Source organism: Myotis yumanensis, unplaced genomic scaffold (assembly GCF_028538775.1).
Source record: "Myotis yumanensis isolate MYYU_CA2020_CCGP unplaced genomic scaffold, mMyoYum1.0.hap1 SCAF_5, whole genome shotgun sequence".
Lineage (NCBI taxonomy): Eukaryota > Metazoa > Chordata > Mammalia > Chiroptera > Vespertilionidae > Myotis > Myotis yumanensis.
In genome coordinates this window covers 88,260,163-88,316,660 of record NW_027223756.1, presented here as the reverse complement: position 1 = coordinate 88,316,660, position 56,498 = coordinate 88,260,163, and the positions used below count along the sequence as shown (strand labels likewise).

The 56,498-nt window shown below is 44.0% G+C and overlaps 3 protein-coding genes across 4 annotated transcripts; 1 reads left to right on the top strand and 2 right to left on the bottom strand.

The window, feature by feature from the left end:
• The first annotated feature begins 8,585 nt into the window (after positions 1–8,585).
• On the top strand, positions 8,586–27,633 carry SLC1A6 (solute carrier family 1 member 6). Of its 2 annotated transcripts, none has more exons than XM_070416260.1 (10): positions 8,586–8,774; positions 14,679–14,915; positions 15,791–15,928; positions 17,390–17,594; positions 18,626–18,668; positions 19,154–19,497; positions 22,062–22,295; positions 23,747–23,963; positions 26,523–26,657; positions 27,335–27,424. In XM_070416260.1, the coding sequence occupies exons 2-9, from the start codon at positions 14,711–14,713 to the stop codon at positions 26,619–26,621; spliced, it is 1,485 nt and encodes a 494-aa protein (XP_070272361.1). In that variant the 5' UTR covers positions 8,586–8,774; positions 14,679–14,710; the 3' UTR covers positions 26,622–26,657; positions 27,335–27,424. The 2 variants fall into 2 exon arrangements, with proteins under 2 accessions (XP_070272361.1, XP_070272360.1); XM_070416259.1 differs by having other exon boundaries at positions 8,588–8,774; positions 23,769–23,963; positions 27,335–27,633.
• Positions 27,634–31,826: 4,193 nt separating this feature from the next.
• OR7C2 (olfactory receptor family 7 subfamily C member 2) lies at positions 31,827–32,798 on the bottom strand. Its single transcript, XM_070417017.1, has one exon. It carries the CDS (start codon positions 32,796–32,798, stop codon positions 31,827–31,829), a length of 972 nt encoding a protein of 323 aa, XP_070273118.1.
• A 10,371-nt stretch (positions 32,799–43,169) lies between these two features.
• LOC139011495 (olfactory receptor 7A5-like) lies at positions 43,170–44,123 on the bottom strand. The gene has a single exon (XM_070417016.1). It carries the CDS (start codon positions 44,121–44,123, stop codon positions 43,170–43,172), a length of 954 nt encoding a protein of 317 aa, XP_070273117.1.
• Positions 44,124–56,498: the final 12,375 nt, after the last annotated feature.

The following is a 56,498-nucleotide window of genomic DNA, read 5'->3' as shown; positions in this document are numbered from 1 at the left end:
TTTGGATCATTTGTTCCAGTTCTGTGAAAAACACCATTGGTATTTTGGTAGGAATTGTGTTGAATTTATGGATTGCTTTGGGTCATATGGACATTTTAATGATGATAATTCTTCTTATCTATGAGCATTGTATATGTTGTCATTTATTAGTGTCATCTTCAATGTCTTATAATTTTCTGAGTAGAGGTGTTTTACCTCTTTGGTTAAATTTATTCCTAGATATTTTATTTTATATTTGATGAAGTTATAAATGGAATTGCTTTCTTAGTTTCACTTTCTGATAGTTCATGATTGCTGTATAAAAATGGATTTGTGTGACTTTTTTGTTTCCTTCTACGCTTTATGCATTTTCCAAACTTTCTACAATAAACAGGTATTACCTTGATCATAAAAAAATCTTTAAAATGTCTGTCCTCTGTTCCTTTTCCCTCTCTTCCCTGCCATGATGTTGCTTTCTAGTGTTTCTCGCTCAGGCTCCCCAGCTCCTGCAGCTGCCACCAGGGACACACTGAGACCCTACAGTGTGTTCCTCATTGCCTGTTTATTGGAATTTTATTTCTTTTTAAGTTGTGATGGCTATTTTTTTTTTACAGTAGTCCCCCTTTGTCCATGGTTTTGTTTTCTGCAGTTTCAGTTGCCCATGGTCAACTGTGGTCTGAAAATAGTAAATGGAAAATTCCAGAAATGAACAATTCATACGTTTTACATTGTGCACCATTCTGAGCAGCATGATGAAACCGAGCCCTCCCACTGGGCCCCAATGTGAATCATCCCTCTGTCCACCACGTGTGCTGTGTATACTCCCTGCCCATGACTCACTCAGCAGCCGTCCGGGTTATCAGGTTGACGGTCATGGTATCGCACTGCTTGTGTTCAAGTACACTCATTTTACCTAACAATGGCCCCCAAACAATTCACATAGCTTTTATTACAGTATATTGTTATAATTGTTCTATTTTAGTATTATTGTTAATCTCTTACTGTGTCTAATTTGTAAGTTAAACTTTATCACAGGTGTGTATGTATAGAAAAATAATAAACAAAGGACATCACTAGCAATCTGGGAATGCAACCTCCATGGGTAAGGGCGTGACTACTGTGTTTATTTTTCCTTTTTTTTGTTTTTAAAAAATATATTTTATTGATTTTTTACAGAGAGGAAGGGAGAGGGATAGAGAGTTAGAAACTTTGTTGAGAGAGAAACATCGATCAGCTGCCTCCTGCACACTCCCTACTGGGTATGTGCCCGCAACCAAGGTACATGCCCTTGACCGGAATCGAACCTGGGGCCCTTGAGTCCGCAGGCCGATGCTCTATCCACTGAGCCAAACTGGTTAGGGCTATTTTTCAAATTTATTTTTATTGAAATATAATTGACATACAACACTGTGTAAGTTTAAAGTGTACAATGTGTCGATTTCTTACATTGATACATTGCAATATGATTAAATGGTAATGTTCGTTCACACCTCTATCATATCACATAATTATCTTTTTTTTGTGTGATGGGATCCATTAAGATCTAGTCTTTTAGCAACTGTGAAGTTTGTAATACAGTGTATTGTTGTCTGTAATCACTATGCTGTGCATTAGACCTCCAGGACTTCTTATCCAGGTCTGTTCATTTTTCTACTGCCGCTTCTAAGTGCCTGTCTAGAGGGAAGTCTCAGCAAGAAGCAGACTCAAACAGGAGCGTTGGTGAAGACATGGTGGTGGCGTAAGGAAACAGTATAGGATGGTGCAGTCACCTGGAGCTGGCAGCACCTGGGAGCTGTTACTGTCTCCGAGCAGGAGCAGGAGAAGGAGGGAGCAGTTACTGCCAGAACCTGCCAGGACCTGTGGTCTGCAGCCCAGGGGCACAGCCATCCACAGTGAGAGTGGGAGGAGGGGCCGGAGGGCAACATGCCCTGGCCTCACTCTCCTCCATCCTGCGGACCTCCCGCAAGTGTCTTCCTTTACCTGAAACCCAGCCAGAACCGGACAGTGAGGGAGCCTGAGGGTACAACCCACGAGGGTCAAAGTCCTAGGACACAGAAGCAAGGGAGGAAGGAGGGTGTCCCAGGAGGCCATGGGAAGGTCTCCAGGGCGATTTCTCATTGAGACAGAGCTCTGAGGGCAGCTCTATGCTTCCCTGCTCAGAACAATGCTGGGCACAAAGCAGACGCTCAGAAATGTTAAAGAAACAATCAGGGACTAGAAGGAGACTGATTTTTTTCATTGTAAAGTACACATAAGGAAACTTACCGTTGTAACCATTTCCCCAGCTTTATTGAGACACAGCTGACACAGAACACTGTGTAAGTTTAAGCATGTGATGATTTGCTACATTTATGTATTGCAAATGATTCCCACCATAGCCATGATAACCACTTAGAAGTCACAGGTCAGTGCTATGAAGTGCATTCATGATGTTGTGCAATCAACATCTAGTTCCAGAACTTTTTCATCGCCCCAAAAGGAAACCCCACATCCATTAGCAGTCACTCTCCTTTCCTTTCCCCCTTCAGCCCCTGACAACCACTCAGCTGTGTTCTGTCGCTATGGATTTATTTATCCTGAATATCTTACATCAGTATAAACCCAGGCTGAATTTGGGGGAAAATGAACTTATCCCCTCATCTTTGAATCTCCTTTTCTCCCCTGAAATTCTGCCTGTGGTTTCAGTCACTTCACTTGCATATTGGGCCACTGTGGATATAAGGAGGAGGGTGGGGCTCAGAGGTGGGGGAACCTGGCCTTTCTCTCCCTGCTCCTCTGCTCCCTTTGGGGCCCTGGGAATGATGGGGAACCTGACAGCTGATAATGAGACTCCCTCTCCCTTAATGACTCTGGGGGCTGCGGGGATGCCTCAGGCCAACTCTGCCCTAATTAATTAATAGGGAGCACTTTCCACAGAGGATTAGCCTCGATTCCTCCTGTCTCAGTCTCCTCGTGGCTCAGCCCCTGTTTAGGCCCCACCCCTCGGACAGGGCAGTCATCTGGGACAGCCTGGGGATGCTCCATCCTAATGCTGAGCCAGAGCTGGAGCCACTGGTCAGAGTGGACCTGAGCGGGGCGCCAGCTCTGGCTCAACAATGTGGGCTGTGAGCCCCTTTACACCTGTAAACGGAGTCAGCAGCCTTTCCCTTATTGAGAGAATGAGACACTCCCAGAGCCAGTGTGAGGGGGTGGGTACTCTCTTTGGGTGTATCTGTAATTTCCAAAGAGTGAAATATGTCAGATTATTTCTAGCATTTATTTATTTTTCTCTTTTAAAAAACTATTTTTCAATTATAGTTCAGATTCTTTTTTCTTTTTTTTATTTTATTAAATCTTTATTGTTCAGATTACATTTGTTCCTCTTTTTCCCCCCCCATAACTCCCCTCCTTCCAGTTCCCGCCCCACCCTCCACCCTCACTCCCCACCCACTGTCCTCACCCATAGGTGCACGATTTTTGTCCAGTCTCTTCCCGCATCTCCCATTCCCCTTTCCCCCCCAAGAATAGTCAGTCCATTCCCTTTCTATGTCCCTGATTCATTATAATCACCAGTTCATTCTGTACATCAGATTATTTATTCACTTGATTCTTAGATTCACTTGATAGATGCATGTTTGTTGTTCACAATTTGTATCTTTACCTTTTTCTTCTTCCTCTTCTTAAAGGATACCTTTCAGCATTTCGTCTAATACTGGTTTAGTGGTGATGAACTCCTTTAGCTTTTTCTTATCTGTGAAGCTCTTTATCTGACCTTCAATTCTGAATGATAGTTTTGCTGGATAAAGTAATCTTGGTTGTAGGTTCTTGGTATTCATCACTTTGAATATTTCTTGCCATTCCCTTCTGGCCTGCAAAGTTTCTGTTGAGAAATCAGCTGACAGTTGTATGGGTATTCCCTTGTAGGTAATTGAGTCTCTTTCTCTTGCTGCTTTTAAGATTCCCTCTTTGTCTTTTGCTCTTGGCATTTTAATTATGATGTGTCTTGGTGTGGTCCTCTGGATTCCTTTTGTTTGGGGTTCTCTGCGCTTCTTGGACCTGTAAGTCCATTTCTTTCACCAGGTGGGGGAAGTTTTCTGCCATTATTTCTTCAAATAGGTTTTCAATATCTTGCTGTCTCTCATCTTCTGGCACTCCTATAATTCTGATATTAGTGCGCTTGAAGCTGTCCCAGAGGCTCCTTACACTATCTTCACACTTTCGAATTCTTTTTTCATTTTGCTTTTCCAGTTGGGTGTTTTTTGCTTCTTTGCATTTCAAATCTTTGGCTTGATTCTTGTGCTCCTCTGGTCTGCTATTGGGTATAATATCCTTTATTTCAGTCTGTGTATGCTTAATTTCTAGTTTCTTTATCATAGCATCGAGGGTCTCATTAGTTTTTGTGAGGCTCTCCTCAAGTTTATTGCAAGCCCTCAAAATTGCATTTTTTAGCTCTATATCCTCCATTTCTGTCATGTTTTTTTGTCTCCGCATTTTTTATGCTTTCTTGGTGCACCCCCTTGTGGTCTTTGTGCGCAGTCTTGTTCTAGTTAAGCCTTGATTGTTGTAGTTAATACTAGAGGGATTTGACCACCAGGCCGACTGGCTGTGAGAATCAGCTGTGTGGAAAACTTCTGTCCTCTGGGGAGGTGCTAATCTAGCCTTTGCCTGAGGCGATCCGGCAAATGGCTCTGCGCAGGGCTTCGGCAGGGCGGGTCGCACGGGATCAACAAGGCGGGCGGAGGGAGCAGTTATGGCTGCTCTCAGTCCGTCCCCAGGGACTCTGCCTCACTGTACCAGCAACCGCTGCAAACCTCGGCGGGACTGTAGCCAGACAGTCCTGCTTCTCCCGTTTGAGTCTGGGTCCCTAGAGACTCGCCCGGCTCTGGAGCTCAGAGTCTGAGACTCCCTCCTGATTGAAAACGACAACCGTGCCCTCAGCCACCAGCCCGCTTTTCGCACGCACCTCCGTACCTTTAAATTTTCCACACTGCGCCTTCTCTGAGCCTCGGAATGCTGTTGTCTTTCCTTCTAGTTGAAGAGTCTCTCCTCAGCCAGCCTTCCTGTGGTTCTGGGTGATGTCCGTTCCGTCTTTTAGTTGTATTTTTGAAGTGGTTGTTTGCGGCAGCAGTCTCTGGTGTTTACCTATGCCGCCATCTTGGTGGTCTCCCAGATTCTTTTTTCTTTATGAGGCATTCTTTGGAGATATAGTTACACTATCTTTTCTCCACTTGGAGGTAATAAAGATATTCTCCTAAAAAAGATAAATCATATTTCAATGTCAGTTGAACCCTCCCCCCTCCCATAAAACTAATGCAAAAATCAATGATGATCTTCAAAAACTACTTTAAAAAAGCAGTAAAGTAGGTACAGAGTATTCAGTGCATTGACAGAGCAGGCTCTGCTTAGTCCTGTTGTTTGTCCTTGGGTTTGGGGTTGTTTCCAATTTTTAAATATAGTGAATAAAGGTATTATGTACATCCTTGAAAAAAAAAATCAGTGGTGAGGTTAATGTAAAAATTTAAAGACAGAATCAGTGAGTGTTGAGCCAAGCCACATGGCAGACCGAAGCAAAAGAAAAATTAGGAATTCTGATCCTGTCCTTTTTTGGGAAATGTTGACATTTTGTTAATTGTAGATATTTCGCATTCATTTTGGATATTGAATAATGAAATGTGTTAATATTTGGGAGATCTTTGTAATTCAGTGGAGTAATATTTTTCAAATGACTAGTGCATGATGTTTCAAAATCATGCCTGGATAAAGATGCACTCAATGGACTTTAATGTTAATTTAAAAAGTACAAAACTTCACTGATAATTCAGATCCCACTTTGCAACTATCCTTGAAGGAACTAAAATGTGTTGCGTTTTGGTGCAGTCTCAAAGAATAGTCACAATGACCTGAAAAAACCGAGCAAAATACTCTTTCCTTTTAAAATTACTTGTTCGTGTAAGATTGAATTTTCTTTAAATACTTCAATCAAAACAACATATCCCCGCAGATTCAATGCACAAAATACATTTAATTCTTGTGATTCATGGTACTTTTGTTCTAGAAAGTTGTGCAAACACTGAATTAGCGGATACACCGTTGCTCCCAGGGAGATAGACTGGGTGAGGTTGCTGCGAGCCTCTGCTCACATTTTTGTCAATCAGTCATCAACCAATCAATATCTGACTTTTATGGGTGTTTCTGTTTAAAGACACCAATTGAATATAGTCTATGATAATATGTACGTATCTATGTATATGTAATTCACTGACATTGAATTCACAGCCAACAGCATCATAACTCTTGCCAGGATGAAGCTTACCTAATACATATTTTCTCCGTGGCGCACAACACAGCCTTCTTATGCTGACAACCAGTAGACAGCACTTCGGCACTATGCCTGGGAGCCATTTTAAAATCTACAAACATGAGGAAAACATGGCACCAGCTAGACCACGGGAAGGCCATCTTTCATAGTACGACAGCTGGTCCAAGAAGGCAGAACACACATTGCCTTGTTCAACCGCAGCTGGGAACACACCTGTTGGCCTGTTGGCTGCTCTGGGCAAGCTCGCTAATGACCACAAAAGTGCCACCAGCATTGATTTGGGGTCACAGATACGTTTATGCGAGTGGGTGAATTTGCTACTCTGGAGTCTGCACATAATCAAGAGCAACTGTATGCACACCCCCCTGTCTTTTTATTAAGCTGGACATCAAAGCCATCTGCAAAAGTGTGAAACACTGCCTCTCTTCTCACTAATTTTTTCTTGTTTTTCATAAAATATGCTTTTTATGTGAAAATGAATAAATACATATTTTAAACCCTCAGCTTTAATTTCTAATACAGTAATGATTAATTGGTATAACTCAGATAGATGCATATTCTTTGGAGTCCTCCAGGATCTTATTACTTTATTAACATTTTTAAATTAAAGTCTAGCTGGCATACAATGTTATGTTAGTTTCAGGTGTACAACATAGTGATTCAACATTTATAAACCTTATGATGTGATTGACCACCACAATAAGCCTCATAACCATCTATCACCATGCAAAGTTATTACATTATTGACTTTATTCCCTGTACTGTACATGATTGTTTTAATTAACAGACACAATTTCTTATAATAATTTTAGATTTACAAGAAAATTGAAAAGATAGTACATGGAGTTCCCTTAGCCTCTCCACCCAACAATTTCCATTATTATTATTATATTTTTAAAATATTTTTTTTATTGATTTCAGAGAGGACGAGAGGGAGGGAGAGATAGAAACCTCAATGATGAGGGAGAATCATGGATCAGCTGCCTCCTGCATGCCTCCAACTGGGGATTGAGCCCGCCTCCCAGGCTTGTGCCCTGACTGGGAATTGAACTGTGACCTTCTGGTTCATAGGTTGACACTCAACCACTCACCTACACTGGCTGTGGACTATTGTTTTTAATCCTCACTCAAACTATATGTTTTTGATTTGAGAGACAGAGAGAGAGAGAAAAAGAGAGGTGTGAGAACAATATTGATTAGTTGCCTCTCAATATGCACCCTGACCAGGAATGGAACTCACAACCTTTTGGTGTATGGGACTACTCTCCAACTGACTGAGCCACCCAGCCAGGGCTCCCTTATTAATATTGTCCATTAGGATGATACAATTGTTATACTTAATATTGATACATTATTATTAAAATCCATACCCTATTGAGATTTTCTGTTTTCTCTTCACACCCTTTTTCTGTTCCAGGAGCCTTTGCAGGACCCCATATTATATTAGTCATCATGTCTCCTCAGTCTCCCGTGACAGTTTTTCTGACTTTCTTTGTTGTTGTTATTATCTGTGTGTGGCTCAGTGGTTGTCAACTTATGAACCAGGAGGTCACGATTTGAATCCCGGTCAGGACACGTACCCTGGGGTTGTGGGCTCAATCTCCAGTGTGGGACGTGCGGCTCTGTGCTCACCTTTTGAAAATGGCAAGGAGCTGACAGAGCGGCGGGAGTTGTGGGCAGCGATGTCAGCACCCTTTGAGAAGAAAAGCGGGATCAGCGTGCTGGACAGATTACTGCTGAAGACAGCAAAGAATAATATTAATTACAATAGTAACAGGTATGCGCTTTAATTTCCTGTGGGGTCAGCAGAGTCTATGCGTTGTTTAGCTAAGGAGGCCAGGCTCAGAGAGGGAGAGGGGTTGGCCCGAGCACACCCAGCGGCCCAGGCACACAGCCCCCAAGGGGAGCAGCGGGCCGAGGAGCCCACGCGCGGGAGCTGTGGTCATTGGGCCTCCCGCACCCACGCTTTCCAGGGGCCTCCGCCCGGGATGCGGACCCGGACCGACTCCAGGGGTGCCAGGAACGAGTCTTGGCTCTCAGGGATGTCCAGGTCGCCAGGTCTCGGAGGGCCGGGGAGGCAGCAGGAGGCTGGGGCTCGGAGGCGCGGCTCTGCGCGGGGGGGCGGGGGCAGGACGCGAGAGAGCCACCCACCCCGCCCACCTCAGGATCCCCCTCCTTCCGCAGACACGCGGCGCGCCCTTTCCTGCGCTGCAGCGGAGTCTGGGCGCAGGGGAGGCGGGGGACATCCCTGAGGGGATCCCTTCCCCTCCCGCGGCCGCCCGGCGCCCCGGCACCCACGTGAGCGCACGGCCGGCGCGGATCCCACCGGCTGCACAGCGCATCCTGGCTCGGCACCCGTGCCTCCTCCGTCCCGGTCCCCACACCAGCACCGCGCTGTCCCTGCCGGGTCCCCGCCGCCCGAGCCGGGCGCTTGGCGGGGCTCCGGCTCCTGCCACCGGGACGCAGCGAACAGGCCGAGGCGCCGCTCCAGACGCGGGTGAGTGGGGACACCACGGCCCGCACGCGTAGGGCCGGTCCCGGAGGCGCAGGGCAGGCGCGATCCCAGGCGGGTTTGGACCACGCCGGGGTCAGGCGGGTGGGGCGCTATCTCTGGCCGCTCGTTCAGTTCCTCCCTGCCCCTTAGAGCCGCCGCCGCCGCCGCTCACCTCCCGGTCGCCCTGCTGAGTTTCCTGCCGTTAGTCACCGAGCCCGGGTCTCCCTGCCCTCTCCCCGCCCCCATCCCGTCCCTCTACCTGTGGCCTCCGCTCCTGGGCAGGTTCCAGCTCTGTGTCTGATGCCTTGACCCCTAACAGGGCTCGTCCCTGGTCTATCAGAGGGGTTTCCTCCAACTCGACAGACCTGGCTGTGACCGAGACTGGTCAGGGCTGCAGGGAGGCGAGGTCCAAAGATGGGTGGGCGGTGGTGGTGATGGGTGTGTGTGTGTGTGTGTGTGTGTGTGTGTGTGTGTGTGTTTGGGACAATTTATGGGGTTGCCTTCCCAAAGGAAGACGTGTGTGCGGCGGAATATTTAAACGTGGGGATGAATGTGAATGTCTGAAGTTTTTCCGTCTTGTGTCCCAAGTTGTGTGTGTGTGTGAATTGTTTGGCGCTGCACGTCTGGAGTGTCATTTACAAAGGGGCCTTGTGTAGGGCCGTGAAGGTGTGTGTGGGGTTGCGTGTTCGAAGAGGAATGGGGGGCTGTGTGGTGGATGGTGTGCAGGAATGTGGCACGAGTGCGCACACGTGTCTGTGTGTGTAAATATCGTATGACCGACGCTGCATTGAGTGCCGTTGCATTTCGGAAGCTGTGTCTGGGGCTGTATGTCTGAACAGTTCTCTGTATGTGATCGTGTGTCTCTGTGTGGCGGCGTATGTGTCAGTTGCACACAAGAGGTGTGTGCGGTTGTGTGTCAAGTGTGTGCGTGTGTGAGATGTGTGTGATTTCCTTCTTCTCTTTCCCCTCACGCTTCCAGTTAGGCCAGCAGATGGGTGAGATAAAGCAAGATAAGTCACCTTGCTTTGTCTACCGTAGTTTGTTTCAGCTTTAGAACATAAGAGACTTTCCTTTTTCCCCTCGGATCCGAGGGCCACGAGCACATCTCATCGGAGCCTGGAGATTGGGGGAACCAGTGGGGAGATGGATCCTTGAATCTCTGCAAGGACATGGGGGCACTAGAAGGACCATTTCCCGAGCAGGAAGCCTAAGAAACAGGGTTAAGAGAACACCTGGGACCAGGAGAGACTAGAAAAGAGAGAAGTCAGGCTGAGGGGACAAGCCCCCAGGCGTCCAAGAGACCCTGAGAAAAGCCCAAGCGGAAGCCAAGGTCCTGGGAAAACCATTTCAAGTCAAGTATTGCCTGACAAGTGACACAGACAGGACTGAGAGAAACAGAGAGGAAGACATTCTCTTGCTTCAGTGTTTTTCTCTGTCCTCAATCACGAGTCTGTTGGGTCTCTGCTTTATATGAACCAGAGTTGGCATCTATTTCATGCTCGCCAGGCGCTGTTCTAAGCATCACCTGAACTGGGCCATCTAAACCACATAGAAGGACACCGGTTCCTGCAAGGCGGAGCCGGGGTTGAAATAAGGGCTCAGGGATGTTCTTCTAATAGGCCAGGGTTGAGCAAAGTTTTTCATTAAAGGGCCAGAGAGACTGACTGTTTTGTAGCCCATATAATCTCCATCCCAGTAACTCACCTCAGACATTATAGCACATAGACAATACATAAGGAATGAGTCTGGGTGTGTTCCAATAAAACTTTATTTACAACAACAAGTAGGGGGCTGGATTTGGCCCTCAGACTATGGGTTTGCCCATGCCTGCTCTTTGCCATACTATTTTTTTTTTGGAAAGAAGAGAAAAGAAAGAGCCAAAACTAGCTCTGGAGTTGTTGTGACTAGTTTAGATCTCAGCTGAACAGTCCCTTGGGCCCCTTGGGCAGCTGGGAGCTACCACTGCTCAAAGACTGGAAACATACATCCTAGAGGAGAGGGAGAAATTACGAGTTTCCTGTGTTGTGTGTGATCCCATGTCTGGGATCTTTCACAGCAAAGTGAGAAGCAGCATCAGTGGATCCATCTGGAGCAGGAGCCAACTGGGGTTTGGCATTCGGGACCTGGAACTGAGACCTGGAAAGTTGAGGCAGATGACCCATCCCTCAGATGTAGGGGGAAGCAAAGGAGGCCAAGGAAGACAGTGAGCTCAGCCAATGGCAGGAAAAAACCAAAGAGTCCAGAGGCTTACCTGCTGGTAGAACTGAGACTTTCTACAGACTCTCAGCTCCGACCTGGATGAATGCAGGCAGTGGGGGTGGGGTGAGGAGACACATCCAAAGCTCTGATCCCTCAGAGACTAGCTGGGTGAGACCAAGTTCTTAGTGCAGCAATCCCAGGCAAACCAAATAGGCACAGAGTTCCGCAGTTTGCTGCCTTCCTTTGGCTTAGAGCAGTGGTTCTCAACCTTCCTAATGCCTCGACCCTTTAATACAGTTCCTCATGTTGTGGTGACCCCCAATTTCATTGTTACAAATTGAACATAATTAAAGCATAGTGATTAATCACAAAAACAATATGTAATTATATAGGTGTTTTCCAATGGTCTTAGGCAACCCCTGTGAAAGGGTCCTTCGACCCCAAAGGGGTCTCGACCCACAGGCTGAGAACCGCTGGCTTAGAGAGTTGTTTTTTTAAAAAATAGATTTTTTATTGATTTCAGAGAGGAAGGGAGAGGGAGAGATAGAAACATCAATGATGAGAGAGAATCATCGATCGGCTGCCTCCTGCACACCCCACACTGGGGACCGAGCCCACAATCCAGGCATATGCCCCACCAGGGAATCAAGCCGTGACCTCCTGGTTCATAGGTTGATGCTCAGCCACTGAGCCATGCCTGCTGGGCCTGGAGAGTGTTTTCTGGTGTATCAGTCAGGAGACAAGCACACTGAAAAGAGTTTAAGATAAGGACTATTTACAAAGGTCTGAGCAGGGCTAAGGGAAACCAGCAAGGCTGGTGCAGCACTCAGGGACCAGCATGAGTGGAGATTCGCAGGGAGGGAGCAGGAGAGGGACCCAAGGAGAGTGGAGGCTGTAACAGAGGCTGTCATTTTTAAAAATTGAAATATATTTGACAGATAACATTGAGAAAATTTAAGGTGTACAGCATGCTGTTTGGTACGTTTATATATTGTACTATGATTGCCATTATAGTGAGAGTTAGAACCTATATTGCATCAAGATGTCCAAGAGCACCCATAGAGGGAAGGGCAGTCTCTTCAACAAATGGTGTTGGAAAAGCAAGATAAGCAAATGCAGAATGGTGAAACCGGACCCCTGTCTCACACCACTCACCAAAATTAACTCGAAATCGGTCAAAGACTTACACATAAGACCTGAACCATAAAGTTCCTAGGAGAGAACAGAGGAAAGAAGCTTCCTGATATTGGGCAATGCTTTTTGGATATGACACCAAAAGTACAGGCAACAAAACAAAACAAAAATCAACAAGTGGGTCTACATCAAACTTAAAAGCTTCTGAACAGCAGAAAAAAGGATTAGCAAAGCAAAAAGGCAACCTGCAGAATGGGAGAAAATTTTTTGCAAACCATATATTGGAAAATAGGTTCAGATTCAAAACACATAAAGGACTCATACAACTCAGTAACCAAAGAAACCTCCCAAATCCAACTAAAAAAACGGGCAGAGGAACTGTATAGACATTTTCCGAAGGAAGACATCTGGATGCGAGTAGGCAGAGAGGATTGTCTGATGGGAGCTGTGGCCTTAGGTCGAGGAACACAGCCACTGCCAAACAGCGTGGCAGGGGGAACGGGGAGAACCAATGTTCCATCCCCTCCCACCCTCCACTCTCCTGTTGTCTTCCACTGGCCTGACCCAGAGGGGAGCCAGTGGGCAAGGGAGCCTGGGCAGTGCCATCTCTAGGGGTCAGCCTTTGACCTGGGAGTGAATCTAGAGCAGAGGTTCTCAACCTGTGGGTCGCGACCCCTTTGGGGGTTGAACGACCCTTTCACAGGGGTCGCCTAAGACCATCGGAAAGCACATATATAATTACATATTGTTTTTGTGATTAATCACTATGCTTTAATTATGTTCAATTTGTAACAATGAAAGTACATCCTGCATATCAGATATTTACATTACGATTCATAACAGTAGCAAAATTACAGTTATGAAGCAGCAACGAAAATAATTTTATGGTTGGGGGTCACCACAACATGAGGAACTGTATTAAAGGGTCGCGGCATTAGGAAGGTTGAGAATCACTGGTCTAGAGGAATAACAGAATTCCAGGACCCACTCTTTTTTTTGCTGTAAGATCAGTATAGACAAGGCTGCCTATCCTTCAGGAACTGGAGGCCCAGTGCCCAGGGTCCATGAAGCTTTTAGGAACCCACAGAAATTTTTCACTTCTTTTAAAAGCAGAAGAAAGAATTAAACTTCAAGTCAAAGAAAATATTTTAATATATAATATGAGGTGAAATCCACATAACAGAAAACCAACCGTTTCAAAGTGGTAGTCAGTGGCATTTGGTATATTCACAATGTTGTACAACCATCACCTCTACCTAGTTCCAAGATTATATAGTCATCTTTATATCAATGCAGTTGTGAAATACATTTTTTTTTTTTTTTTTTTACAGAGAGGAATGGAGAGGTGTAGAGAGTTAGAAATATTGATCAGCTGCCTCCTGCACACCCCCTACTGGGGATGTGCCCGTAACCAGAGTACATGTCCTTGACCGGAATCGAACCTGGGACCCTTCAGTCCACAGGCCAACGCTCTATCCACTGAGCCAAACCGGTCAGGGCCTGAAATACAATTTTAATGGAGGAAGGAGTCCACAGAGGTAAAAGTTCCTCAGGCCCATGAAAGTCACAATTTCTAAGCTGCCCTATATATGTAAGGCAAGCGTGTCAAACTTGTGGCTCACAGGCTGCAGGCCTCATTTAAATAAACTCCTGAGCCAGGAGTTTGACATGCTTGATGTAAAGTGCTTAGTTGGTTAAAGGTTAGGAAGGTGTTTATTTTTATATGTATTTTATTAATGTGTATTAAAACATAATTAGCTGGGATAGGGGCGGGTGTGGGCTAGAAGAGGTCAGTGGGGAAAAGGGGGACATACTTAAGACTTTCAACAATAAAGATGAAAAAAACATGATTAAAGACCCAATGTATCTAAAGTTTCCATTTGAGATACATTTATTTAGAACGTAAATAAGATTACATGAATATGGCCGAATTTAAAGAGCAGACACAAAAGTCTGACGTAGGGAAAACAGTGAGATTCTGAACATCACATTTCCCTTCAAAGGTGGATCCTAAAGGACCACCGGGGTCAAGGATGATAACCATTTCCTTCCCAAGAGGCTCATCTCCCTTCCTGTTGCTCACCCAGGCACTCCGGCAGAGCAGCTGCATTTATTGGGCACCCACTGTTTGCCAGGCACTTGCTGTCAACGATTTTGTTGTTGAAAGGCCATTTGTGAGCATCTCCAGGCCAGACACCAAACCATGTTTAGGGCTCCGCATGCGGTGGCCTTGTTAGGTTGGCTCATTAGATGGGACAGCCACCAATTGCTTGTGATGATCTTACCGGATAAGGACAGGGCTGGAGTCAGGGAGTGGCAAAAGAACCTATTATATCGCGGTCTCCTTCTCTGCCTCTTCCCAGACAAGCAGGGAAGCAATTCTGAGACCCTCACTCTTTTCTGCCAAGACTTGACCCTTGAACCCTAGGCAGAGTCCTCAGGTGTCCCAGCCTGGGCATATCCCCGCAGATGCCCCTCCCCTGCTGTCTGGATTCTCTTTGAGTTTCTCAGCAGCTTCCTCCACCCTGCCACCCTCCCTCTGCCCATATCCTACTCTGTCCTGTTCCCCACCAGGCCCAGGGCCCTCTGTTCCCCGCAGATAGACGATGAGCAGCCACGCCAACAGCCTGTTCCTGAGGGAGAGTGGCCAGCGTCTTGGCAGGATGGGCTGTCTGCAGCGACTGCAGGACAGCATGCAGCAGAGAGCACTGCGCACGCGCCTGCGCCTGCAGACCATGACCCGCGAGCACGTGCTGCGCTTCCTGCGCAGGAACGCCTTCATCCTGCTGACCATCAGCGCTGTGATCATAGGTGAGTGGGCTGGGAGGGCGGGGACTTCAGGGAAATTCCTTGCACTCACGTCTCTTCATTCCACCAACTCCTTCTCACCTGCACACATTCACACCTTGTCCTACCAGTGACCGTTCCTGTGTAGAACGCACACACAGATAGTGCACACTTATGCAAAAACATCTCTGTGCCCACACAATGTCATATGTATATGTACGTGTGCACACACATGTGCACACTAGACAAACACACTTTCTACATATGAATACACAAACATGAACACATTAATTTATGCATGCACAGAACTTACATTTGCAAAGACGTAAACTCACACAGTTGCACACATACTGGAACTTGCATGCACATTCACACACCACACACACACACACACACACACACACACACACATTCCTCTGCACACACTCTGAGCTTAAATACACATACACTCCCATGGAGCCGTGGGACCCGCCTCTGTGCTGCACACGCAGCATCAAGCCCCCGCTCACTCATGCGTGCCCGCTGCGCACGCAGCCTCCTGGTGATGGCTCGTTACAGCGTGAGGGTGTCACGACCCCATAGGCTTTTATTATATAGGATAAGTCACACCTCTATACACACATGGGAAAAACATGTGCATGGGTCCACATATACAAGTACAGACACATACACAAATGAGTGTATGTTGTTACATATGCATGCATGTGTGCAGATCTTTACACACAAATTTACACAGTATCAACATAACATAAATCCATTCATTTTTACAATGTACACACACACACACACACACACACACACAGAATGTTTCTCTCTTTCTCTCACCTCCATCGACACACACCCTTCTTGGGATGGACGGCTCCTGCTTGGGGCTGAGTGACCCAAACTCCACTCCCTAGGGGTCAGCCTGGCCTTTGGCCTACGCCCGTACCAGCTCACCTACCGGCAGATCAAGTACTTTTCTTTCCCTGGAGAGCTTCTCATGAGGATGTTGCAAATGCTGGTGCTGCCGCTCATCGTCTCCAGCCTGGTCACAGGTGAGAGAGCCCAGGCCAGTGCTGGCCTCCAAGACCCACCCCGCAGCCCAAGCTTAAACCTGGAGCCAAAGTGGTCCCAAGCATGGGACCACCTCCCTAATTTAGGACCTCAAACATGGAGTGTTCACCTAGCCCAGAGTCCTTGGCCAAAGCCCAGATCCTGATCAGACCCCGTCTTACCTATACCACTGATCTCAGTAACTTTTCCATACTTTTCACTGGAGATAAAATGCCAGCATGCCAGGAGCTGAGTATCATGCAGAGGTGAAAGGAAGGCTGTTGGTGGGACAGCCAGGGAAGGTAGGGGGGATAGGGCATGGATGGTCAGGGAGTGTGACAAGGATCAGGTGTTTGAGGTAGAGGCGACAGGATGGTGGGTGAGGGTGGGATGGACTATGCAGGGGTCAGTACATTTTTTCTGTAAAGGACCAAATAGTAAATGTTCCTATCTTAGGGGCCATATGCTCTCCTTCATGACTATTCAATTTTGCCATCTTAGCACTAAAACAGATGCAGATTAATATGTGAATAAATGGGTGTGGTTGTGTTCCAGTAAACCTTTATTTACAAAAACAGGGAGTGGGCCAAATTTGGCCCTTGGGTGGTTGATTGCCAATCTCTAGATTTTGTGATAGGCATGAAGACAAAGGCATGAAATATGCTTTCTTGGGTTGGGTTTCCTGGAAGTAGAGCATGAGATATTTGCACAAGTAATTTATTCAGGACTGCTCTCAAAGAAACCTATGAGGGAGTGAGGGAAGAGGTTGAGGTGGGGAAAGAAACTAAGCCTAGATGTTCCAGAAGACTGGCCTCTGGAGGGAGCTCTGGAGCATGAGCCACACCACAGAATTGTTCCTCCCAACTCTGGTCCCATTGGAGTCAAAAGAGCTGGATTTTTGAATCCTTGTACCAGACACTGACTGTAGGTCTGCCTTGGGGCCTTTCTGAGCACAATTCTCAGGGGAAGGGGGCAGCATGAACTGTTAGCAGCCCACACACTCAGCAGCTGAAGGATAGGGGTATCAGCCTGGTAAAGGGTGTCTAGATAGGGCACCAAAGCATCTACTACAGGTAGTGTACAGTGAGCTGGGTTGCAGGGAGGTGTCACTACGGGGTGGATAGTGGGATGGAGAGTGGAACAAAAGTGAGGTTATAGTACACAATAGGGGTAAGTGGCGGATGGGATGGGGTTGAAAAGGTTAGCTTGGAGTAGAGGGAAGCTTGGTTAAGTGGTGCTTGGGTAAAGGATGGGGAGGAAGATGTATATGGAAAATAGAATGGGGGTTGAAGAATGATGATATGGGTAAAAAATGATGGTGTGGGTACTGGGTGGGTGTAAGAGGAAGGGATGCTTGGTGGAATGGTCGAGCTGGTGGTGTGGGGAGAGAGGAGTGGCTGGATGGGAGAGTGGGTGGTGGGGTGTGAATGGAGATGCTTGGGTCTGTACCACCTGTCCTCCAGGTATGGCATCCCTGGATAACAAGGCAACAGGGCGGATGGGGATGCGGGCAGCTGTGTACTACATGGTGACTACGGTGATTGCGGTCTTCATCGGCATTCTCATGGTCACCATCATCCATCCTGGGAAGGGCTCCAAGGAGGGGCTGCACCGTGAGGGCCGGATTGAGACCATCCCTACAGCTGATGCCTTCATGGACCTGGTCAGGTGATGTCCTTTCTAATTTCGATGGGAATTCTGGCCCTATGTGCAGCAATGTATACTCAAGGAGAGACAAAGGGGACAGGCTGACCCAGCCTGAAAGTGCAACATCCAAGTTGGGCCTAGTTTTATTGATGTCCATATTCTGGCTTGGAGCTTTGCACAAGTTCTCTGAGAGCAGCTGACTCCTAGGATAGGATATTTTGACCCTTAGCTTAGGGAAGCTATATCTTGGGATAGGCTCAGGACAGACGATGTTTGCTGTTCCCAGGATCTGTTGGAGGGTGAATGATTCTCTTAGAACAGCAAGATTTTGCCAGCCCAATTAAGGGTAGCCATAATTCTACCCTAGCCGCTGACTTGGGGGGAGGTGGAGGAGTGCAGGAGCTGGATGGTTTATTTTATTCTTTTTTGAGGCCTCACTGGCACATGTATATGAATTACAGTCCCTGTATATGAATAGGGTCCTACTATAGGATTTAGACAGACCTGAGGTGGATTTGAGGTCCATCTGTTTGCCTTAGCAGCTATGTAGCTTTGGGTAACTTATATCAAATATTTTGTTCTGTGTGTGTGTGTGTGTGTGTGTGTGTGTATGTAAAATGGGAACATCAATAGCACTCGCTTTTAGGGATATTGTCGTGTTCAAATCAGAACATATAGGTAAGGCACTTAGCTTACTTAGCTTGGACTAGGCAGTGGTTCTTAACCTTCTGGCCCTTTAAATACAGTTCCTCATGTTGTGACCCCCAACCATAAAATTATTTTCTTTGCTACTTCATAACTGTAATTTTGCTACTGTTATGAATCATAATGTAAATATCTGATATGCGGGATGGTCTTAGGCGTCCCCCATGAAAGGGTCGTTTGACCCCCAAAGGGGTCGCAACCCACAGGTTGAGAACCGCTGGACTAGAATAAGTGTTCAAATGTTGGCTGCCATTATTACTGTTGCCTTTGCTAATATTATTACTATTATCATCCTAGACGCTTTTCTAACAGCTAATCTCTTCCCTTCATCTGATGTTTTTCTGCAGAAATATGTTTCCGCCCAACCTTGTGGAGGCCTGCTTCAAACAGGTCAGGGAAAAGTACAGTTTGATCAAGGAGGGTTGGAGGGTGGTGGGGACTTGCTGCTGAGCGAACGGACCAGGGATCAGGGGTGGGAAGACGGGCCTGACAGAGCAATGGCCATTGGCATGATGTTCAAGGGAGGGTTAGAGAGAAGGATATAGGCCAAGGGATATATTCCTTGGATGGTACTAGAGGAGGAACCAAGACTTTTGACTGGAGACAGGCCCCCAAATCTGAGCATTGCCCAGGGAGCTTGTGAAAAATGCAGACTCTACTCATTCTTTGATGATCTGGTCATTCACTCTCTCATTCTTCTACTCATTCACTCATTTTTCTATGCATTGGACAAATCATTCATTCATTCATCAGATCTGTTGAATAAGGCTCTCCAGGCTGTGGGAATCAGGAATTGGTATTTGAAAGACATTTCTTCAGGTGATTCTGATGCATCCATTGAGTCGAATTTGGCCCCAAATCTCTCCATATTTCAGTTCAAGACGCAGTACAGCACGAGGTTGGTAACCAGGACCGTTGTGAGGACAGAGAATGGATCTGAGCAGAGCGCCTCCATGCCTCCTCCATCTTCAATGGAGAATGGAACCAGCCTCCTGGAAAATGTCACACGAGCCTTGGGCACCCTGCAGGAGGTGCTGACCTTTGAGGAGATTGTGCCTGTGCCTGGCTCAGCCAATGGCATCAATGCCCTGGGCCTTGTGGTCTTCTCTGTGGCCTTTGGGCTGGTCATTGGTGGCATGAAACACAAGGGCCGAGTCCTGCGGGACTTCTTCGACAGCCTCAATGAGGCTATTATGAGGCTGGTGGGCATCATTATCTGGTGAGTGCTGGACTGTGATAGGGTGAGTGGTGATGGCACAGGGAAGGATGGAGCCAGGGATGGGAAGTCAGTCAGTTGGGCAGCTGCTGATAGGGTCATCAGGACCATTTGGCCGAAGTCATTTATATATGTATTGGTTAATTCACTCTCTCATTTACTCATTTGATCACTTATTTATTCACTCTTTTCTGCAATGATTTATTCACTCATTTACTTCTGTATTCATCTGTGCATTGGTTAATTCAATCATTCATACATTCATTCATTCGTAACTTCATTCATGAACTCATTCATAATTAATTAATTTACTTACTTATTCAGTCATTTATTCATTTGGACCCACTTATTCATCTCTGTATTTGTTCACTCTCTCAGATATTTCCTACATTCATTCATCTATTTACTTAACACACTTATTTGTTCACTCTCTCTCTCATTCATGTCTCATTTACTCATTTTTTTTTACTCATTTATCCACTCACTAATGCATGTATTCATTTATTCTTTAAATCCCTTCACACCTTCACCAATTTCTTCTCTTATTTAGCAGACATTTCCCAGGCTGACTTTGTCTTGAAGTCTGGAACAAAGATGCATTAGTCTTTGTCCTCAAGGAGCTTACAAAGTCTTGGGAGAGACAGACACATACTAGATCAATATAATACAAGGTGGAAGGTTCTATAGTAATGAGACGTTAAAAATGTGAACATGGAGAAGGGAGCCTATGGAGGGATATGCAGTGAACTCTTTCTGGGAAGGTGAGGAGGGAGTAATGAAGAAGGTCACCTATTAGAAGGAGACCTTATAAGATTGCATGCCATGGGCCTTGAGAGGTGAGTAGGAATCCAACAGGACAGAAAGAGGGGAGAGGTACTTCAAGCAGAGGGAAGAGACCATGCAAAGCTGAAAAAACCTGAGTTGTTTGGAGCAGGAAGGCAGGAGCATACAGCAACTTGGGAGTTGTGGCGAAAGATGTTAACAAGGCTCTCTGGTTCCAAATCAAGAAAGACTTAGTATATCACCCCAAATGATTTTAAAATTGTGTAGGGGGTTAGAGGCCAATTTAAGAACTTGGAAAAGCAGCTGAGGGGGAACGGAGGGGGAGTTTATCAAGGATAAGCAAGAAGATTGACAGGTATTGAAGGCTCAACTGAATTGAGAACCATGAGTTTATAGTGGTGTCCTTGGCATGGTTGGGGGAAATATCTATATGTGCCAGGTGGCCGAGTACAGGAGGAGAGAAGTGATATGCAGTTGATTCAGAGTTAGGAATTTTGCAGAGGATGAGATGGAAGGATGGAGGTGAGAGAGTTGGGAAAGGAGTTTGCAGAGTAATCATAGAGATAGGTGTAGACTTGGAAATAAATCAACAACCAACTGACCAGGGCTAACCCTGAGACCAGCTTGAGTTTGTCTGGAGAAGACCCTGCATCCTCATTCTCACGACTTAGCTTCAGTTTCATGATTTCTGACCCAAGTTATTGAATCAAATTCCCGAGAGTCCCTCACCTCCTCCAATACATCCACCATGACAATGGCCAACCATAGACTTCAATTTCTAAAGAGAGAGGAATAACAGTTGAAGTCCAGTGATGGGTGAATGATGGCATCACTGGCAGACACAAGACTAAGCAATGGGTTAGTTTGTGATGAAAATAGGTGAGCCATTGAAGAACTCACTTCTGTCTCCTCTACTCTCCTTTTCACTCACTGTCCCAGCCAATTGGTCTTCTTTCTGCTCCTCCAATACTCCCAGCTCATGCTCATCTCAGGGTCTTTGGACTATGCCTGCAATGCTTCCCCCTCAGAGATACATGGTTCCTTCTCATGATTCAGGCCTCAGCTTAAATGTCACCTCTACAGAGAAGCTCTTTCTGACCTCTCACATTTAAGCAGCCCCAGTCAATGACTATCTTTTGCAGTTTTCATCACCTGAAGTTCTTTTAATGACATGTTTCTATGTGCACTGCATAATTTCCTCATTTGAATGTGAGCACCATGAGGTCAGGGACTATGTGACTGCAACATAGTAGGTGCTCCATATATATTTATGGAGTGAATGAATAAACAGATGATTTGATAAGATAGGTTATTTGAAATGTCTGTGGGAAATCCAGGTGAAATAGCTCAGGGCTGGTGAATGAGTGAGACTATGCACTTATAGGCAAGAGAATAGGGGCATGGAAGTGAGAAGTGTAGAACAAAGAGTTGGGGGCAGTGAATAGGAAGTTAGAGGGCCAGAGCTAGGGATTGTCTGGGCAATATTTTGAGAAAGAGTCCTGAAGAGAGTAATTTGGGGGAGGGGGACTTGAATGGGGGTGTGGATGAAGGAGAGACCTTATAAGATTGCATGCCATGGAGTCGTAGGAACTTTTCTGCTGTCTGGGGTTGACCTGTAGGTGAGCAGGAAGAGCAGGTAGGACATGTTTGTGTGTGGTGTTGAGTGCTGAATGCTGGGCACTGTCTTGCTCTAGGGTCTTATAAGGGCAAAGCCTTGGGATGCCAGCTCTGGGCTTGTAGTGGAAGTCATGAGGGAGCCCTGACTGGTGTCTGGTTTGGCCCAGGTACGCACCTGTGGGCATCCTGTTCCTGATTGCTGGGAAGATCCTAGAGATGGAAGACATGGCCGTTCTGGGGGGTCAACTGGGCATGTACACCCTGACTGTAATTGTGGGCTTGTTTCTCCATGCCGGTGGCGTCCTGCCTCTCATCTACTTCCTCATCACCCATCGGAACCCCTTCCCCTTCATCGGGGGCATGCTGCAGGCCCTGATCACTGCCATGGGCACGTCTTCCAGGTATGACCTTGTCTCCCAACACTGGTACACTTCCTAGGTTTATTTGTCTTCCATGGGCTCTTCTGGGGTACCTGCCCTCCCACTGCTGCAGAACATCTTCTGAGTTGTTCAGTAATGTCAGGGGTTCCTGAAGGTGGCTTATCTGGGCACTGTTTTTGTCCTGGGCTGTCTCTCCTGACCCCTTTTCTCCTTTCCTGTGTCTCTATTTTATGTGGAGGAGAACCAGCTGCCACTTAAACAAATACTTTTATTGATTTCAGAGAAGAAAGGAGAGGGAGAGAGAGAGATAGAAACATCAGTGATGAGAAGAGAATCATTGATTGGCTGCCTCCTGCACACCCCCTAGTGGGGATTGAGCCTGCAACCCCAGCATGTGCCCTTGACCGGAATAGAACCCGGGATCCTTCAGTTCGCAGGCTGGTGCTCTATCCACTGAACCAAACCAGCTAGGGCCAGCTGCCACTTTTGGGGTTAGGATGAGGGCTCCACCATGCCCCATGTCCCCAGTCATTTTCTAGCTCAGAGAGTCTCACTCTCTTTGAGATGGTGCTTAGAAGCTCTCTTGACTTCCTTCTCCTTTTTGGGGGGTTTCAGGTGGTTAATAAAGAGCTACCCTTTCCCTCATCCAAATTCAAAATAATTTGAGATGTATCACAAACACCAACCAGATGGAAGAAAAGTATCTTTTTTTTAATTGCCCATAATGCTGGTCAGTGAATGTGCCTTTTGATCTGTGGCCAAGTAGGACTGATGCCACTGTATCCCAGAATTGAACTCACCTGGGCCCGAGCTAGGGCTTGTCTGGGCAATGTCTAGGGAAAGAGTTCTGAAGAGAGTACTTTTTGGGGGGGACTTGAGTGGGGCTGGACATCCAAAGGCTCTCTCCGTGTTCAGGTTTTTCCCTGCATGACATAAAGCTGACCAGACGGAGCACATGTTTTGTGGGCAGGCTGATTCCCTAATGAGATGCCCACTGTTTGGACAAAACTCACCAATCACTCTTCCTCCTCTAGGGAGTGGTAGGGGGAGAGACCGAGAGGATTAGTGTAGCTGAGGTCACTCCCTGACCAAACACGGGGAGTGAGGGACGGTGGTCCCCTATAATCCCCCTGTCTTAGCCCTGAGAGGAGGACAGCCAGAATACCTTTAGTCCTCCCTTTCTGGGGGTGGATAGATAGAGTGACCTAGTGGCATGAACTAGTGTAGTAATTATCCTTCAGCTATTGGCTTTAACTGGGACAAGGAACCTTTAGCCTGGAGGACACCAGTGCTGTGAGCTCCCTCTGTTGTGAGGAGTCCCTCTTCCGCATGCAGTTATCAGCCTCTGAAATGTTGGACCCCTGCCATCTGCCCCTGGCTCTGGCTTCCACCTGGCCTTCCAATGTTCTCAAGGGGAACCCTCCTTTGGCCTATTGCTGCTCCAGCCCCGCAGCGCCATCCCCTGCTCTCAGCCCCTGGGGCTCTCTCTCCCAGCTCTGCGACACTGCCCATTACCTTCCGCTGCCTGGAGGAGGGCCTGGGTGTGGACCGCCGCATCACCAGGTTCGTGCTGCCCGTGGGGGCCACTGTCAACATGGATGGCACTGCCCTCTACGAGGCCCTGGCAGCCATCTTCATTGCCCAAGTCAACAACTACGAGCTCAACCTGGGTCAGATCACAACTATCAGGTGAGATAGTCTTTGTGGGACCTGCCAGCTGTTGAGACCTAAGAAGTCATTAGTGTGGCTAGGGGAGGGGGCAGCTCAAGGTCAAGGGAGGCTTTGGATGCTAGAAGGGAGATGTGGGTAGAGGCCAGTCACCCATGCCAGATGAGGTTCAAGGCAAGACTGCAATCTAAGACTGTCAGGAGCTGGCCAGGTGTTCCAATCAGAACTCCTCTCACATGCTATTGTGGGAGACCCTTTGTCTCCAGTATTTTTCAAATGGCCGGAGGTTCTTTTTATAAATATGGATTCCTGGGCCGCATCTCCCAGAAGTTCTGACGTAATCATTATAAAAATAGCGCAAATGCTATCACCTCCTTCAGGTCTATGCTCCAATGTCACCTCTTCAGGGAAGCATTCCCTGAATACCCTATTTAAAATTGCATTTCTTAGGCTAAACCCTTTCTCCATGGCACAATCTGTTTTAGTAAATATTTTACTTATTCATTTGCTTATTGCCCGCGTCCCCTACTAGATGGTAGCTCTGTTTGGGCAAGTCTTTTCTTCTATGGGAATTTCTATTAGTTATATAATACATGGTAGATGGTCAATAAATATGGGTTGAACTAGTTAATTTATTGAAGGCTCTGTAAATTCTTATGTAAAGTGCCTTCGTGCCCATTTGCTTGATTCCCACCATACCCCATGAGGTGAGTCAAATAATTGTTTTAGAGAGGAAGAAATGAAAATTGAGGCAGGTTAAGTTACTTGCCCAAGGTCACCTAGTGGGAAGAGGTGGAGAGTCTGGTAAGTGCAGAGCATGGGGTGGGAGGAGGGCTGGCTGGCTGGGAGGAAGCTGTGTTAGGAAGCAGAGGCATGTCTATGTGGGCAGTAGTTTCAGATTCTCTTGCCCACGGGAAGGGGTTGAGTCACCAGACCTGCCTTCTTCTGTCCCACACTCAGCAACCCCATGCTGCCTTCATGTGCCCAGGAAGTACCTGGAGTTCATGGGGCTGGGGTTCTCCATTTCCTGTGGTTCCAGTAACAGGTTTCATAAGTATTCACTATTAGGGAGTAGCCTCTTGCCCAATCAGTCACCAAATGTTTATTGTAGTAGTACTGACTTGGTTCCAGGAGCTGGGACTATGGCTGGTGAGCAACACACTCATGGTTCTGCACTGCGTCTTTTGAAATCAGATGGCACAGCTGACTCAGGGTCCTGGGAAGGTGCCATTGAGGATTTTCATTATGGCTTGGGCTGCTGGTAGTAAGGACTCTGCATGAACTCCCAGCAAAGGCTGGCTAGAATGTGCTGGACACAGCTCTGCAAGGCTCTTCTCTTATTCAGGGATTTTTTTGGAGGACGACGACACTCAGTGTGACTCCTGTGCTGATAGAGGCCCAAGGGCCAGTTTCTTGGCTGGTTGGGAGATTCTACTTTGCACCTGATCTGAGCTTAACCCAAAGAAGTTCGAGTTGGCTTCTTGGATCGAGCTAGAATTAGCTCATCCCATTGAGAGTGTGCTATGTGCCTCTCGAGGGTACCCACATGCCAGGGCTGGTGTTTAGGGGAGATAGTCTCTCTTATTTAGAATAATGTTAATAATAGCCCTTCCTGAAGCCCCATTCATGAAACACTGTGCTCTTTCACCCTCACAATAACCTATAAGGTAGGTATACATATCCCATTCTATAGATGAGGAAATAGAGGCTCTGAGTTTATGTACAAGGTCATATGGCTAATGAATGGAGTCTACTGGGCCCCAAAATCCATTCTTTGTCCATGAACCCAAGTGCTCAGTCACTGTTCTGATAGAGACATCATCTTGGCTAAGTGTCCTAAGTGGCTCCATGGTCATAATTATAAAATTTGGGAAGGATCTTCTAAGGTCACCAGATAGAGGGGTGTAACTTCAGGGCACTAAAGCCTTTCCTGGCAAGCTCAGTGGCTTTAGAATTCTTCTTAGCACCCCATACCAGACAATCAGAGTTGATGTAGGAGCTAAAATCTTGCTCGCTCTTGATCCAGTCAGATTTGTACCTGACGTTGGGCCACTATCTCTTTTATTTTCCAAGGGTTCTACCTTTTAGTTTTTCAAAACCATATGTAATTAATTTTTACTTGCTCAGCATCATAGACAATTTCTTCATTTGGTTCTCAAGTTGGCCCCTCTTCCAGAGTTCCATTCCTGGCAGCTGTACCAAACTACCTATTTCCAATATATGTGCATACAGGGAACTCAATCTCCTGGTTCATGGCTGCTGCCTGGGGCGATTCTTCTGCCCTCTTCCAGCCCACAAGGCAGTTCAGTTAAAAACCTACTCTTGCACCTACAATATGAGTTGTCTAAATGTTCAAAAGTCCACCTTAGAAGGACTTCCAAACAGATCCCGGGAAAGGATGAGAAGACCCATCTGTACTGGCACTCCATGAGTCACACTGGATTTGCCTTTTATTTGGGGGACTTTAATTTAAGATGCCCTGGGGAACTCACTTCTTTCCTTCTGCATATTCTTTCTCACTATCTTTCTCATCTCTCCCTTTTCGTCTCCTGCTTCCCTGTGTCCTCTCTCCATTTGCAGTATCACTGCGACAGCGGCCAGCGTTGGGGCTGCTGGCATTCCCCAGGCGGGTCTGGTCACCATGGTCATTGTGCTCACATCAGTCGGCCTGCCCACTGAAGACATCACGCTGATCATAGCTGTGGACTGGTTCCTGTGAGTGTCCTTCAGACCCTGCTGCTATCTCTCCTCGACCTCCTGCTTTCCATTCAGGTCCTCATTCTAGCAAGGACACAGAGTTCTAGAATTTTAGAGTGAAAGGGGGCCTTGGGAATACTCCTAACCATGGCCTGTGGATCCCCAAATCCAGAGAATTAACCTTGGGAAGTAGGGCAAAAAGGAGATAAGTGATGGAGGTTTTACTCATCAACCAGAAAGGCCCCCTTTTTACCCGTTTTATGTAGAAGTCACAAAAGGTGATCTGTGGGACAGAGCTGGAATGCAAATATATTTTTAAAAGTCTCAACTTTAAAAATAGGAGGGTTACATAAAATAAGTCTGGACTTCCTCATTCTGTATGCTGTTCAGCTCACAACTCCTAATTTTCTATATTGAATATTTACATCCTTAAAAAATTTGTGTTGCTGAGATCAAATGTGAGCATATCAGAGCTGACCTTAATTACTCATTCCCCTCCATTCTCTTTCTGTTAGGAGGGGAACCGAGGACAGAGAGGGGAGGAGACCTGCTTGGTCTGGAATTGGATTGGAATGTGAACCCCCCAACTCTCAGACTGAGGGAACCCCCTCTGCTGTATCATCTCCCCTCGGGTGCTCTTCCGGCCTTGGTTAATGGAAGTGAATGGTTAACATTCTCTCCTCTCCCTTCCCCAGGGATCGACTTCGCACAATGACCAACGTGCTGGGGGACGCCATTGGAGCAGCCGTCATTGAGCATTTGTCTCAGAGGGAGCTGGATCTGCAGGAAGCTGAGCTCACCCTCCCCAGCCTGGGGAAGCCCTACAAGTCACTCATGGCACAAGAGAAGGGGGCATCCAGGGGACGGGGTGGCAATGAGAGTGCCATGTGAGGGATGTCTTGGGAAAAACCCACTGCCTGAATGACCCACACCCTGAACACATATTCTGTCCGACGTGTTTGAGGGAAACTAAGATAAAGGAGCAGGAATGAAAGGATGTCCACAGTCTTCATTTCTCTCTGAGCCTGTACTGAGAACTTGAGGGAGGTGGGGCAAGGATGGAAATCGGAAATGTTTTTCCTGGGGTTGTGGGTATAGGAAGCTTCAGGTTCAACAAGGTGAGGGGTCATTTCATGCTCCTTATTTTCTTAAGGAGCAGTGTAATTGAAGGAGGCAAAGGGAAACCACTATTTCTTATAATAAAACAATATCCATGGCCTCTGTTGGGAGGTTCTCAAGACCACTTTCAGGTTCCATGATTGGTTAAAAGGACTTACAAAACTCAGCAAAGCTGTGATGCTCACATTTCTGGTTTATTGCAGTGAAAGGACATAGATTAAAATCAGCAAAGGCAAGTAGCACATGGGACAAGGTCCAGGGGACATCAGATGTAGCTTCCAGGTGTCCCTTCTTAGTGGAATTGCATGGCTGGCACTTTTTCTGCCACCATCAGTGCATGACAACACAAAGTATTGTCAGCTAGGGAATCTCACCTGACCCTTGGTGTCCAGGGTTTTTGTTGGGAGTTTGTTGTGTAGGTGTGGAGTGCCTGCTGACCTGAATTACTCATTCTTCAGTTCCCCCAGAGATCAAACTAATACAGCATTGCCCAGTGAACAAAAACAGGCATTCACTGTAAATTACACTGTCAGCATAGACTACTTGGTATAGCTCAAGACTCCAGGCATACAAAGACACATAAAAAATTAAAAAAAGAATTTTTGCTCTAGTCAGTTTGGCTCAGTGGAGAGAGTGTCAGAGTGTCAGCCTGCAGACTGAAGGGTCCCGGGTTCGATTCTGGTCAAGGGCATGTACCTTGGTTGCAGGCTCCTCCCCAGCCCAGGCCCTGGTTGGGACACATGCAGGAGGCAACCAATCCATAAGTTTCTCTCACATCAATATTTCTCTGTCTTTCCCTCTCTCTTCCACTTGTTCTAAATATCAATGGAAAAATATCCTCATGTAAGGATTAAGATAAACAAACAAATAAATAAATACATTTTCCTATGATTTAAAAATAATGTAATTGTTAAAAAATGTTTTTACTGATTTCAGAGAGGAAGGGAGAGAGAGAGAGAGAGAGAGAGAGAGAGAGAGAGAGAGAGAGAGAGAAGAGAGAGAGAGAGAGAAAAACATCAATGATGAGAGAGAATCATGGATCAGCTGCTTTCTGCATGCCCTCTTCTGGGGATCGACCCAGACATGTGCCCTGAGCAGGAATCGAACCATGACCTTCTGGTTCATAGGTCAATGCTCAACCACTGAGCCACACCAGCCAGGCCAAAGACACTTTTATCAGGCAAGATATCCCAAGGGCTCAAAGGTCACCTCCCAGGAACCAATAAAGATCCAGTCTTTTCTTTGGGATGTGCAGGCTTTGAGCACCCCTAGCCATCTGACTTACCCTTTTATTTTATACCCTCCACAGTTGAGAATAGAGGAAGCAGCTTCCAATGGGGATGAGTAGCCCCAACTCTTGATTCCTGAGAGCAATTGGCCTAGACACCCATCCCCATGCTAGCCTCAGGGGGCTCTGTGTCTCCTAACTACACAAGGGTGGACGTCGGCCTCTTAGCATTATTTTCCTGCAGTCTAGTAAACCAGGTGGGACATTAAATGGGACCTTAATAAGGTTTGGAGAAAACACACGTGCAGTAAACAAAGAGTAAAATGATTCTACCTACCAGGTAACTCAACTCCATGGCCCTTTTGTCCAGGAAACATGACATTAATTTTTTTTCTAAGTTAAATTAAGCTTCACTTGAGCATCTGTCCTTTACAAGGGATATTCAAGCACAGGTATGTTTTGGAATGCCCCCACCCCAACTTTTGGGATCCTAAGAGATCCATTGGACATCAATAATTGAGAGAACTTGGAAGAGAATTCTAGAATTCTTTGATCTATTTGTAGTCACCATGGAGACATTTATGGTCAGAGACAAGAAATAATTCATGCAAAGGCAAGAGCCTCTTCTGCTTATTGTTGACAAAAGTCCCCAATCTGAGGTGTGGAAAAGAGAGACTTTAGTTAGGTGAACAGTTTGCAACTAGGGAAAATGCAGCTCTGGTGGAAATTGAAAGTGTGTCTGCTGAGGCAAAGGGAGTCTGCATTTTACAGAGAAAGTTCCTGCCCTGGTTTCTGATTGGTCCATTTTTAGGTGAATGAGGAATCAAGTGGGCACAGTTTGATTGGTCCAAAGAGCACTATCCTGATTGGTCAGCATTGTGTGTTCTGATTGATCATCATGGAGCTGCTTTGATTGGTCAGTATAGATGCAAATGAAGATGTAACTGTAGTTGCAAGATAAGGCAGGTTTCAGCCCACACGGATTGGAAGATGATACCAGGAACTCCCTTATAAGGGTAGACTCAGATGGCAGGAACACAGCGCAGAAGGCTGGCAGCTCAGCCTGTGGCGTTTCCCTGAAATGCACAGTGCAGGGGGGGCCTCTGTCAGCAATGGGTGCTAGACTCTGGTTATGAATTTGTGCCCAGTTAACCACAAGGGGACCTTCTTGCCAGATATAGTCCTTCTTGAGGTTTCCACTGTAAAACATCCTACTCCACATTTGATCCTGGGGAACTTAGCCTGGGATCCCAGGCTCAAACCAGAAATTCAGCCTCTGGCCTCACACCACCCCATGGCCAGTGGTCTGTGTTTCCAGTGTGCTCCTTGTAGGAGCAGGGTATATTACTTTGCCAGGGCTGCATAACAAAGTACCACAGACTGGAAGGCTTAAATAACAGACATTAATTTTCTTATACTTTTGGAGGCTGGCAGTCTGAGATCAAGTTGTCAGCAGGACTGGTTTCTGTTGAGGCTTCTCTCCGTAGCTGGTAGATGGCTCTCTTCTCTTTGCATGTTCATATGATCAATGGATTTTTACATATTGATTTCATATTCTGCAACTTGACTGAATTTCACATAACCTCAGAAATCATCTCTGTAAATGAGTTTGCGGGGCTTCCAAATTAGGTACACATCGCATCACTTCTGAGGATACATTTTAAAAGCTTGAGATATTTTTTTGAGAGCTCTATTTTGTCTTATTGGTTAGTTGACATCAATTCCAATTTAACTCTAATAACATTGACAAATTCTTATCAAAGCAATGTCAGAGGAAAAAGGTTTATCATTGTCTCCTTCAACCTTTCAAGAAAAATAATCTTAAAAGTTGACAAATTTTAAAAAAATGTCATCTTACATCTCACATTTGGAAATCTAGATGGTAGGCTACAAAGAGACGCATAGGCACATGATAAGTGTATTGAAATGAGGCTTTCTTAACGAGTTACCTGGGAACCAAGGGAACCTAGACATAACATGTGGAGGTTAATGCAGCTGCCCTAGGAGTGATTCTGGCTCAGCAGGCAGCGCCCTGGGAACAAGCCAAGCTCTGTCTCCACCTCCATCATCCTGAACCCCTGTGACCAAAGCAGGGCACAGAGTCTCCACATAGGAGATTCAGTAGGAGACTTAATATTTAAAAAAAATCCAAACCATTACTTAAGATAACTGAGAAAGCACCAGGCTTTATTTATATAAAGTTAAAATGACTAGTTGTAAAGTGAAAAAGAGAATCCAAGATATGACCAGAAGAAAAAATGGTGAGCGAACAAGGAAAGTTTTGCTCTAAAACATATAAACTTAAGAAAATGGCCTGGCCCTAGCAGACTTGGCTCAGTGGATAGAGTGTCAGCCTGTGGACTGAGGGGTCCCGGGTTCGATTCCGGCCAAGGGAACATGCCTGGGTTGCGGGCTTGATCCCCAGTAGGGGGCGTACAGGAGACAGCCGATCAATGATTCTCTCTCATCATTGATGTTTCCATCTCTCTCTCCTTCTCCCTTCCTCTCTGAAACCAATAAAGAAATATATTTTTTTAAAAAGAAAGAAAAAGAAAATGGCCTGGCCTGTGTGCTCAATGGATGAGCGTTGAGCCAGGAACCAAGAGGTCGCTGGTTCGATTCCTGGTCAGGGCACAATGCCTGGATTTTGGGCTCAGTCCTCAGTAGGGGCCATGCAGGAGGCAGCTGATGGATGTTTCTTTCTCATCTATGTTTTTATTTCTCTATCCCTTTCCCTTCCTCTTCCTCTAAAAATTAAATTAAGCATATTAAAAAAAGAAAAGAAAATGAAAAATATCGGATAAAAGAAGCCAGCATTTCTGGTCCTCAGTATTATGTGCTCAGCTACTCACCGGGGGTCCTGTAACTGCTTTATCCCTGACAGTTACTACCCTGATAAGGAGTTCCCCCAGGGCCCTCTTCATGTCCCTGTTCCGAAGACTGTAGATGAAGGGGTTCAGCATGGGGGTGACCATGGTGTACATCACTGAGGCCACCAAACTTGTCCTAGAGGATGAAGTGGCTGCAGAACTCAGGTAGACCCCCAGGCCTGTGCCATAGAACAAAGAGACCACTGACAGGTGAGACCCACAGGTGGAGAAAGCTTTGTACTTGCCGCCAGCGGAGGAAATCCTCAGGATGGAGGACAAAATCTGAGCATAAGAAAAGAGGATCCCAGAGAGAGGGAAAACAGCTAGGACAATAGTCACAAAATATACCACCATGTTATTGATGAGGGGGTCAGAACAGGTGAGTTTCAGGACTTCAGGGAGATCACAAAACAAGTGTGGGATTTCAATGTTCGTGCAGAAGGACAGTCTCAAGACGGTCAAGGTTTCAAGCAGGGAGCCCATGACACTGATGCACCAGGATCCCAGAGCCAGCAGTCCACAGAACCGAGGGCTCATGATGACGGCGTAGTGCAGGGGGTGACAGATGGCCACAAATCGGTCATAGGCCATGATGGTGAGGAGTAGATTGTCCAAGCACCCAAACACAATGAAAAAAAAAATCTGGGTGATGCAGCCTTCATAGGTGATGGCTCTGCTCTGTGTCTGGATGTTCACCAGCATCTTTGGGACGGTGGTGGAGGTGAAACAGATGTCTACCAAGGACAGGTTGGAGAGGAAGAAGTACATGGGTGTGTGGAGGTGGGAGTCGGAGCTGATGGCCAGAATGATGAGCAGGTTCCCAGTAAATGTGACCAAGTACATGGACAGAAACAGCCCAAAGAGGACAGGCTGCAGGTCCGGCTTCTCTGAGAATCCCAGGAGGAGAAAGTTTCCCACTCTTGTTTGGTTTCCTCTTTCCATGGAGCTGCTGGGTTCGCCCAGAAGGAGGAAAACAAACAAACAAAAAACAACACAAATTTCGCTTCAAATAAGAAATCCTTGGAATGATAGAAATATCCTTAATCCAAACCCAGGAAAATCATAGTCATTCATCTTAGGTAATGAATGGTTGGCCTTCTTTGCTGGCAAATTGTGGTTACTGTTGTTACCTGGGGGAATGTCTGTCTCTAGGTCCAGTGGTTCTCAAGTTGCGGTCCCTGACCAGCATCACTTGGTAAGCTGTTAGGGATGCACATTTTGGGGCTCACATGACCTGTTGAATCAGATGCTTTGGCTGTGGAGCCAGTGTCTGTGCTTTAACATGCCCTCTCGGGAGCTCTGATGCTGGAAGTCGAGGACTACTTCTTGAGCAGTGATAGCCTGCATCCCTAAGCAGTCAGCCCATTCCCAGCATCTCTGGCACTTTTTGCTCAGTGCTTGTAGGATAGGGGGTTTTCCGAACTCTAGGCAGACCTTCCAGTAACTAAGAGGTTCCTTTATTGTGCTGTGGTTTCTGTATATTAGATCTTCTGGACCTTGGGTTCTCCTGCTAACAAAAATAATAACCTATGTTACTATTAATCATAGTCTACATTTCATGTATATTACTAGTGTTCCTAGATAAAATAAAAAACTGAATTTCTAAATATAATATCCTAATGCTTCTAAACATTCAGTTTGCTTTTCACATGAGTTCGTCTTTTCTTTTTAGCTTTATTGAGGTATAAGATTTATAAAAATTTGCACCTATTTAATGTATATATCTTGATAAGTTTAAACATATGTATACAACCATGATACCAACACCACAATCAAGGTAATAAACATAACCATCACCTTAAGAAATGTTCCTGTATTCTTTGTGTATGTGTGTTTGTGGTAAGAACACCTATGATCGATCCTCTTGACACTTTAAAGTACACAATACCGCACTATAGCAGATCTCTAGAACTTATTCATCTTGCATAACAGAAGTTTTATACCATGGGCTGGAGATAACGAATTGACAGCTGAAAACCTTTTTAGCTATGTATAATTTTAGTAAGGCAGTTAACACAGAACAAATATGTAAACCAGTAGCCACTTATTTTTATATTTATTTATATTTATTTTTAAATAATCACTCGAGGATATTTTTTTGTTGTTGATTTGAGAGAGAGAGAGACATTGAAGTGAGAGAGAAACATCAATTAGTTGCCTCCCAGACACACCCCGACCAGGGATCAAACTGCACCCTACGTATGTGCCCTGATGGAGAATTGAACTGACAACCTTTTGCTGTACGGGTCAAAGATCCAGCCAACTGAGCCTTCTGGCCAGGGCACCAGTAGCCATTTTAAAGAGGAATTCAGTGACATATAGTATTTTCAGAATGTTTTGCAACCATTGTTTCCATCTAGTTCCAAAACATTGCATCATTATGGGAACTCACTGTACTATCTTTGTAAGTTTTCTATAAATCTAAAATTAGTCAAAAATAAAAAATAACAAAAAGTGGGTGCAAGGGTGCAGTGTTTACATGTCTAGGAAAATCTCTTAGAAAATAGATTACAATTATTTCACATATTAACAAAAATATAAATGTCGTGGAACAGGGACTGGAAACTTGCAAATACACAAAAATGAGAGTGATAAATTTACTAAATAAGCTAAAGTTTCTTGAGGCTTTCCATGTGTTGAGCACTTGTGCTATATTTTATATGCCTTGGCTTATTTTATCATCATCACTCTTTTTTATCACTCTTTTTTGATTTAACAATGAATATTTGCTTACAATAATACAATGGTGACAATTAAAATGTATAGATGTTCACTAGGTGATAGACACAAAAATCTTCCCAGTCTTTATCTTTTTAAATTTAATTCTCATATTATCCTTATGAAGAGGATACTATCAGTAGTGTCATTAAACTAAGACACAGAAACATTAATTAACTTGAGATCACAAGAGGTATGAATAAACTTACCAGTATAAGTCCTCACTAGGCAGAATTCCAGGGAATGTTTCTTGTTTGAATGAAGGGGTGAGTAAATGACTGAATAAAATTTTATAGATAGAAGAATATGGGTGAATCTTTGATAGAGGAACTTGTAGTGGCTCCTGAATAAATGGCTAAGATGGCTGGGTATGAAACTCTTGACAGATGTTGGGGGCAGAGTCAATTTCCATTAGGAAGGTCAGAGATCCTTAGACTTGGGTCCCAGAAGAGAGAGAAAAGGAAGCTGACAGAAAGAGAAATTGAGAGAGACACAGGAATTCTATTGTGTAGAATGTTTTAAGTAAATGGATTCTCACTATTGTGCCTCGAGTGATTATTTAAAATAAATATAAATAAATATAAAAATAAGTGGCTACTGGTTTACATATTTGTTTTGTGTTAACTAAAATTATACACAGCTAAAAGAGGTTTTCAGCTGCCAATTCATTATTTCCAGCCTATGGTATAAAACTTCTGTTATGCAAGATGAATAAGTTCTAGCGATCTGCTATAGTGCAGTATTGTCCACTTTAAAGTGTCAAGAGGATAGATCCCCATCAGTACCATCAAAGTTCATCCTTTGAGAGCTCTGCCTGCCTCCATACCTGTTTCCCACAGCAGATATCTGTTGGTATTGCCCAACCACTAGTTTCCTTGGTCCTTCCTTCCCTGGGTGATGGATATTTAACCCAGCTCCAAGGAAGGGCAGGGAGGGGGCATCAAGCATCTGTGCTCTGAAAAGCACAGTTGGACTCCCTCCTTCCTGGAATAGTTGATCTGTAGGTGAGAGAAGTAAGGGACATATGTACTGTTTCTGGGGCTTTAGAGACTGAATTCTCACAAATCTTCATTAAGTTAATTGTTCCTTGGTTGCTCTATTCTCTGAACAATTTGGTTCCCAGGAGTGAAGGAACAAAAACAAAACAGAACTTTTTCTTCTTCTAGTTTTGTTCCCTTGGGGTCATTTTAGATGCCAGCTACACTTATCCCATCCCTTTGTTGCTGGAGTGGGTTTGCCTCAGGCTGGTCTGTAGTGTGTGGGTCCTTGACTTCCTGTAGGAAAGATTTCACAACAAGAGTCCAGGCGGACTTGAGAGTATGTTCATTAACACTGGGGACAGTGAAACAAAGGAAGAAACGAGGGTAGAAGAAACAACAGGGGAGAGCCTAGATGGTGCATGATTTTTTTTTTTTGAGAACATCTTAGGCTGTTTTATTTTGTTTATTTATTTTTTAAAATTAAATTTTATTGGGGTGACATTAGTCAACATGAACATATAGGTTTCATGTGTGGATTACCAAGTTACAAAATCTGTATATAGGACCATGTACCCCTCACCTAAAATCAAATCTTCTCCTGTCACCTCATATTAGGACCCCTTTCTTCCCCTCCCTCTCCCTCTGGCAACCACCACACTGCTGTTTGTGTTCATAGGTTTCAGTTTTATATTCCACATATGAGTGAAATCATATAGTTCTTAGCTTTTTATGTCTGACTTATTCACCTAGCATAATGTTCTCAGGGTCCATCCATGTTGTTGTAAATGACGCTATTTCATCCTTTTGTATGGGCCATGTAGTACTCCATTGTGTATATATACCACATCTTCTTTATCCAGTCCTCTATCGTAGGGTGCTTTGGCTGTTTCCAAGTCTTGGCCACCATGAATAATACTGCAGTGAACACAAGGGTGCATATATCTTTGCAAATAAATGATTTCGAGTTTTTCGGGTGTATACCCAGAAGTGGGGTTGTTGGGTCACATGGTAGCTCTATTTTTAGAGCTTTCTATAGTGGTTGTACTAGTTTACATTCCCACCAGCTGTGAATGAGGGTTCCCTTTTCCCCACAATCTCTCCAACACTTGTTGTTGCTTGTCTTGTTGATAATGGCCACTCCAACTGGTGTAAGGTGGTGTCTCATTGTAGTTTTAATTTGCATTTCCGTGATTACCAGTGAGGTTGAACATCTTTTCAGATATCTAATGGCTGTTCGTATGTCTTCTTGGGAGAGGTGGATTTTCAGGTTCTCTGCCCACTTTTTGATTGGATTGTTTATTTGTTTGGTGTTGAGTTTTATGAGTTCTTTATATATTTTGGAAAGTAAACCTTTGTCAGAGCTACTGTTTGCAAATATCATCTCCCATCTGTTTGGCTGCCTGTTTGTTTGGTTGTCCGTTTCTTTTGCTGTGCAGAAGCTCTTCAGTTTGATATAGTCCCATTCATTTATTTTTGCTTTTACCTCCCTTACCTTTAGGGTCAAGTCCATAAAATGTTCTCTACCACCAGGTCCATAAGTTTGGTACCTATATATTTTTTTTTATGTTGCTTATAGTTTCAGGTCTTATGTTTAAGTCTTTGATCCATTTTGAATTAATTTTTGTACATGGGGACAGAATGCAACCCAGTTTCATTCGTTTGCATGTGGCTTTCCAGTTTTCCCAGCACCACTTATTGAAGAGACTATCTTTACTCCAATCTGTGTTTCTGGCTCCTTTGTCAAAAATTATCTGTCCATATATGTGTGGTTTTACAGCTGGGCTCTCTATTCTGTTCCATTGATCTGTGTATCTGTTTCTCTGTCAATACCATGCTGTTTTGAGTATTGTAGCTCTGTAGTATATTTTGAAATCAGGTAGTGTGATACCTCCAGCCTTGTCATTTTTTTTTTCAGGATTGCTTTGGCTATTCTGGGTCTTTTGTGGTTCCATACAAATCTAATGATTTCTCATCCTATTTCTTTAAAAAATGACATTGGGATTTTGATGGGGATTGCATTAAATCTGTATATTGCTTTGGGTAAAATGGCCATTTTAACTATGTTGATTCTTCCAATCCATGAATACGGGATATTTTTCCATTTCTTTGTGTCTTTTTCAATCTCTTTTAATAATTTTTAAAATAATTTTCAGTATGTAGGTCTTTCACATTCTTTGTTAAGTTTATTCCTAGGTATTTTATTCTTTTGGTTGCTATTGCAAAATGAATTGTTTTCTCCATTTCTTTTTTTGAAGTTTTGTTGCTAGTGTACAGGAAGGCAATGGATTTTTGCACATTGATTTTGTATCCTGCAACTTGACTGTATTTGTTTATTGTTTCCAGTAGTTTTTTTTAGTAGAGTCTTTAGGGTTTTCTATATACAGCATCATTTCGTCCACAAAAAGTGACAGTTTGACTTCTTGCTTCATTTCCAGGACTTGATTCTTTTTTAAATTTAAATTTCTTTGGAGAAATACTAATTTTGTTCATTGATTTGTTTTCTGAGTGCGCTGAATTGCCTGCCAGCATTTTCTCGCCTCTCATTGAGTATTTCCAGAACTGCAATCTTGAAATCTCTGTCATTCAACCTGCATAATTCCATGTGTCCCAGCCTTTGTTTCTGGGGATTTTTCATTTTCTTTCTGTTCATCCTTGTGATGGTTTGTTCATGGTCATGGCGTTCACTGTTGTTTTCCCGTTTATCTCTGAGGAGGTCTTTCTACTTTGTTCCAGTAGATGGCGCTGAATTGCAAGATTTTTATCCTCTGTGACCTCACAGTTTTGAGCCTCTGTTGCTTGGGGGTGAGGTTTGTTTTTCCCTGAGAGTATTGGCTACCCCTGATCTCCGCAGGTCCAGCCCAAGCACCCCTCCTGGGATTCAGTCACAGAGGGAAATTGTGTTTCTACTGCCCTAGCTCTTGGCCTGCAGATAATACACTCCTGGAGCCAACTCCAAAGGCAACGGGAAGGGAGATTTGGGAGTCTAATCGGTGGCAGGGCTCTGCGATTTCCTTTCTTTGCCTGAAAGCCTGCAGCCAGGCCCAGCCGTGCAGAGCAGCTCTGTAGGGCGGGTGTCTGCTGACTCGCAGCTCACGCATGCAACTTACACCTCATTCACAACATGCCCTCAGCTTCAGACACTCACTGCTTGTGTGCACGACCACACAATGCCGCTACTCCAGTGGCAACTCCAACAGCTAGCCACTTGCCGGGTTAGCTCTCTGTTCGTTCCAACCAGCTGAGGGACGTGCCCATAATTGCTGCTGCCAGTTTCCAGCTGCGCTGCAGACACGCTACTGCGCTGCAGCCGTGTTTGGCTTCCCTCCCTCCTCATCTCCCGGCTTATTCCAAGGAGCCCACCTTCGCTGTTCCGGTGTGCAGGTCTCAGGCCTGCATTTGTGTTGAGCAAGGACTTCTTTATTGAATTGTAGGTGGTTATTTTGTTGAGATGTTAGGGGGAGAGGAGAGATGCGCCCTCACACCGCCATTCCTCTGACGAGGCTGTTTTCTTCTCTAGGAATGTTATAGGAAAGAAGCGAGCCTAGTGGGGTTGCTTTAGCTCCCTGAGAGGTCAGAGATAAAGGGGGCCTTGGAGACAGGATCAGGCGTGGAGCTACCTCTGCCCACTGCTCCCCTGGCTGCAAGTCGCGTGGGGACCCTTAGAAAGAAGAAGTTCATGCCCGGGAAGGGGCATGGGTGTGCTCTAGGGCAAGCTTGCATTGAGCTTTTGTCCTGAGGGCTTTTTATCCTTTTTTTTTATCCTTTTCCCCTGCAGGCAAGAATTTCAGGGGAGAATTTCGTAGAATAGTCATCAGCTCTCCAGCTGCATTTTTAATATGCTGATGTATCAAAATGAGTGTATAGGGGAGTTTTGGTTTGTTTATTCTTTGGTCTGATTTACTGTTTTACTTTTATCTTAGGTCTGTCTGGCTTTAATGGGGTTTTTGCTTTTTGTTCCTCTGACTTCATTTGTCCTTGGGTTTAGCTGGCACAAATGGCTTTAATTGGGTCTTTGTTCTCTATTTTCCTAGGCTAGCTAAGCTACTTTGTTTACAATAGCTAAGATTTGGAAACAGCCTAAGCGCCCTTCAGAAGATGAGTGGATATAAAGCTGTGGGACATTTACACTATGGAACACTATGCAGCTGTAAAAAAAGAGGGATCTCTTACCTTTGGGACAGCATGGATGGACCTGGAGACTATTACGCTAAGTGAAATAAGCCAATCTGAGAAAGACAAATATCACATGATCTTACTTATCTGTGGAATCTAAAGAACAAAATGAATTGACCAACAAAATAAGGCCTGAAGCATGAAGGCATGGAACAGACTGACATACCTCAATGTGGGGATGGGAGGATGAGAAGAGATAAACCAAAGAACTTACATACTTATATGCATAGCCCATGGACACAGGCAATAGAGTGATGAAGACCTGCGTTGGGGTGGGGGGTAGAGGCTGGGAGGAAGAGGGTAAAGTGGGTGGGGAAATGGGAGACATCTGTAATCTATTAACAATAAAAATATATATTAAAAATAAAAAATAAAATTTTTAAAAATAAATAAATATAAGGGTTTTTTTTTTTTTTTTTTTAAAAAGTCTCTTCTTCAGCTAGTCTTCAGTTGCTAATTCAGAGTGAATGCTCCCCAATTTAGTTTTGTTTCCAGTTTGGATCAGAGAGGAGGTGCACTAAAGATCCACCTACCCCACTGCCATGCCCTTCGAGGCAGGGTTCAGGATCTGAAGGAGGGGCCAATGCACCAATGAAAATGCTATACAGGAAATGTGACTTTAGAAGGCACTGGGGGCCAGGTGGAGACCTCTTTCTTGAAGAGGCACACAGACCTCTGGACTGGTCTGTTTTTTATTTACTTGAATACACATTTGCCCTTTAGCAATGCACACAGGCAGATCAAAGGTAAAGTTTGGTAAACAGTATAAGGATTATCAGGTTAGGAAATTGCCTTGAGCCATTGAGCCCACAGCAGGGCAATATTATGCTGATTTTCAGCCCTGCTGAATATCAAAGTCCATTGGCATTCCAATGTTTCTTTTTGCATTAATATGCTAACTGCTGTTTGCTTTAGCCTCCGGCACCTCATTACTATCTTGAACGCCCTTGGACCTGGAGATTATTATGTTAAGCAAAATAAGCCATTCAGAGAAAGACAAATACCATGTGATCTCACTTATATGTGGAATCTAATGAACAAAATAAACTTAAGAACAAAATAGAAATATTGACGTGGATACGTGGAACAGACTGATAGCTGTCAGAGGAGAGGGGAGAGGGGGGACTGGAAGAAAGAAGATGAAGGGATTAGCCAAAAACATATATGCATAACACATAGACACAGACAACAGTGTGGTGATAGCCAGAAAGAAAGGGGGGTGGAGGATAGGGGGAGGTGGGCAAAAAGGGGGGAAATGGAAACGGAAGAGACTTTGTTTGGATGATGGGCTCACAATGTAGTGTGCAGATGTTTTCTTGAGTTGTACACTTGAAGCCTGTATGGTTTTGCAAACCAATATCACCCCAATAAATTCAATTAAAAAATATAATGGGGGTTTCATTTTTTAATTTTTTGAGGAAATTCCATACTGTTTTCCACAGTGGCTGCACCAGTCTGCATTCCCACCAGCAGCACGAGGGTTCCTTTTTCTCCACATCCTCGCCAGTACTTGTCATTTGTTGATTTATTGATAGCCATTCTGACAGGTGTGAGATAGTACCTCATTGTTTTGATTATCTCTCGGATGATTAGTGGTGTTGAGCATGTTTTCATATGTCTCTTGGGCTTCTGTATGTCCTCTTTCGAAAGGGGTCTATTTAGGTCCTTTGCTCATTTTTTGATTGGATTGTTTGTCTTCCTTCTGTTAGGTTGTATGAGTTCCCTATAAATTTTGGAGATTAAACCCTTATCGGATATACTAGTAACATTGGCAAATATGTTCTCCCATGCAGTGGGCTCTCTTGTTGTTTTGTTGATGGATCCAGAGACACAGAAGCATTGAACAGACCATCCAACCTCATAGGGAAGGTGTGTGGGAGGGTGGTGGGTGGTGAGAGATCAGCCAAAGGATTTGTATGCATGCATATAAGCATAACCCATGGACACAGACAGTAGGGGGGTAAGTAAAAGGCTTTTACAGTGAAGTAAAAGGCTTTAACCCTAAATATAAACATTTGCACCAGGAATAAAACAATTGCAAAGTAAAATTATTTAGTATTCTCTCTTAGACTTATTAAATAATATTTTTATGTGAATAGTCAATGAGAGATGATACTGTGAAATGTTTCTCTCAGGAATGGATGTGGCAAGGTTTTAGCTACTGCCATAGAGCTGAATCTTTTTAATGAATACAAAACAGCTACTACATAAGCCCTTATGTTGCCCCCACCCATGAAGTTCCCCTTTTATTTTTAACTAGAGGCCTGATGCACAAAATCCATGCAAGAGTAGGCCCTCGTGGCCCTGGCTGCCTTGTAGCTCCGCCCTCCGCCCACTGGTCATTCCAGAAGGTCATTCCGGTGTCCAGTCTAATTAGCATATTAGCTCTTTATTATATAGGCTTTGATTTAATTATTTTGTTTTGGAACTTGAAATATATGCAAATTTATTTTTAATGAGAAGCAATTTCAATATGAGCAAAGGGAGAAAGTTCACATTAGACAATGGATATATTGAGGGAGCAAAGTTTATTTGGAATTACATATAGAATTTTTGTGAATTTTACACAAGAATTAACATATTATAAAATTCCCCTTTTAGAAAACCCTGAGTAACCTAGATAACTGACCATAGGTGTGACCCTGCTTTTCCTTCCCCTGCCCTAATTCCAACTCCTGTTTTAAATAAAAAGCAAACCCACAAAACCCTAGCCATCCTGCCTTTGGCCTCCAATAAAGGCAGAGTCCTTCAGTCAAAGTCCATTTTCTCTTCCTCTGTCTCTCTTTTTCACACACACGCACACACACACACACACACACACACACACACTTTTCTGTACGGCTTTTGGGCTTGCAGGACCTATGAGTAATAACGCTTACATTTTCATAGCTCTATGATGGTTGTTTCCATTGTAATAAGGACCATAAGGATCTATCTAGTCACAACATTTACTCTGGTCTGAGGAACAAGTAGTAGGACCCAGGCCAGTGCCCAGGCATCCCTATCCTATTGCATCATTATCAATAGATGGAGACGTATAGGGAACAATCATAAAGTCTACAGTATCTGGAAGATCAGTTAAAGTACTGATGTACAAAGAATGAGGGACACATGGTGAACACAGAACAAATTACTTACAATGATATATGTCATTTGAGAAGAAATTATTGTTAAGACATCAATGTTGCCTATGAAGTAAATGAAAATTTCCAAATATTTCTCATCACAGTTGGAAAAAAGGACAAAGGGAAAAACTGTCTACATAATAGACAAAGCAGAAAGCTTAATAAAATGGTATCTGAAATTGTATAGAGAAGTTACAACAAAGATAGGAAACTCAAGGACAGAAATAAAAGGAGCAGGTCTGAAAAACCACAGTCTGATTAAAGAATCACAATTTCTGATTTTGAGCCTTGGAGCCTCAACATCAAGGCCACTTTTTCTAACTCAGGATGATTGTCCCCTTTGTACCTGCCATTCCAAAAAATCTTTTCAGGGCCCTCTTTATGTCTTTGTTTCTCAGACTGTAGATGAAGGGGTTCAGCATGGGTGTGACCACAGTGTACATCACTGAGGCTGTTGCACTGGAGTGAGAGCTGTGGGTAGCAGCAGAGCTGAGGTACTCACCTAAGATTGTACCATAAAATAAGGAGACAGCCGAGAGGTGAGACGCACAGGTAGAAAATGCTTTATACTTCCCCTGAGCTGATGGCATTCTATGTATGCAGGACACTATCTTTGAGTAAGAGTAAATGATACCAGCAAGGGGACCAGCACCCAGTAGCACAGTTAGAAAATATATCACCATGTTATTAAGAAAGGTGTCAGAACAGGCAAGTTGGACCACCTGTTTAAATTCACAAAAAAAGTGGGGGATTTCCAAGTCTGTACAGAAGGACAGCTGCAATACCATTGTGCCTTGTAACAAGGAATTCAGGGCACTCATGATCCAGGACACCAGAACCAGCAGTCCACAGAGCCGGGGGTTCATGATGACCATGTAGTGCAAAGGGTGGCAGATGGCTACAAAGCGGTCATAGGCCATTATGGTCAAGAGGATGTCATCCAACATTGCAAAGAGTATGAAAAAATGCATCTGGGTGATGCAACCTTTATAGGTTATGATTTTGCTCTGTGTCAGGATGTTCATCAGCATCTTTGGGATGGTGGTGGAAGTGAAACAGATGTCTACCAAGGACAGGTTGGAGAGGAAGAAGTACATGGGTGTGTGGAGGTGGGAGTCTGAGCTGACGGCCAGGATGATGAGCAGGTTTCCCAACACAGTGATCAGGTACATGGAGAGGAAAAGCCCAAATATGAGGGGCTGCAGTGCTGGTTCCTCTGAAAATCCCAGGAGGAGAAATTCTGAAATTGGGGTATCATTGCCTCGTCCCATGTGATGAAGGTGACTAGTAGGATAGAAAAAGTAGCATGGTTAGTTTTTACACCAATGGCCATTACTAACATAGTTGAAATACTACAATTATATTTTGCAGTGAAGTAATATATACTTTTTTGTATGTATCATGGCCTTTAAGACACAACCCAGCCCATGACAACTCTGATTAGGATTTTCTGTCCTCCTCAGACCTTTTCCCCAAGGTGGTCATGGATTACATAGTGTTTTTATTTTGTTTTCAAATCTTTATTGTTGAGAGTATTATAGTTGTTCCCCTTCCTCCCCCTATTACACCCCTCCACCCAGTTCCCACCCCACCCAGTCCTTCACCACCCTACCATTTGTGTCCATAGGTAATGCATATATGCATATAACTTCTTTGGTTAATATCTTCCTGCTCCCCCTCCCTGCTTCCCTCTGAGATTGGTCAGTCTGTTCCAGGTTTCCATGCCTCTGGTTGTGTTTTATTCATCAGTTGATTTTATTCATTAGATTCCTTGTTCATTTATCTAGATTTTTAGATTCAATTGTTGATAGATATGTATTTATTGCCATTTTATTGTTCATATTTTTTGTCTTTTTAAACGTTTTTGTTGAGAAATCAGTTGACAGTCTTATGGGAACTCCCTCATAGGTAACTAACTGCTTTTCTCTTGCTGCTTTTAAGATTCTCTCTTTGACTTTAACCTTTGGCACTTCAATTATGATGTGTCTTGGTGTAGGCCTCTTTGGGTTCCTCTTGTTTGGGATTCTCTGCACTTCCTGAAGTTGTAAGTCTGTTTCTTTCACCAGGTAGGGGAAGTTTTCTGTCATTATTATTTTTTTTTAAATATATTTTTTACTGTTGATAGTATTACAGATATCTTCCATCCTCCTTTTCCCTTCCTCCCAGCCCCTTCCAAGCTCCACCCCCCCCACACCCCCAGTCTTCACTACCCTATTGCCCGTGTCCATGGGCTATGCATATAAGTGCACAAGTTCTTTGGTTTATTCAAATAGGTTTTCAATATCTTGCTCTCTCTCTTCTCCTTTTGGCACCTCCATAATGCAAATGTTGGTATACTTGAAGTTGTCCCAGAGGCTCCTTACACTATCCTCATATTTTTGAATTCTTCTTTCTTTTTGCTCTCCTGATTGGGTGTTTTTGTTTCCTCATATTTCAAATAGCTGATTTGAATCTTGGCATCCTCTATTCTACTGTTGAATCTCTGTAAATTCTTCTTTATTTCAGTTAGTGCATGCTTAATTTCTGACTGGTCCTTTTTCATGTTTTTGCTGTTCTCACTAAGATTCTTGAAATTGTCACTTAGGCCCTTGAAGCTCTCATTAAGATCCTTGAGCATCCTTATAACCATTGTTTTGAACTCTGTATCTAGTAGTTTGTTTGCTTCCATTTCATTTAGTTCGTTTTCTGGAGATTTCTTCTGTTCTTTCATTTGTGACATGTTTCTTTGTCTCTGCATTTTGGCTGCTTCCCTGTGTTTGTTTCTATGTATTAGGTAGAGCTGCTATGTATCCTAGAATTGGTAAAGTGGCTTTGTATAGTAGGTGTCCTGTAGGGCCCAGTGGCTCAGCCTCCTCAGTCACCTGAGCTGGGTTCTCTAGGTGCACCCCTGTGTGGGCTGTGTGCACAGTCTTGTTGTAGTTGAGCCCCAATTGCTGTTGGAATCACTGGGAAGAATTGAGCTCCAAGCCAATTGGCTGTGAGGACCAGGTATTTCTACAGCAGAAGAGTTGCTGTGGAGGAAATACCCCTGTGGAGCAGGACTTGCTTCAGTGGGGCTTTGGTGCTCACTGAATCTGCCCCTTGAGTGTGTTGTTTGTGGATGTGTAGAGTTGTAATCTGCTGTGGTCTGAAGCTGTCCACTGGGTGCAGTGGTTCTGAGTCCTCCTGGAAGGTGCAAAGTTAGCCATTTCCTGGGGTCACCTGGCAGGAGCCACAGAGAGACCTGCAGATGGCTGCTACTTGTGTTGGGCCTATGAGAGGCCGAATTGTGAAGCAAGGTGGCTGCTGCTAGTGCCAGGCCTTGGGCCTTTTATTGAGAGGTACGGGGCATGCTGATTGCAGCTGCTGCTTGTTTGAGAGATTTTAGGAAGTCTGAAGCCTGATTTTTTATATGGGAAAGCTGCTGAAAATAGCTTGGGTGGGGCTGCAAATTTGGTGGGGTGAGGTCTCAGGGAATCAACAGGGTGGAGCAAACAGTGTGCTTCAGGATGATGGAGACTCAGATATGGCTGCCAGTCAGCTCTGTGATGGGAGTGGTCTCAGCATACGAATAATGAACTCTGTGAGCACCCCAGTCTGGGAGAAACCCACCCCCAAGTTCTTGCCCTGCTGCCAGACAATCCAATTCTTCTCTGTATGTCCCATGATCCCCCAATCTGCTGCCCTAGTTCCGGGGCTCAGAGAGAGTGAGTCTGGGTAAGTTCATGCTTTGGCCCTTTAAGAGGAACTCTGGGACTCCCACAGCCTCCATGCCACTCAGCCACAATTCCCACTGGTGTTTATAGCCTGAAGTTATAGGAACTTTTCTTCCTGTCACTGGAAACCTGGGCTGAGGGGCCTGGTGTGGGGCTGAGACCCCTTGCTCCTCATGGGAGGCCTTCACAGCTGAGATATCCCCCCCTGCTCTAAAAAATGGCACATGTGGTGTCAGACCAGCCCATTCAGCTCCTCTGCCCATCCTCCCAGTCTTGGTGTGCTTTCTTTTTTACTTCTGTAGTTGTAGGACTTCCATTCAGACATCTTTCAGGCACTTCTAAATGCTGGTTGTTCTGTATTTTAGTTGTAATTTTGATGTGGTTGTGGGAGGCAGTGAGTACCCCTGTGTTTACCTATGCAACCATCTTGGTTCTTCTACACAGTTTTAATGAGAAATGTTTTCATGCACTTGAGGAATATATGTTGAGTAATGGCCATCTCTAGGGAAAAGGTATAGAATGCTGAGAAAAAAATCCTTAAAATATAATGATGATGAAAGAATCTACACAAAATATAGGTCATACTGGTATATACCATGCCATATGGTGTCAGGTGAAGAAAAAGAAAGTAGGTATAAAATAGAGTGGATGGGCTGTTATTTTATACTGGGAGTTCAGGAAGCCCTGCAAACAAGGTGGCATTTGAACAGGGACCTCAAGGAAGACAGAATGGGAGACACAAGGTAATTAGGGGTGCAGGGAAAGAGTCAGTGCAAAAGCCCGAGATGACACTTGTTCCCGATATTGAAGACTCAAAAAGGATCCAGCATGGTGAGGGGAATAATCAAGAGGGAACAATAACAGATGGTGTCAGAGAATGTGAAGGAACAAGGTGGCCTCCGTGCTCACAAGGAATCCCTTGTTCACATGTTGCTCTCTGCACTTTATTAATTTTGTTTCAAAAAATATTGTAAATACTAATGGATTCCTCTTTTATATTCATGTGTTGGTTAACATTCTGGCATCTGTATTTTAACCAGTTAACTGCCACGGTATTTTGAATTCAATTAAAAACGGTCCGCTGCTTGTGCCTATGGATGCTTATGGCATACAAATGGTTAAGGAACACATTTTGGAGTATATGGGCTCAGATCCAACTGCCCCATAACACACACACACACACACACACACACACACACACACACAGCAGAGTGCACTATGAATTACTTTCTGGGGCCATGTTATCACCAGGCTTTTCTCACCCCATCATAATAATTAGAAAAATAATGATACAAGGAATGATGTCAACACCAGTTTATCTTCACCCTGAAGAGTATAGAAGTAGTATCAAAAGAATATAGAAGTAGTATCACAGTTGTTAAGCCTCCTGTGGACATGTAAACAGGGGACTCTATTTTCTTATGGCTATGTTGTGTACCCTATTTAAAGAAACTTTAAAAATTGGTTAAAAAACAGAGAGAAAAAATGGACATAAAGGGGGAAAAGATCTAATAGCTCAGATGGTCCCTGAGTGACTGAGATGAGGCAAAGCTCCTTGGCTCTGGCAGAATTCCAACCCCAGTTCTGCCTCTTGATGCCCAGAATAACTAATGAAGCAACAAAAAGCAATTTATCCAAGAGAAAGGAGTGATATTTTACATTGTCAAGATGCTGTACAGATTGAACATTCCTTTGGAAAAAGGAGCAAAGGAAACAAACGCACAACCTACATCAGCAAATACAACATACAATAATGGGGGTTATTACAGATGAAGTGGGAAATAATACCTGCCAGCCTTTTGTGATCCAATGACTGGCTTTTCAGTTTAACTACCACATATTAGCTGTTTAAACTTGCAGGCCATTTGAACCATTTCATTTCTTTAAATTAATTATATTTTTTGGTACAGCCTGCATGGTTTTTACATGCTTTCTTTATTTTTTATCAATTAACTCATTAATTTTTAAAATATATGTTTATTGATTTCAGAGAGGAAGGGAGCAGGAGAGAGAGAGATAGAAACATCAATGATGAGAGAGAATCATTGATTGGCGATCTTCTGCATCACCACACCAGGGATGGAGCCCGTATCCTGGGCATGTGCTCTGACCGGGAATCAAACTGTGACCTCCTGGTTCATAGGTTGATTCTCAACCACTGACCCACACTAGCCAAGCTAATTTATTTTTTGTTAATCCTGACCTGAGAATATTTTTTTCCATTGATTTTAGAAAGAGTAGAAGGAAGGGAGGGGAGAGAGAGAGAGAGAGAAAAAGAGGGATAGAGAGGAACATCGATGTGAAAAACATAGATTAAGTACCTCCTGCACCTGCCCCAACCTGTGGCCAGGGAATGAACTTGCAACCCAGGTATGTGGTCTTGACTAGGAATTTAACCCATGACCCTTTGGTGTGCAGGAAACACTCTACTACTGAGCAACACTGCCAGAACTATATGCCTTGTTAAAAAATGAGGTAACATTGATTTATGACATTATCTAAGTTTCAAGTCTACAGCCTAATAATTATTAATATCCTCACCTGATGGTGAAGATTGCAGCATCCACAGCTTATGATGATGGACAATCAATATACTGTATGTAGAGAGCTTATGTACTTCCTTCTTGTTGGTAAATGAATGGTTACCACTGTGATGGGATGAGGCTGATCATTCTACCTCTCAAATGTCTATATTGCTTCCCAACATCTGGGTCTCCAATTCCACAGACATATTTCAGTTCCCTGTCATGTCTCCCATCTAACAGGTGGCCACCCCTTTAGTCAAATACTCACATTGACTCAGAGAGAACTTTAACACTGATCACTGAACTCTCTGATTTAAATTCCTCCCCTAGTGATACCTCACTGGAGATAGAAGCCAAAATTTCATAGCTTCAAACACGAGGCTCAAGTGTCTGTGAACGTTTGGCCAGAGCACTGGCCTACCTCACACAGGTCTCCTACACATTGAACTTGACTCCAGCTTCACCTGACACCACAGCTGCTCAGAGCCTTTATGGGCTCACTTTCCTCTGCTTGGGGTCTCCCCACTGGTCTTTTGGAATTTTTTACCCCCGTCTCCATCCTCCAAATTCCAACTCCTCTTTCAGAGAGACTGGATCCTCTCCTTCACGAACCTTTGCTTTTTCTAACATTAGCACAGGAAAAGGTCACTTTCTCATGCTCTTAATCTAAGTGCTAGGGCACCCATGGTGAGATTTTTATTTAATCCCATGTCTTTGTTCCTTGCTAGACTGTGAGTACCTGAGGCATATGACATCTTATACAAACACCTTCTCTCCCTCCAGATTTAGTTTAGTGTGGCTGAACAAACATGTATTCTATGACAGGATTCTATGAAGTTAGGTGTGGAGGACATGCTTGAGGAGTGCTCTCAATGTTCTGAGATCAGGAGCCATTAGGGTGTCAGATTACAGTTGTAAGAATGAAATAGAATGGAATCAAGGAGGCACAGAAGAAAGTATTAAAATGTGTCATACACAGTGAGGGTCCATACATAATCATTTCATGGTTCCCTTTGTTCACTCATGCATGGGTGCATGTGTGTATGTGTGTGTGTGTGTGTGTGTGTGTGTGTGCGCGCGCGCGCACGCGCGGGCACGTGCACGTGCCTGTGCACTCAAAAAATGCTGGATAACAATTTAAAAGGCATGTCTTATTTTGGGAAACAGTGAAACAAATCTGGAATTCAACACAAGAAATGCAAGAACTGGTTAAAGGCCATTTCCTGCTAATGAGGGAAAAGTAATAAGAGTGAAGAGCCCAGCAGAGAGCCAAGTGCAGAGAGAAGAGGGAGCCAGCGTGGATGCTGAAGTTACCTCTGACTCAAGGGACCACATACTGACTGGAACCTCATTGCTCCACTGGCCTCATCACAGCGTCCTCCCAGCCTCTGATCTAATTGTGATTCCTGCACCTATTCCATGTTTATTAGATCACTCTGGTGTTTATATGGCTCAAATGCATCTTTCCTTTGCTATTTTTGGCTTTGAGTTTTGATCTCTTTTGTGACACAACTGATGGGTGGGCACTAGTCCTGGTTCTGTTCCTTGTAAACATACAAATCATCCCCGAACATTTTCTTAAATAAAATCCTGCTTATGCCACAACAATTGATCCCCTTTCTTCACATATTTATCCCTAAGAATATATCATAGCACACTTATTTCATTGTACTGGGCCTTCTTTGTATAATGTGAGGTTTAATGAGCAGGGATCTCACTGACTTTGTTCATTTATGTAGTTTTATAAATCTGTGGTTTTTTATGGAAAATTGTTAAGGTATGAAATATTCATAATATAAAAATGGCAGGGGAAATAAACATGGTTGAACATTGTGTAGTCACATAATGGCTTTAGTAAAATTGAATAAAACTCTAAAACTAATTTCAAAAGAAAAGCAGAAAAGTATAAAACTTTAATCACATCAATATAGGTCTTCAATTCCAGGTATATGTGTAAGGATGTGGAAATAAAAATACAAAAATATACATTTAAAAGGCAGTGGAGAAAGCAGTATCTACAGTTATAATTGCTATAATTGCTATCTATATAAACATAAATTGTTATGCTTAGAAAATGGATAGAAAAGATCATTAATTGAATGCAAAAGAATGTTTTCCCAAGGTGAAAGATGTAGAACTTCTTACATTTAAAATAAGAGAAGACACAATATGACAGACTGGTAGAATTGACCACACAAAATTAATTCATTTTCATCCATTCCCCTAAATCCATCTATACATATATAAAGGAATTCTATGCCAAACAGCAATGTTTTTAGGAGAAAACTAATTTAGTATACTAAATGTATTAACTGTATACTTGCCCACCTAGCACACAGATCTGGTAGTCTCTCAGCTCTGAGCTGGCCTGGTTAGGCTCTCAGGTTACCTCAGGGAGAAATTCTGGGATGCACTCCTTGAATCTTCCCACAGCATCTGCTCCACTCACAGACTCACCTGGATGGGGGTCTCTGAAAGGAAGGGCTCCTTGTAGAAGTCTGAATTGCTCCCTGGGTGGTTAATGTTGGAGACTGAAGCTCTGTTCTCAGACAAAAGAGCAGGTAGGAGTTAAGCATTACTCTCAGAGTCAGACTTAAGACCCCAAAAGAAACAAATATGTTCTGTTCCAGCCTAACATTGCGCATGTTGGGAGTCTGCTGCAGAGGAGATATTACTCTTCCTTTATCTGCTCATTAGATGCTGTTGGCATTGTTGCTCCCACCTCTGAGCACCCGGTTTCCCTGTGGACACACTGGTCTGAACAGAATGGAAAAATTTCCTGCCAATTCTTTGTTCCCAAGGAACCAGGTTAGAAGTTAAGTGAATCTTGTTTTTGTTACTCCTTCTCCATGACTCTCTTGAGGTCTCATCTCCCACCACCTTACCCAACTTTGAATTACATTTTCTCAAAAGTCCAAGACTGAGGAAACTGGCTTGACTAGGAACTTGGATTTTCAAAGTACTGACCTGTCGTGGGGCTTGTGATTCAATGGGCTGACACTGAACTTTAGAATCTGCCTTCTGCCAAAACCGGTTTGGCTCAGTGGATAGAGCGTCGGCCTGCGGACTGAAAGGTCCCGGGTTTGATTCCGGTCAAGGGCACGTACCTGGGTTGCGGGCACATCCCCAGTGGGAGATGTGCAGGAGGCAGCTGATCGATGTTTCTCTCTCATCGATGTTTCTAACTCTCTATCTCTCTCCCTTCCTCTCTGTAAAAAAATCAATAAAATATATATTAAAAAAAAATTTTTCTTAAAGGTCCAAGACTGAGGAAACTGGCCTGGCTAGGAACCTTGGATTTTCAAAGTACTGACCTGCCGTGAGGCACAAGCCATGATATCTCTAGAAAATTGCTATTTCTCTCTTCAACCAGGGAGAGGACGGCGTGACTTTGATGTAAAGCTTGGGCACCACCCTCCTTGGCTTCATGACACATTTGCCAAATCAATGAGAAATTTCATGCTTACATCAGAAAATAAGAGCTGCTATTTAGTCCCACATTGTAAGACCTTTGTTAATTATGGGCCATAGTTATGTAATTTATGCTCTATCATCTGTTTTTAGTACAGTGGGGCCTTGACTTGCGAGTTTAATTCGTTCCATGACAGAGCTCATAACTCAAATTACTCGTATGTCAAATCAATTTTCACCATTACAATTAATTGAAATCCCATTAATCAGTGTGGCGTTCGCTGCGCCAACTAGCGGTGGGGTATCTGAAGCTGGCTTGTAACCCGAATTTCAGCTCGCAACTCAAAGCAAAAAATTGGCCGAGAGAAGGCTCGTATCTCGAAAAACTCGTTAGTCGGGACACTCGTAAATCAAGGCCCCACTGTATTTTACAGGCTTTGTTTGATTTAAATTTTAGAAAAGTCCATTCTATGAACTTCCTTCTCCATTTCAGGAATGGGGCTTGAAGGGGTTTAGTGATCTACCCAAAGTTATAATTGGAATAAGGCTGTGGTCGGCAAGCTGTGGCTTGCAAGCCACATGCGGCTCTTTGGCCCCTTGAGTGTGGCTCTTCCACAAAATACCACGTGCGGGTGCGCACGTACAGTGCGATTGAAACTTCGTGGCCCATGCGCAGAAGTCAGTATTTGTGGAAGAGCTGGTTTTTTGTGGAAGAACCACACTCAAGGGGCCAAAGAGCCGCATGTGGCTCTCGAGCCATGGTTTGCCGAGCTGCAGTTTGCCGACCACTGGAATAAGGAATAGGTGTTGATTGGAATTCTGTCTGCACACTTCAACTTTTCCTTTCCTTTTAAAAAATATGTTTTTATTGATTTGAGAGAGAGAGGAAAGGAGAGAGAGAAACATTGATATGTGAGAGAAACATTGGCTAATTTTTATGCAGGTTTCAAGTGTACAAGTCTATGATACAACCTCTGTATTTTATATTGTGTGCTCACCACTGAAAATAAGTCTCCTCCTGTCACCATATATCTGATCTTCTTTACTCTCTTCTACCTGCCCCCATGCCCTTTCCCTCTGTAATCACGGTACTGTTGTGTTTGTCTATGGGTTTTGTTTATTTATTTTTTGTCTTGTTTATTGCTTTCAGTTTTATATCTCACATATAAGTGAAATCATATAGTTGTTGACTTTTCCCATCTTACTTATTTTGCTTAGCATGATACTCTCAAGATCTACCCATGTTGTCACAAATGTCAGTATTTCATTTTTTTCTTGTGGTTGAGTAGTATTTCATTGTATATATGTACCACATCTTTATCCAATAACCTATCAAAGGACACTTTGGTTGTTTCCATGTTTTGGCCACTGTGAATAATGTTGCAATGAATTAGGATACATATATCATTGCAAATAAATGTTTTCAATTTTTTCAGGTAGGTACCCAAAAGTGGGGTTGGGTACAGGGCAATGCTCCAACTAACTGGGCCACCCGGCCAGGGCCTATTCATTTATTTTTGCTTTTGCTTCTCTTGACTTTAGGGTCAAATTCATAAAATCCTCTCTAAGACCAAGGTCCATAAATTCTATACCTATGTTTTCTTCTATGTATTTGTGTTGTCATAAAATTTTGAATAAAAAAGTGTACAGTCATGTACCACTCAATGATGGGATACATTCTGAAAATGCATCATTAGGTTAGGTGACATCATAGCATCACTGACACACACCTAGATGGCATAGCCTACTGCACACCTAAGCTATGTCTATAGCCTATTACTCTGTAGAGGAGGAAAAATAATTTTACCTCTGACTTTCTGAATTCTTGGCTGACACATCCTTATAATAAAAGACATTAATAGGAGAAAAACTAATAAAAGTTTAATAACATGTATGCCCTCTGTATACCTGGGACAGACTTAGGAAAACTAACTCCTTGAAATGCCTGAGCTACCACATTAACTACCATCTTTAGCTGAAGACAGAAGAAGCTGTTGGAATAGGAGACAGTCAGTTATTGGAGGTTACCTGGAAAAAGCCCAGTAAACGGGGTAAAGTTGTTATGCATATTTAAGTCGTTGTGTTTTGCATTAATAAGGTCCCCTCCCCCACTCCTGGTATGGCAAGGGAGACATCCTTACAAATGGAGTTTTTTCTTACAAATGTAAATGTCTCTTACAGAAGGCAACTTGTATTTCTACCATGTCTGCTGTTTCTTAAAATTAACCAGCTTAAATAATTGTTATGCCAAAGAGACGTATTCTGGGGTGACAAACTATGTCCCCCTACAGCTAGTAGGCTATAAACATGTTTAGCACGTTACTGTACTGAATACGGTAGGCAACTGTAACATGATGGTAAATATTTCTCTCAAACATTGCATTATGAGGTTACCGTGGTTATGATGTCAATAGGTGATGGGAAATTTTCAGCAACATTATAATCTTACGGAGTCACTGTATAGATATAGATGTGGACCAGACTAATTTCAATGCTGTGTGCTGCATTTCATTTGATTTTTAAGTTTCATGCTGTGACTTTTGACTAACCTCACTGTCCTTAGTAAGCATATCAAAGCTTTCTAATTTCTTAAAATTTAGTTATGAATATTTTTGTTAATAATAACTGGAATGGCATGACAACTGAGATAAATATCAATCTGGTGATAGTATTGATTATAAACAATCATCTATCACAAGACCACCAGGAGGTGTGGTCCCTGACAATCTTTGGCCCTTTGTCTTGTCAATCATTAACATCCTAGTTATACTATAAAAATCACTTAATGGGTCTGTTAGTGGAGAGTAATCTGTGCAAAATTTCTGGGTTGTCTCTTCCACTCCAACCCAATCTTCTGTAAATAAATTACCTTATACCTAAATTCTGTTACATTCTACAGCATTGCCTGCTTTGTTTCTTCATTTTTTTTTTATTCTTTTATTTTTTATTTTATTTTTTCGCTAAAAGTATTACAAAGGGTATTACATAAGTGTCCTTCCCCCCCCCCCCCCCCTTGACAATCCCCTGGCCTCCCTTACCCCCCAGTGTCTTATGTCCATTGGTTATGCTTATATGCCTGCATACAAGTCCTTCGGTTGATCTCTTACTCCCCTCCCTCCTGTCCCCCATCCCTCCCTGGCCTTCCCACTGCAGTTTGACAATCAGTTTGAGGCAGCTCTGCCTCTGTATCTATTATTGTTCAAAAGTTTGTAATGGTCTTTATTATCCATGAATGAGTGAGATCATGTGGTATTTTTCCTTCATTGACTGGCTTGTTTCACTTAGCATAATACTCTCCAGTTCCATCCATGCTGTTGCAAATGGTAAGAGTTCCTTCTTTTTTACAGCAGCATAGTATTCCATTGTGTAGATGTACCACAGTTTTCTTTTTCTTTTTTTTTTTTTTTAATATTTTATTGATTTTTTACAGAGAGGAAGGGAGAGAGATAGAGAGTTAGAAACATCAATCAGCTGCCTCCTGCACATCTACTGGGGATGTGCCCGCAACCCAGGTACATGCCCTTGACCAGAATCGAACCTGGGACCTTTCAGTCCACAGGCCGACGCTCTATCCACTGAGCCAAACCGGTTTTGGCTGTTTTCTAATCCATTCATCTACTGATGGGCACTTAGGCTGTTTCCAGATCTTAGCTATGGTGAATTGTGCTGCTATGAACATAGGGGTGCATATATCCCTTCTGATTGGTGTTTCTGGTTTCTTAGGATATATTCCTAGAAGTGGGATCACAGGGTCAAATGGGAGTTCCATTTCCAATTTTTTGAGGAAACCCCATACTGTCTTCCATAGTGGCTGCACCAGTCTGCATTCCCACCAGCAGTGCACAAGTGTTCCTTTTTCTCCACATCCTCTCCAGCACTTGTCGTTTGTGGATTTGTTGATGATAGCCATTCTGACAGGTGTGAGATGGTACCTCATTGTTGTTTTGATTTGCATCTTGGATGATTAGTGACTTTGAGCAAGTTTTCATATGTCTCTTGGCTTTCTGAATGTCCT

What these genes read in the sequence shown, in the direction of transcription:
- SLC1A6 (XM_070416259.1), top strand. Translation starts at nt 14,711, where the DNA reads ATGAGCAGCCACGCCAACAGCCTGTTCCTGAGGGAGAGTGGCCAGCGT. An exon ending in CGTCTCCAGCCTGGTCACAG is followed by an intron (nt 15,929 to 17,389) that starts GTGAGAGAGCCC and finishes CCTGTCCTCCAG; the next exon opens with GTATGGCATCCCTGGATAAC. An exon ending in ATAGCTGTGGACTGGTTCCT is followed by an intron (nt 26,658 to 27,334) that starts GTGAGTGTCCTT and finishes TCCCTTCCCCAG; the next exon opens with GGATCGACTTCGCACAATGA.
- OR7C2 (XM_070417017.1), bottom strand. Translation starts at nt 32,798, where the DNA reads ATGGAAAGAGGAAACCAAACAAGAGTGGGAAACTTTCTCCTCCTGGGA.
- LOC139011495 (XM_070417016.1), bottom strand. Translation starts at nt 44,123, where the DNA reads ATGGGACGAGGCAATGATACCCCAATTTCAGAATTTCTCCTCCTGGGA.